This window comes from Rhipicephalus microplus, chromosome 1, assembly GCF_043290135.1.
Source record: "Rhipicephalus microplus isolate Deutch F79 chromosome 1, USDA_Rmic, whole genome shotgun sequence".
NCBI classification, from domain to species: domain Eukaryota; kingdom Metazoa; phylum Arthropoda; class Arachnida; order Ixodida; family Ixodidae; genus Rhipicephalus; species Rhipicephalus microplus.
In genome coordinates this window covers 216,524,310-216,596,398 of record NC_134700.1, presented here as the reverse complement: position 1 = coordinate 216,596,398, position 72,089 = coordinate 216,524,310, and the positions used below count along the sequence as shown (strand labels likewise).

The following is a 72,089-nucleotide window of genomic DNA, read 5'->3' as shown; positions in this document are numbered from 1 at the left end:
CAATGCTGCCACTTACACTTACAGTCCAATGTCTTTATTCTCCACGTGGAAATGTTCTTGGTGTTGAGGTTGTTTTGATGTAGCTGTGCTTTATACAAAAACACGTCTTCAAAAATCAATGCTGCCACTTACACTTACAGTTCAATGTCTTTATTCTCCACGTGGAAATGTTCTTGGTGTTGAGGTCGTTTTGATGTAGCTGTGCTTTATACAAAAACACGTCTTCAAAAATCAATGCTGCCACTTACACTTACAGTTCAATGTCTTTATTCTCCACGTGGAAATGTTCTTGGTGTTGAGCTCGTTTTGATGTAGCTGTGCTTTATACAAAAACATGTCTTCAAAAATCAATGCTGCCACTTACAATGCTGCCACTTACACAATTCGGAGTACCCCACTGAAACAATTGCTTGCCTTGCAGACGCGTTGTTCGCAACGCTCATCACAGTCATGTTCCAACACAACGACTGGAAACTGTTGCGTACGGCGCAAGCCTTGTCATGTACGATGCTGGATGTGTACGGTGGATGATTGCGCAGCGCACCGTGCCATGGTTATTTAACGGCCGCTTCTGACTGAATAGCCGGCTCCACTACTTTGTTCTCTGCGTACTGTAGGACATTAAAATCTTTCACAGCATCATCGCACTCTTCTTTCGTCTTTCATCGCAAACACAGACCGAAGAACACGCACACGCAAACACCCTGCGCCCGTACACACGCGCACACACATAAATAAGCGCGCCTGCACATACACACGCACATATGCACAAACAAGGTGAACACACAGAGCTCTCACCCACGGCCACACGACTAATTCATACGAAAATTAAACGTGTAACGTCACACTTTCAGTGACGAAAGCTTCGCTGCAAGTTTTGTTTGTGTTTTAGAGCCCCGACTGCAATTACTCTGCTGACAGAGCCATTGGTAAACAGCCTGTCATAACGACGCCCACCGGCCGGTGGCATTTTGAGTAGAAGTAATGAAAGTAGGCCTTCACGGTGGCCCGGCTCTCATCATGCGTACGAGCCTTGCTAACCGTGGTTCTGTTAAAGCGCGCCTGCGTCGATGTATACGCAAGGAGCAGTATACGTTCCTGGCGTGTGAGAGCCTTGTTTTCGTTGATCATCCAAGTAGCAACAGCGGACAAAGGAGTAGCCGGCTGTCTTTACAAGCAGAGTGACATCCCGCCCACCCGCCGCACCTACTGGCAGTGTTTCGTAAGTGCCAGAGCGTTACTGTCGCTAAAAGGCGCGGTAATGAGGGCGCGAATGTAGGGCTAGTTTGCTTTTGCGCAATAAAATAAAGAACCAAGGGTGAAAAGTGAGGGAAAGAAATTAAACCGTGTACGTAAGCTTCTGCGTCACTACATGGCGAGAACATAATGGCGAACTGCTGCGAGCAAACAGTGGGTCATTAACCTTCGCTTGATTCGTGTTCCCCCTTAAACGAGCAGTATGAAAGGATTTTCTCATTGCGATGTACCCTTGTTGCAACTGAGAAAAGGCTGGGGCCAGGAATGGGATTCAACGCCCGCTACGGAGATACAGTTCCGGGCACGCGGAGTACACATGAAATTATATCCCCGTCGCACGGCTTCTGTGGCATTTCTCGCGGAGAATGTGACCTCATTTAAATGCGTTCTTGTTGCTTCTACGCGGTCACTGTGAATTACATTCACCCATTACCTAAATTCGTTTACCGAGCTCATTCAAGGGCGACATGTGTAACCTGGATGTCACGGGCTTGGCAAGAAATCAATGTTGAAACGGAATGTAATCAATGTTACGATTCTCAATAATTGTTGTGTTGGTGTTATGAGGCTAATAGGTGATTTACCCCTGTCACAGCACCGTGGTCTCAAGAAACTATCCACGGAAATGAATATTAGAAGTGTTCGGAAGTGTGTACGAACATATTTAAGACGTTGTCAGAGCTCCAACATCCTAAAGAGAAAGCGATGATCATGCAAAGGTGAGCCAATTCACCCAGAAAACGTTACGTTGCAACCACTCGGAATGACTACCCTTCATTTTACAAACTTATGGTGTTTCAGAAGGGTGTCTTGTTGGGCTAGCTGGTAATATTTCATATCAAACGTAGTGCCAGAGGCATAGACGGGAGATAACAAATACAGCGCTATCCAGTAAATTTATTTTGCAAACTTACGATGTTTGACGTTTATTTTGTGGGTCATTGTAGTTAGTCAATAATACAGAAGAAATGTATAGGGTCTCAGTGGTCTCCATTTTTCTGAGAGCTCGATGGCGATTATAAGACAACACACCAAGAAATAGAAGAAATAATCCAAACATCGGATTATGCGATACAGTTTGAAAGTCAAGTCACCAAATAAAGCATGGTTTAGCTGGCAGCACAGTTTAAGCTGAAAGGAAATAAAACAACAACAAAGAAAAACGCCACTTGACGCAGCAAACAATCTTTTGAAGGTCTTTGAAACTCTTTGAACAGAACATACGAATGCTTAACCCGCGAGAAATATGAAAACTTTTTGGTGGAACCACGCACTACCGCAGTCGCACAAATAATACTCAAATTATTCATTTCAGTGATTGACTTAATCACTTCATAGAGACTCTAAAAACAGACCAACGTGCAAAAAAACACAACAAAACAGTGCAGGCATTCTGAACAGAAATCTGCAAGTTGTTTAGAGAGGAGCTAAGTTACACATACGTTCAATTAGCCAAGCAGAAAAAAAAACGAAGAAAAAACGGTAATTTAGTAAGCTGCTTTCTCAACAACCGCGTTCTTCTTTTTTAACATCGCGACTTTTAAAAAAAAAAGCCGTTCGGTTCCCATTGTTAAGATAAGTTTCTTGAGCTTAAGAGAAAAACCTCATCTCATCACGACTTCGAAAATTCACCATCGACTATATTCTCTCGATCCATTTCTACGACTGTGGCTACCCTCTGGTCTTTCTAGGGAGGAAGGTACAATGTTGTGCCGTCTGCGTTTGGGCGTAGCCTTCACCAATGCCTACGCATTTAAGATAGGGATGGCCGACTGCGCGGAGTGCAACGACTGTGCCGTCGAGGAGACTATTGAACACATCTTATGTTACTGCCCGGCATACACAAACGAGAGGCTTCAGCTGCGCAGTGTCCTAAATCAACTCGACAGAATTGATTTCACTGTCGAGAAAGTATCGGGACCATGACACTGCCCACCCAATTTCCGAAAGGCAATGAAAACACCGTTGTAATTTCTCAAAGCCACCGGCCTGTTTCATCGTTTGTGATGATGAAACCGTTACGCGTCGGCCCAGTAAGTAACCTTTTCTCTCCTCCTCCTCTACAACTTTCCTTCCCCTCTCCCCTTCCCCAGTGCAGGGTAGCCTACCGGGGCTCAGCCCTGGTTAACCTCTCTGCCTTTCTCTTTGTGTTCTCTCTCTCTTTCACCATCCTCCAGTGCGTGACATTATTGGAATGAAAATGATTTTACTAAGGGCACAGAGTCATTAGAATACTTTTTTTTTTCGGAGAATCGAAGCAGTGTGTCAGCCTCCGCATAGCTGGAGAATCACATGAACAGGAAGAAGCCGGGAGAATAAAAACATATAATCTTGCCTTGAAATCAAAACAGTGAGCAAAAAAAACAGTAGGCACGAAAACGTCCTCAAGGCTTCACTTCACTTTTGCACTCAAATAGATTAGCATCGCATTTTTGGAACGCGAAAGACGCCCTGCCCCGCGCCGTACGCGAGAATGTCCATTGTCCCAGTTCCAAAACTTTTCTTTGTTCGTTTCTTCCGCTTGCCCCTTTCCGCTTTTCCGCACGCGTCAAGCGAAAACCGCCAGCGACGCGGCCTCTCTGTCGATCACTGTCACAATCCGCGCACCACACCTCTTCCGACTTGTTCCGTCGCCACCCTGCCAAAGCGTGCGCCCGCTTCAAAAGTACGCGATGGCCCAGTTGCAAGTGCGATCAGGCACCATCACAGCCTTTAACGGAACCCGTCACGTATAATTAGGCCACCCACATGTATACCGCTGGCTGATGCAGCTTGCACGCTGCTACGCGCTGTAGTCATTGCATTGTGGAAAAGCACGTGCGGCAGGGATTGTAAGCACGTAAACTACCGCATCCAGTTCGCTAATAGAGCAGCCTTTTATTTCGACAGTCATTATCGGGCGGCGCATGTCTTACATGCAGCCGTTCACGGCTGTGTCACGGCTGCAAACTGCAGCGCGTCCAGCATACTAAACGATCGTATACATGCAACGGATACCGCCGCGGTTTGAGAGATTATAAGAGGGGGAAGATAGGAATGCTATGTTACAGCTCAGGTTAGTTGGTGTTCCTCAACGTAACTTCGTGGTCCAAGCATAAGAGATGAGAAAAAAAAACCGCCAGGCCTGCGCGGAACTTGCAGCAGAGTCACAGCGAAAGCTGGAAGAGTGGCCCTTCAGAGCCTTTTTTAAACATCATTTGGGTAACCACTACGAACAACTTTGCAGGGTACCGACTACGCCTTAAATTTTTATAACTTTTGTGCAGGCACTCGTTATGTCAATCTTAGTCATTCTTTGGAGAAGCGTCGTACCCGGTACATCCTTGCATGGAATTTTGTGTACTTTTTTTATGCTGTGGCTGACGACGTTGAAGAATTATGCCTAGTGCTATTGTAGAAAAGTTGCACCATTCAACGACCCACTCGTTACACAATTCAAATTGTGTTACGCCTGGCTGTTCCTTAGCTGTTCTAAAGGGCTTTATTATACACATTAATGCACTCCGGGCATGAAGCCTACCTATGGTGAGTTTGCAACTGAGTTTCAAGCACCAACGTAGCTCTGCAGTGGAATACTGGGATGGCACGCAGGAGCCTGATTCGAATACTATTGTGTTCTTAGTGGGGTTTTTGTTTACTTGGTTTTTTGTTATTTCGCGCGAAAGTGGTTACTGACGCTGGCGGCGGTGGCGAATAACTGCGGTGCAAGCGAACCTTGTGATCTCGTAACAGCTTTTGATGTAAAACAGAAGCGCTATAGAACCACATGTAGCGTTTTCCCATTGTCGTTTCTTTGTTGCTCTGTCTTTTGTTCTACACTACGAAGTTACATTAGGAAAACTAAGCAGAAAATTTGGTGCCGAACTCTTTACCCTACTGCAACACGGAAGTTTCGAGAATAGTAATCTATAAGGAAGAAAGAAATATTATAATTGTCGGCGTTTTAACGTCCCTAAATCACGATATGATTATGAGCACTGATGTGAGAGAGAAATAGACACGCTATATGAAGTCAAAAGTTTTAATATTTATGTACTGATTCTGGTGGAATTGAGAAAATGCATACTTTTTCCCGTTCGTTGTCGTCAGCACCATATAGGAATGACAAAGTCGAGTTCCGGAGCATCATTTGAATGAACAATAGTAGTTCATCTAGTCGTACTAATGTGACCAAGCGGAAGTGTCGGTGTAGTTTTTTGAAAGCGTTTCCTTAAAAACTTCCAGATGTTCAACTGCATGTTTCAATGATAACTGCTATATCGATTTCTTATTCGCTCATAAACAGCTTTTCAGCACTTGTCTTTCCCTTTTAAACAATCTGTAACAGAAGGTGCTAAAGAAAGATGGGAAGGTAGGGCTTATTTTTAGAGCTCCTTTCCACCTGTATTACTAAAAAACAAAAAAAATATCACGGACGAATATGACACTGCCTCGTTAGAATGCTGGGCACAGGTTCCTGTTAGGGCAGTGCCAATATATGATTCAAGTTTTTGCTATCCGCGATTGTATAGCAACATAACATTGTTACATATTGCTGTCAGCGCTCGAGGGCTACGTACCCCCCTCAAGCCAGCGCTGCCCAGATGACAGCCATAAATTTACGCGATGCGCCGCCCTGGCGAGCTGGCTCAGAAGCAGCTAGTAGGACAGAGCCGCCGCGAAGTGTATTTACGACCACGTTTTAACACGTGGCGCGCGCTGAAACGTACGATGAGCGTCATGCGACACTGCCACCGGATTTGCCTGATGTGCGTCGTGTTCAATAGTACTTTGGAACGCGTGAGACCAGCGAATATTGGGACACTTCGCTGAAAAGTGCGACGGAGCGGTCGAGCAGCGATGTCATGACTGAAACCGTAGCGGAGAACAATCGCTGCAGTCCGCTACGGTTTCAGCGGTGTGGTGTGCGCGGTCGGATACTTTCGCGAGACTGTGTCGTCGAAAAGACGGACGCTGTCCGATATGAAGTACGTCTGTGACGCGTAAGATGAAGAAGAAGAAGAAGGTGTTTAATGAGAAGAAGAAGGAGAGGTTGGCCTTGAAAGCGGGTTTCTGGCCTGCTACTCCACACGGGGGTAAGGGGAAAAGGGAAAGAAAGAGGAGGGTATGATCAGGGGTGATTGTGGTATAGCACAATGAGTCACTGCACACAATGTCTCGTTTGGTGTAGGGCACGCACAAGTCTCTACATTTTCATAATCTAAACCTGTCTTGCTTAATAATGCGAGCAGGCCCTTTAAACTGCGTTGAGCGTGATCAACACGTTCCCAAGCACCCAAAAGCTTCTCTTCCTAAAAGGGTCGGCAGTCTAGGTCATCTTTGAGGCACTTAAGAATTTGTCTTTCAACTGCGTGTAAAGGGCACACACACAGGATGTGAATAATAGTTTCTGGCGTGTTACACAAGTTGCAGTTAGGATTTTGCTCTTGTCCTATCATGCATAAGTATCGTCGCGTGTATGCAACACCCAGCCGCAGTCTATGTAGTAGCGTTTCTTGGTCTCTTCTTAGTCGGAACGGAAGGCGAAAAACACGACAGGAGTGAAGCTTGTAAATGCACTTGTGGCGATAATGCGGATCATTTTATAGTCCTCGCATAGATGTCCTCATACCTTTAGACAGCAAGGCGTTGATGTCGTATCGGGAAAAGTGAATTGATATCACTTCGCCACTAGTGTGTGCCATTTTCGCTTCTGCATCAGCTTGTTCATTCCCAGCTATGCCACAATGACTGGGAATCCATTGCAACGCAACGGTATGTCCGGATTGAAATGCCTCATTCAACACATTCATTATGTGACGTGTAAGAAACAGTGTGAGCTTTCGACGCAGACTCAAGGATTATACGGCGTAAACTTACAGGTAAGTGTGTTCAAATAGCACTTGCGGAGCTCGACGTAGTATGCAGTTTGCTCGTTATGCGCCCGCTTTAAAGCAAATTTAGTAGTTTCTCTGGCAGCACTGAGGAAGCATTCGACCCAGTGACAGCTGCTTTGAGCAAGAACATATAACATATCATTTACGTAGTTGGTAGTCGCAGATTTTGCAATATATATATATATATATATATATATATATATATATATATATATATATATATATATATATATATATATATATATATATATTACAGAAGCTGTTTCACCACGCGCTTTTCTTTACGGTGTGTTGAACGGCTAGCATGAATTCCTGAATGCTTGTTTTACAGTCTTTAAAATAGGTTTTTGAAGCTGACGGTGTATCCTTAAATGAAGTGGTAAAAAAAAACTTCACATAAAAGGCTAGTGTAAAGAAGAGATGAGTGGTGTTAGCTGAAATACAAACATGTCGATGTGGTCGTGCTTTAACGAAGTCGACTCGCCGTCGTCTGCAGAACGTTCGCAAGCTTGATATTAAAATAAAATGCCTTTGAACAACGTGATGGTAATTGACTTTTTTGGTGCATCCGTAGTTGACATGCAGCGTGTAGTCCGATATGAAACATGCCTACATCAGTACTGTTTTTCTAGGAGCTATCATCTTGTAGTCTGTATGGAACCGTGCATGTGACAGCCAGATATAATATCGTATTTACCCGAATGTGACGCGAGGTCTTTTTGCTCAGATTTTTGCTTCTAAAGTCAACCCTCTCATACAAAATACCGCAATTATATTTTTTTTCGTCCTAGACATATGAAATCTTACCCTCCGCGTTACTGTCGTGGTCGTGTTACAATCACATCAATACGGTGTGTGTAATATACGATGCGATGCCTGCGCAACCTAAGGTTTCATGTCATTTCTCGAATGTTTTCAAGGCTACTTTTAATAAAGTGCTTCTGATATTTTTTCAGGGCATCAACCCACGCGCATTGGCGGAAATCGACGCCGGAGAGAGTCAACTATACGTGCTCTGGATTATTTTTTCCTGTCATTAAAACCATTTTCGTTTGCGGCATTTCTCAATACAACAACGCCGGTCTCGAAGCTTCTTTTTCCTCGTCCGATCATACCGCACGGTGGCATGGTTCACGTTAGTATGGTTCACGTTCAGTATCAAATACCCACAATGTTAAATCATTCACACAGTCTCATAGATTTCGATTCCGTACCTTCGAACACCATCATCAAGTCCATCCTAATGAACCATGATATTGAGTATGCTTATTAAAGTATCTGTACTTGACTTGTTACATCCTATCTATCAATTTGAGTTATGTGTTGTAGTTGCTTTTCTTATGCTTTATTTTACATTCTGTATTGAAGTTTCTTTTCAGATGACGCTTTTGTGATGAAGTGATTTTTTTAATGTTTTCCCTGAAATACTGTGACAAGACCATGCTAAATTTTGTTGTGTTATGGTTTATTTATTGTGTTATTTATTTATTTCTGTGTGCTATTTGTTCTGTTATATATTTATTTCTGAAAACATATGCGACAGATTGAGCGGCCTGCGTACCAAACTGTATTTAGGAGCAGAGGCCCCATGTCAGGCTATATAGCCTTTAGCCTCTGCTCCCGATCCTGTAAAAATTTCTGGACAAATAAACTTCAATTCAATTCAATTTGTTTGTACGCCCGAATGTTTCTGGCCGCGCTCGACAGGGCGGCGCTCTAAGCCCGCGGAAACTCCAGCGCTGGTTCCATCCACACCGTGGTATACGACAAGCGGAGCCAGCCGCGGCACACGGGCCAGCACTGAATGCGCACGAGCTTCGACAGGAAGATTACAGCGATGTTAGAGATCAGTGGCTCGTGATATCGGCAGACTCCGGGTTCGCTTTCTTTTCGTCCTCGTTCGCTCTATCAGTTACACCAGCCTTCATGTGCGCGCGCCTCCCTGGCGCGTGCACATGAAGGCTCCCTAACAGCGACGCTGCTCAACGCAGAGACTGGTGTCAAAGATCTGCACTATAAGACACTGTGAATAGTTTGAAGCATTCACAGCATTGTCTACAGTGCTCCCTTAAATTGAATTCCCAGCATTCGCGCTCGGCGTGCCTATTGATTCGACTCAATATCGCCACCCTATAGTAACCGCCCTGTAGAAACAGATGTGTGAAACAAGGGGTAAGTTTGAACTCTGGTGTTATTAAAAGTGCACACTTGGAGAGTGCGACGCTGCTATTTGTGCACACGTTGTTTTTTTATGCAAGCGAAATGCTTGAAAGAAACATGCGAACATGTGAGTAGGATATCCATGAGTGGCAGCTATCCCGGTTTCAAAGTCGTAAAAATAAGCCCCGTCACTCCGTCACCAGCAGCGCTGTACACTTTGACGTAAAACTTTGGGTTCATGAGTGTTGTTGTAAAGTATTGAACAAAAACGCTTCGCAATATCGTACAGCTCAAATGCAGCTGTGATTACCAAGTTTCTAACCTCAGTATACCATTTCGAAAGGAAAAAAAATATTGCTTCTGTTGCTTATTAATAAACAATACATCCAAAAGGCTACTTCTAGCGTCAAATTTCTTTTTTCATTATGTTTGGGCCTCTTATACACTATGTCGCGTTTCTATCATTCACTATATATGCCACTTCTCTTGAACTCATCAAAGGCCACTTTCGCACACGCCTACACGAACTGAGCTAAATTGAAACATGCACAGTGATACGTCCGTCCCCAATGAGTCTAAATCAACGGTGTCTATTAGGCAAGTCGCTTTCACTCCATACGATAATACTCCATGGCAGCGCCGGCCCCTTCGCAGACACTTTAGCGCAAGCGAGAACGGCTTAAACAAAGCACACTCCGATATACGGCCTTGAAAGTGCGCGCACCCCGTTTCGTGAAATCGATTTCTGCAATGAATAACGAGGCGAGCGATTTGATACGGTATTTCGCACGTCACGCTGTCACTACCAAATGGCTTCGAGTCGTTCTCTGCACGGCTGACTGAGCGGTGGCAATTGCGCAAGGCGGATTTTCGGGAGCTTAGCAGAGGGCTCCCAGGTTGCGAATGAAACAGTCGCAATAAAGACGTCGGCGGCTGGGAGGGTATTTCCCACAAAACGCGTGAACATGTATGTGAAGCGAGAGAAACGAGTACCTATATTGCCAAGAGCTCAAAAAGGAGCACCGTGCTCAAACGTCGTTCCCAATAAATTTCTCAAAGCCAGTTCAAATGGCCTCTTTTTCATTTCACTCCATGCAAACAACGGCAAGAGCAAGCATTCATCGCGAGGAGTAAGACAGCCACATTTTGGATTTTATGTGCAGACGTGAATACGTTGCTGCGCGCCGCAAGGCATTTGCGAAATGCGTGGTCGATTTGGAAACTCGCGCTTGACTTGCTGCTAGACGAGCTCGAAGATTTGCCGGCGTATTCGGCAACTTTTTAAGGAGATTTTTTTGCCGCGGAAGAAAGGAATACACATGTATCGCGGAGAACTTTATGCCAGCGGCTTACCGCCCGATTAAAACTGTGAACTTACAAGGACTTAATTCATTAAGAAGCAGGAGCTGCAACACTTAATTGCTCGCGACTCGAGCGTTCACAGCGTGGCCATGACAGCGCAAAGCAGTTTTTTTTTTCAGTACAATGATAAACAGCATTAATCAGCACACTAATCTGTGGTCGCAAGTCTTAAGAAGCGGATGGATTACATTACATTTAATTTCACAGGGCATTATAAAGGACAAGCCAGGAACGAAACTTAGACATTTTAAATGCATCAATAACTCGTTCAGTGTCTGAGCTCTTTTTGTTTTCTTTTCATTCCCACCAAACGGGCAAATCTATTGTGCGTATATGACTAGGCACGCTTGGTCGATGTCCATATATCTTTTGAGGGTTTTGGAGCATTAGTTCGTTGCTTGCTGAGAAAGAACTCACGATCTTTTTTTTTCTTTGTTTAAACATACGTTCAGCATATCTTGCGTCAATATGCACAACGAATTCTTACTGGTAAACGGATTCTCTTTCAAACCGCCCTGCAGTCTAAATACATAGTCTGTTAGAATATAAATGAAACAATAATTTGAGTTACACAGGTTTGCCGAAAAACCATACATTCACTGAATAATGGCATCGCGTGTTCGGCTGTAATTCCATGCTTTAGCTGCCTCTTTCAGCAGAAATAACGTTACATGTAGTAGAGTATAGTGCATCTTCTTAGTTATCAACTTCACTTTATGAAGCACATACACATGATGTTCTGGTAACAAATGTGTAACTGACTGCCTTCATTGAATACGGAAGAAACTTGTTCGAAGTAATCCTGCCCTCGTCTTCGTCATTTCGAATATTGATTTTCGATGTCTAAATTTTAAGCCTCTGCTTTGCTGCATGCAGTTAGAAATGCTCTTGTTTCACCCTGTCTACAGTGTTTTCACAAAAATTTTTAGACAGATCACGAGCCATTCCACTCTGTGAAGGCGGATGACCAAATAAGCTGCGTAGCACACCAAAAAATAGGTTACGCATAATTTTATAGAAAGGTACAAAATTATTTTAATTTAGCGAATGTACACTTCAGCCCTAATTTGCATGGGTCAAAAATGCAGCGCGTACGCTATTCATCCATACATTCATTGATTCATTCATTCATTCATTTCTGTTTATCTTAGCGAACCGGTCTTGAGCAGTGGGGTCTGTCGAACTTCAGTGGCTATTATAGCTGCAATGGCTTTTCTGGTGAGTGCGTATGTTTTGACGTGGCGACTCTTCATAGAGTAATAATAACCCACTTATCTACAGCTTTCTTGCAAAAAGGTGTCTTCTGGTGAGATCCAAACTACAGCCCTCATTCCCAGGAATTTGGGACATTAGGACGTGACGCCGTCTCTCGGCGGCGGGAACAGGAGCCTGGCATAACTTAATGGGAAAAAGAATGAAAAATAATGTCTCTTGGAGAAAGCTACTTATCAAAAACAATTCCGGGTTATATGTAGCAGAAACACAGTGACAGATTTTGGCAAAATTGCAGTATCATAGTACAAAGCGTGTGGCATTCCAGGACAATCGAACACCACCCGTAGAAACGCTGGGGCTCCCTTCCCCAGCCTCTCAAAATAAAAAAATGAGCGCATTATTCTCTGCTGGCGTTTCTTGTTTTTCTTGAACACTTCGTTACGCAGACAGTGAATTCCGTGACTTCGATTGTGTACATGCTCTCGATTGGTCCATATAGGCGAAATATCAGACGTGATTTGCCTCGTGAACTGTTTTGACATGCAGCCGCCCATCCTCTCTTTTTTCTCACACGACTATCGAGCGCAATTGACTGACTTCACTTCATTCTGTGTGTTAACCACTGTACAATCGATGATAACAGTGTGCAGCCAAGCAGCGCGAAATTCCCATAGGCTCAACTGCTTAGTGCTGACACTGTTTACGTGCTTTTAAAGGGCCACTCACTAGACTCCCGAAATACAAAAGAGCGCAATATTTTTTCTCATATTTCTCGTCCTTCTTGGCGCACTACTGTGACCTAGACAGTAGTTCAAGTGACGTCTACCGCGTACATGCTCTAGATTTGTTGATACACGCGAAATATCACACGTGATTTGTCTCCCGCAATGCTTTGTCATGCAGCCACCCATCCGTTCTTCTTTGTCTCACATGAATATTGTGCACAATCAACTGATCAAACTTCATTTTGTGTGTTCACAACTGCGCAAGTGACGATAACAGCGTGCAGCCGAGAAGCGTGAAATCCTGGAAGGCTCGATCGCTTAGTGCTGATATTGTTCACGCGCATTCAAGAACTAAGGGGCAAGGAGGATGCATCGTGTGTCTGAAGGGGAGGAGAAAATCACCCCCTCGTCTTTAAACGCGGGTTGGTGTGTGACCCTTTAAGAACTAAGATGTGAGCAGGATGCATCGTCTGTGCGAAGTTCAACGAAGGTGAGAAGAAAGCCCCTCCCTCGTCTTGAACGCGGGGTGGTGAGGGGCCCCCTAAAGAATATAGCGTTTGTAGCGTCTGAGGAAACTGAACCACGCAGAAACTATATACTACACAGTTTCAATAATGAATTCGCGATATTTCGTAACTGCTATGATGTCCCGAGGAGGGCAGCGTGACTTTCATGACTTTGTCATGACAGATGAGTGAGTGATTGAGAACAACTTTACTATGGTCCAGTGCAGACGCTGAGGTTGCCACGCGTCACCCGGCTACTCCCACGTGGGGACCGGCAGGTCTAGCCTGACGGCCCTGTCGCAGGCACACTGGACAGCCAGGATTTGGTCATGAAGTTCTGGGCTGTGCAGAAGCGCATCCCTCTCGGGTTTGCTATAAGTCGGTCCAAGCGACCCGCACTCCCAGAGCATGTGTGCTAACGTAGTGGTCTGCCCGCAAGCGGCGCAGGCAGCATCGGGGAATTTGTGAAGATCAATTGCATTTAAGTATGCTAACGACGGGTACAAATGCGTTTAAAGTAAGTGCAACGAGACGGCCTGTGCCCTATTGAGTTTTGAATGCGGCATTAGGAATGCCTGCCTCACCATGTAGTAATACTTGGTAATCTCGTTGTGTGTAGTAGGTGTGTGTTTATGTCCCACGTCGTCGGCACTGGAGCCGTCGCCCAGGTCGAGAGCAGCGCGGTCAGCGAGTGCGCGCTGCTGTGTGGGCGACTCGTTCGTGTTCAGCGCAACGCCATTTACGGAGCCGACATGCGCGGGGAACCAATGTATGGTGTGAGGGGCAATCGTATCGCTGGTGGAGCTGTTCAAGATCCTGGCTGCCTGTGTTGATATGCGGCCCTTTTGAAAGGCTCTGACTACGGATTTGGAGTCGGTGTACACCTCTTCGCACCGACCATTTACCAGAGCCAGTGCGATGGCCACTTGTTCGGCCACCTGGGAATTCGTTGTGCGTACCGTGGCGCAGTTCGTAGTCGAGCCCATCTGGTCCACGACCACCGCTGCGAACTTTTTGCCGTCTCGATATGCTGCAGCGTCAACGAAATTTGCATTTACGCCACCTTTTCCCAGTTGCTTCAGTAGAGCCGTCGCCCTTGCCCGACGACGTCCCTCATTGTGTACAGTGTGAGTGTTTCGGGGTATTGGGGAAACAAGGACGTTCTCCTGTATATGTTTTGATATACGCACGTTATTTGTTTCCAGCTCCATAGGGTTAAAACCTAGCTCACCAAGTATGCGCCAACCAGCCGTCGTAGTGGACAAGCGAGCCAGCTGCGAGCGTTGCTGCGCTTCCGCTATCTCGGCAGCAGAGTTGTACACACCGAGGGCGAGCAAGTTCTCGGTGTGTTTGCGTACGGAAAGCCTCAGTGCTTTCTTGACGATCTTTCTGATAATCACGTCGAGCTTGTCCCACTCCGACCTAAGCCAGTTGTGCATGGCAACGGTGTAGGTAAAGTGGCAGAGCACAAACGCATTGATGAGCCTTAACAAACTGTCTTCCTTAAGGCCTCTATGTCTCCCGGAGACTCTTTTGACGAGTCTAAAAGCGTTGTCAGTCTTGGTGACAATCTTGCGCAGAGCAGTGCCATTGCCACCCTTCGCTTCAATAAACATGCCGAGGATCCAAATGGTGTCTACCCTCGGGATTTTCTGCCGTCACTCGTGTAAATGTGTATATCGCTTTCTTCGACGGGTTTCCATCTCTTAGGTCGGCCACCTCGTTCTTTTCATAGAGAAGGAGCTCCGACTTGGCGGGTGAGCATCTGAGTCCCGTTTGGCGCAAGTACGATTCCACCTCGGCGACTGCTTCTTGAAGGGCATCTTCCACCCGGCCTTCGCTGCCGCCAACGCACCAGATTGTAATGTCGTCGGCGTAGATGGTATGCTTGATGCCGTCCACGCTAGCCAGTCTTTTAGACAGTCCGATTATGCAGAGATTGAACAGCACCGGAGAAATCAAGGACCCCTGGGTGTGCCTCGATGTCCGAGTGGTACGTCGTCAGAGAGACGAAGTTCCCGATGCGCAGCCTCGCTTTTCTTCCAGGCAAGAAGGACTTGATGTAGTTGTACAGCCTGGGCCCAAGCTCGAGTTTCACCACAGTCTCCAAGATGAATTCGTGCTTGATGTTGTCACAGGCCTTTTCTAGGTCTAGGCCAAGAAGAGCCTTTGTATCTCTAGAGTATCTATCAAGGACTTGGTGCTTAATGAGCAGCATTGCATCCTGCGTTGAAAGGCCGGTACGAAACCCAATCATATTGTGCGTATAAATCTCATTTCCCTCCAGGTAGTCGTTAAGTCTGTTGAGAATTGCGTGCTCTGCCACCTTGCCCGCGCACGACGTGAGGGAAATGGGGCGAAGATTCTCAACGCTAGGGAATCCTGGCTTGGGAATCAGTACGGTGTCAGCTAGCTTCCATTCCTCAGGAACCTTTCCCGTTTTTCATGCTTCGTTGATGAAAGCAGTTATACGTTCTATTGGTGCGTCGTCGAGGTTTCTGAGGGCTCAGTTCGTGATCCCGTCTGGCCCTGGTGCCGACTTGCGATATAGCATTTGTATCACTCTCCTGATTTCAGCCTCTGAAAAGTCTTCGTCTAGTTCAAGTAGAGGGGGACTGCCATACTCTGGGAACACACCGTCTTCGTCCTCTCGTTCGACCGGCCGGTACTTGGAAACTAATCGGGTAACGAGTTCGCCAACCCCCTGTTCTTTGGTGCCTCCGTGAAGGGTATGGACTAAAGTGTGTCTCTGCTTGGCTCTAGTGCTGTGCTCGTCCAGGAGGTGCTTCAGAAGGTGCCAGGACTTGCCATTTCTGATTTGACCGTCAATGGACTCGCACAACTCGTCCCACTGCTGTTTGCACAGTGTGTCGCAATGTTATTCGATTTCTTTGTTCAACTTTGATATTCTTTGTCGCAGCCTACGGATGTGCCTCTGCTTCTTCCATCGAGAAAATAGAGCTGTCTTGGCTTCGAGCAGGTGGGCAAGCCTACTGTCCATCTACTTCACATTTAAATCTGTTTTTATCTTCTTGGTGGCAGCGTTGGTATCTCTGCGGATTCCCTCGCACCATTCCTCGAAATTGTCGGGAGCACTGGCCCTTGTACCGCGAATGCTGCGAAAAAGATCCCAGTCAACCACCGTGAACTCTCGGACTCTGCTGCGGTCCACTATAATAGAAGTTTGCAGAACGTAGTGGTCGCTGCCAAAATCCATGACGGTGTTGGTCCAGTCTTTTCGACATTCTTGATGAAAGCGAGGTCTGGTGTCGTGTCTCTGGCCGCAGACTTGCCTATCTGCGTAGGAAAAGCCTTATCAGTGGTTAAGGTAATGTCTAGTTCAGTGGCGTCCTGCTAGAGGTCGCGACCTTTTCTCGTCTCATACACGTATCCCTATAAGCCATGTGGGGCATTGAAGTCACCGACTATGACAAGGGGCCGAGCACCGGCTAATTCCACTGCCCTCTCGAGCAACGTCTTGAACTGCTGGTGCCTGTGCCTGGGGGTACTGTAGACATTCAAAACAAAAACACTGTTTTTCCACTGATTGCGCCATGGTGTGTGAAGTAGGATCTCTACCATTACATATTCGATATTGCATCTGGCCATCTGCATGTTGTGGGCGACGTGCGTCAGCTTTTTACTTATAAGTGTGTAGACACCTCGTCCTCCTGACTGGCCAGGGACTCCCCGGTAACCAGAAAGAGACGCTGCAAAGGCTAAGGTCTCTTGAAGTGCTATAATTTGAGGTTTCCTTGTTATTGTTCTAAAGTACTGCTGCAGAGAGAGAGATAAATAGAGAGGAAAGGCAGAGAGGTTAACCAAGCTTGGCTCGGTTGGCTACCCTACACTTGGGGTGGGGGAAAAGGAGAATAATAGAACGGAAAGAGATAGAAAAGAAGAGGAGTAAGAAAGAGAAGCCTGAATAGTCAGCTCGAGACTACACAGCATGGTCTCGCACAGTTCTTTCACAAGCGGTCGTGAAGTCTGATGGTCCTTAAAAAGTACAAGAGGGCTTTCGTGGCTTTGCGCGTATGGGAAGCCATCGGCCAAGGTCCCAGGATCTTCTCTTCTGTAAGCGGCCGTGAATCCAGCTGACAGAGCTTGGCTTCCATAATACATCGTTCAGTCTGGTATGCTGGGCAATGAATACAATGTGCTCAATCAAGCGTTTCCTCGCAGGCACAGATGTTGCATGCCGAAGTGCTCGCCATTCCAAGGAGACGAGAGTACGAATTCGTAAATGCCACGCCCAACCTAATGCGACACAGTAAAGTTTCAGCGCATCGTGGGAGCCCGGATAGCAAACTAAGTTGAGAGTTTGGGTCGATCGAATACAGGTGCGTGTTGGAGAAACCCTGCGTATTCCATTGTAGGAGAGATATACGGCGAGCAAGTGATTGTAGTAGCCTTCCAGCGGCCGTTCTCAAGAGTGCTATGGGCGTGCGCTGGTCTTGGTCATGAGCCAATCAAGCAGCTTCATCCGCGCGGTCATTGCCGACGATTCCGCAATGACTCGGCAACCACTGAAATACAATATCGTGACCTTTCTTGAGTGCTTCGTGGTAGTCGTGCCTTATCTTATATACTGATTGTTCATGTAACCCGTGCTGCATAACAAACCGTAGTGACTGTAAGGCTGACCTGGAGTCGCAAAAGATGGCCCATTGGTTAGGTTGCTGCCGAAGAATGTACTTTACTGCACCTTGAAATGCTACGAGCTCTGCTGCTGTCGACGTCGTGGTGTGAGAAAACTTGTACTGAAGCAACACATTTTCAGATGGAACAACCACTGCTCCTGTAGAGGTGTTGGATTTAGTGGAGCCATCGGTGTAAACATGTATGCGATCAAAATACCTTTCATCCAACAGACGCAAAGTCAATTGCTTCAGGGCTAGCGTTGACATGCGTGCCTTCTTAAAGATTCCAGGAACTGGTAAGCGCACGTCAGGTTGACGAAGACTCCATATCGCAGCTGCTGGATGCATCGCAAGTTTGAAGCCAGGCGGTAGTATGTCTTAATGTTTTGTCACAATACAACAGTACGAAGAATGGGGCCTCCGAGCTTTCAAACACGCTAAATGATGTGACGGTAGCCGCGACAAATGCCGAATGTGCGCTCTCAGCGTCTCGACAATGATATGCGTTGTGACCGGTTGTTCTTGTGCAATAACAATAGTTGACACTGTCGATGAGCATCTTGGAAGACCAAGCATTTTCGAAGTGCTTGGGCTTGTACGCTTTGCAGTGCACGGATGTTAGTCTTGCACGTGTTGGACAGGACAGGAAGGCTGTACCGGAGAGTTCCGAGAAAGAGGGCTGTGTAAAGATGAAACATGGAGTGCACGGATGGGCCCCATGATTTTCCGGCGACGAACTTGAATACATTCTCAATGCCAATGAGCTTTTTCTTCTGGTATGTGACATGCGGGCTCCAGGTTAGGTCACGATCTACGATGACACCTAAGAATCTATGAGTGCTCTTATATGGGATTAATCTGCCATCGATGCACAATGAGTAGAAAGACATCGGTTTGCGTGTAAACGCCACCGCTGCGCATTTTTCTGTGGCGGTAGTCAAACCTTGCTGGCGAAGGTAGGTCGATGTCATTGTTGCCGCTTTTTGTATTCTTGCGCGCACTTGAGGCCGTGTCACGCCGGACGCCCAAATGCAGATATCGTCAGCGTAGAGCGATATATAAGCCGTCTGTGGCAGCATTTTGGTGAGCCCCACGAGAACCAGGTTGAAAAGAGTCGGACTCAAAACACCGCCTTGTGGCACCCCATGACTTGTGAAATACTTATTCGTAGACCCATCTTCAGTTAGAACGAACATGGATCTCTTTGTGAGGTAGCTTCTTACCCATCAAAAAACACGACGTCTTTCAGCTGCTTCAAGAGCATAGAGAACAGCCTCGTGGGTCATGTTGTCATAGGCACCCTTCACATCTAAGAACACAGCTACCGACAGCCGCTTCTGAGCTTTCTGATGCTGAACAGAGGTCACTAATTCAATAATGCTATCAACTGAGGACCGACCTCGTCAAAAACCAGCCATAGCATCAGGATAGATGTTATAATGTTTCAGGTACCATTCCATGCGTGTAAGCAGCATCCTCTCCATGACATTGCCAACGCAGCTTGCTAGTGCTATAGGCCGGTATGACGCCAAATCGAATGGAGACTTTCCAGGCTTCAGCAAATGCACCAGGCGACTACACTTCCACTCATCAGGCACCATTCCATCATGCCAAGACTTATTGAAAATGTCCAGGAGACAGCGCTGTGCCTTCAAACCTAGGTGACGTAGGGCAGTATAGGTCACTCCCTCCGGACCTGGGAACGATGAGCGTCTGCATGTGTTCAATGCCGCATGAAGTTCTTCCATGGTGAATGCAACCTCCATTTGCTGATCTTGTGCGACTGGAACATCCTGTGGCAATAGATCGATCGGTATAGAGATGTCGCCGGCGATTTTTGCACAAAATTCACCAGAAACATCAAGCTGTGAGCGACGTTGATGTAGCGCCAAAGCGGCGAAGGGATGAAGCTGTTGCGGATGCGAGTGAATACCTCGAAGAGTCCTCCATACGGGAGACAAGGGCTTTAGAGGGTCTAGCGAGTCACAAAAATTCTTCCACCGTTGTTCATGAAGTTTGTGCATTCGACGCTGGATTTTTTTCTGAATGCGTCTGGATTCTCTGAGGTCAGAAATAGATTTCGTGCGTCTGTATCGTCTTTCGGCACGTTGGCGGACCGCTCGAAGTTGTTCCAACTCTTGGTCGAGTGCCGTGCTCCTCCATTCTTTCGAACATGTCTTCGTGGAAGTCTCCATTGCACAACTAATCACTTCTTAAATGTATTCCGGCGGTTTGTGCATGCACTTGCTCTCCACTGATATCTGAAACTCTTCCCAGTCAATAAGTCTTGAATGTCCAGGGGAAGGATAATCGTCCAGACCTCTGACTGTCACGTACGTGGGGATATGGTTGCTGCCATGTGTTTCAATATCTGTCAACCATTGGACTTTCGTGACAATGCTATGCGACACTAAAGTCAAGTCCAGGCAACTGCTGTAAGTTACTCCGCAGAGATAAGTAGGGCTACCGTCGTTCAGCACTTGAAGCCCGTGCTCTGATGCGAGATCAACTAGGTTCGTGCCTTTTCGATTTGTCCTGATGCTTCCCCACAATGGATGATGGGCGTTGAAGTCACCCATCAATATCCAAGGTGCTGGAGTCGTTGCAAATATACTGTTTATTATCTGTTGATCTAGTCGACGTGACGGCGCTATATATGCGCCTATCAGCGTAAATGACAACTTCTTTTTAGCATATAGACACACGTAGTGATTTCCATTGTCAGACTCTACTCTTTGGAGAACGTAAGTGAGTTCTTTACGGATGTACACAGCAACTTGACTTCGCTCAATGCACGATGAAGAAACGAACGATTCATAGCCCGACAGTCAAGGTATTTTTGAAAAATGCGGTTCACAAATGATGACGATGGCAAAATTATTTTCGAAAATGAATTGTCTGAACTCAAGCATTCTTGACTGTAGACCTCTTGCGTTCCACTGAATTATGGAAGCACGCTTGACTTTTTCTCGGAAAGGCTGATGTGGTGTATGGTGTGCCATCTTGTTACTGAAGTCCGGCAAGAACTGGTTCTAGTGTGTCCAATATTTGCAGCGCGCATTTAGCGGCAGGGATCTGTAGACTATCCAATAGAGTGCGAATAACACTCATGAACGACCTCAATACAGAAAAAACTTGTTCCTCTTGGGCGGCAGACTGCCTGCTGGGGGCATATCCATTGTTGACTGTCAATATTGTGGTTCCGTAGACACGTGTACCCGCGGTGAAGCGGGCCAGTCAGAGACGGATGTTCTCTGTTGGGCCACAGTGTCTTCCGGCGCCTCTGGACGTACCCCACCTGGTGGCGGTGGCGGGGGAGGTCTCTGTGGTCGTGGCGGCGGTGGTGGTGGCGGTGGCGGCGTAGTTGAAGGCACCTTCGGCACAGGACTGCTTTTTCTTTTTTTCGAGCACCGAAGTCGACGGGAACGCCGTCGTTGAACAACCGTCACCACTTCCTTTCGTGAGGATCCGTCTTTAACCATTTGTCTCAGAATGCTCCTCTCTTTCTTCACTACTGGGCAGTCTTTGGGCGAGGTCTCATGGTTCCCGTTGCAGTTGCTGCATTTTAGGAGAGTTGCTTGGCAAGCCTCTGCTTTGTGGGGTCCGGCACAACGTGGGCATGCTTGCTTATAGTTGCACACAGCACTAACATGACCCAGTTTTAGACAGTTGTGGCACTGTACTGGTCTTGGAATGTATGGTTGGACAACGTGACGAAAATGACCAACCTTTACATGTGATGGGATGCAGTCATCTCTGAAGGTCACCTTGATGCAACGGGATTTGCCAAGCTGGCATACTTGCAATATGTCCGTTGCCCCAGTAGCTGGCTTTATCAGAACAGGAAGGTCTGCGTTCGGTATGGAAACATCAACGTCATAACTGACGCCCGTCGTCGTGTCACTATCCTGTGGAATGTAAGCTCTGAGATAGATGCCTCCAAGCTCCGTGACAGTTCGCAGGGTATGTAGCCCAGCCGGGTGCTCAACGTCTATGGCCAAGATATTCTTCCGTGGGTTGAGTCTAATATCCTTTATCTCATTAGGCACAATAGTTTCGAGACGCGCTGATATCACTTGCCTGTTCATGTTCTTCAGGTTGATCAAAGAGTCGACAGGAACAAAAAGTATGGTATGGCGTTCAGAACTGCACGCCTCCTTTACGGTAGAGACGCTAGCTGGCGAAGACGCGCCGACCGTTCTCCTTTTAGCTTTACGCTTCACTGCAGGGTTTAAATCGTCGTCGCTGTCTTCACTACTCGCCGTGTACAGTTCAGTGCTGTCACTGGTGCTGTCGTCCTCCCGGCTGTTGCGCTTCCTTGAGGTTGACGTCCAAGGTGACGCCAAGTCCGGATTGCGTACGGTGGGGTCTGGATCCATCGCTGCCCGCGGGAGAGCGATGATCTTCGGATAAATCGTAAATTCGCACAAAAAACACCAAACTAAATAGGCAGCGTTCGGCAGAAATACACTTCGTCGTCGTCCTGCAGGAGTGTTCTTTACCAGCGTACCCCCTGTAGTTCCACTGCCAAATACAGACAGTGTTTTTAACCATTATGGATTCTACTTTGATCACCGCCATGGGGGGTCAGTGTGGCTCGAAAAATCTGTTCATCTTCATAATTAGCTCCTCGGCTCTCGACGTGTGCTGGAATGGTCATTTCCACGTTGCCAGGCGACGCACCCGGTGGCGCATATTTAGGCAGTTTGGCGTGAATTTCTAGCGCAATGATGCGCTCGTTCAATGCCCTAAGCCCCTCTACAGGGTCACTGAGTGCAGCCTGCATCTGCCTAACACTCTCCGTGAGGCTAGCTGCACTCCCTGCCACCATCTTAATGTTCTCTGTAATTGTAACCAGCGCTTGCTTAATCTCCTCGACTTGAGATTCCGTGTTCTTAAGCTTACTTACTACCGCTCTGCGTTTAGTTGCCATGGGCCCATCACCAATAGCAGCCGGAACCGGCGTATCAGTGGTTTCGCCTTCAGTTTTGTTGTGCATCATGCTTAGCATTCTTTTAAACTCCGCCATTTCATATGCCATTTTAGAAAGCGTATCCTTAAGCTATACGTTTTCCTTTTTCAGTCGTAACATCTCCGCGTCTCTAGCATGCTCTGTGGACGGGTCGCATTGCATGGGTTGCTCGCCGTCATTACTATGAGCCCTATGGGCCCAGGTTAGGTTTGACTTGCCCCTGCTCTGGTACTCGGTGGCGTGGACTGCCCCGGACAGCCGGAGTCCCCGTGCGTGCCCGCAGACTGTCCTGGGCGAGGGGTCCGGTCTGGTGCTCGGTGCGTCAATCTTTCCCTGGCCAGGTCCGAGACCGGATCCGGAACGGGCACTGGAGCTGGGACGTGGTCTGGTGCCATCCCTGGATTGAGACCGTGTCCTGGACATGAAACAGGCCCCGGATCTCGAATGGGATCCGAGACGCAATCTGGACGTGGAACGACTCCTGCAGCTGCCTCTGATTCTGGATCTCCCTCGTGATTTGAATTGGCCTCCAGGAGCCGATGGTCCGGGCTGGCCCTCCTGATGACAGTCGTTGAGCTCGAGGAAGCCATCGACATTGACGGATGGAGACCTCTCCCGAAGGGCGCGGGCCCTAAGGCCTCGCCTGCGCCTGACGACAAGGGGTGTCCGATATCGGTGCTGGCATTCCCTGGATGCGGTGAGGTGCTTTGCGCCACACAAACTGCATATTGGTTCACAAACATGATGCTCTTCTTGCTGGATAGCTTGTCTGCAAGCCTTGCAGACTGAAGCGTCGGGCGTCGGGCAGACGTCAGATCGGTGTCCTAGTCGGCCGCAGGCATAGCAAACATCAACTTGCTTCCTGTATAAAGTGCACTTGATGAGGGTGCCGCCATAGGAAACATAATTGGGAACCTTGTACCCGTCGAACAGCATTATGATTACGCCAGTATTTTTATTCTTTTTGCTCCGAGGGCCAGTGGATTTCTCGCGTTGATAATCTTCCGGTCGATGGCTCCTGGATCATCACTAAGAGGGATCCCATGGATGACTCCCTTGCAGGTGGCATGCGGAGCAGCAACATATGCACTGACTTCGTGGCGTTGTCCGGCCACCGTAATAGCTTCAACGTTAACGTAGCGCTTAACATCCTCTTGCCTCGAAGTACTGGCGACCATAATATTTTGCAGGTGATTAGGGCACATTGTGTCCATGTTTCTGTCTTCCGGACCGAGCCCCGCCGCACTCCACATGGCCTCTGCCACGACAGACGTGCCAGGCTTGCTAATACACAGACCACCTCTCGGCCTCACGACGACCTTAGTTTCTTCACATGGCAGCGGTGGCATCTTGCTTCCCCTTATTAGGTTTTTCTTGACATCTCTGAAGCTGTGACGGCCGGACGTAGGTTCTTGAGCATTCGTCTTGGACGCCAGCGTTTCAGCGCCAGCAGCTCTACTGGCTTTCCTCACTTCCGAACGTCCTTTAGTCACCGTAATCCACCCGGAATCCTTGTTATCCTCTTCAGCGTCCCCAGAGGTCTTCAATGATTCAACTTCCATCTCCTAATGTGGCGAGAACAAGTTCTTTTCCGTTTGAGACGCGCTGCCTGTGCACCACGCAAACAACGGCGCGGCCGGGCCGAACGACGGCGTCTGTAGCTGCACACTCAGCGTCGTCGTCACGAAAGTCACTTATTATTGTACAAATAGTCCACTCATCGGTGTGATTCTTGTGTCCACAGCGTCCCGGTGATCTTAGAAGTCCGTTGCAACCCAATTTCGGGTGAATGCGGCCTCACATAACACCAAGAAACGAAGAAATCACTGGAGCCGACCACAACGCGTCTGACCTGCATGGTGCCATCACCAACCTCCTTGTCATGACAGATTCAACATAAAAGAAGGAAGGCGTGTACGGGCATTAAGAAAAGGAAACAAGCAAGCCGTCTCGTTCCCGAGTTTGCGTGTATTCACACCCACCTTCCGTTATCGTGACTCGATACCAAATAGTTCACGTTTTTATTGTTTTATTGGATTTATGAATTTTTGCGAAAATACGAAATGTACGGTTATAATCTCTGCTGCTCGTCGTTTCTAAAATGTTGAAATCGGCTTTCTAACTTTTAACTCGGAATAAAAGGTCACCATCCAGATGCGTGCGAGGATTCCGCAAATAAAAGGTCGAACGTGATTACCCTTCCAGAGCACCGAGAGAGACAACGGATGCTGAGCTAATAAAGGTTCGCGGTCGTATAGGAAATGACGGCGGGTGTAATTGGCACCGGCACCTATACGTGCCAACAACTCCGATTCTTTGTTCATTCGACGCATTGTTCGCCAAAATATTTAACGCCGCCAGAGAGCATTGATCTCTTTCGCAAGAACCTTTTTTTTTTTATTATTGCGCACAGCGATTAACGATTGCGAAGCCCTCGTAGAAAACCCCTTATTCACGTCGACGCTTAAAAGCTCATCAATCGCTCCGAAATCTTCCGCACGTGAAAATAGGATGAATAAAGAGTGAGAAGCGAAGAGAGAGAGAGAGAGAGAAAGAGAGAGAGAGGAGCACGTTGTGGGGGTGAGCGATAACGCGGGGGTGGCTTACGCAAATTCCTCAGCGTCAGGTCAACTCAACTCGCGTTTAAAGCTTAATGCGTGTTATGGCCACTCTCGCGTGAGAGTGCCTTTACGGCTCTTTAAACATAGTGTCGGCGGGAAAAAAAGGGAAGCGGGAAGAAGCCGGAGTAATTAACTTGAAGGGCTGTTTCGCTAAGTAGAGACCTTGACGAAAAGGCAGGCAGTCGCGAAGCGAAAAAAGTGTGAGCGAACTCTACGCTCATTCGTTGTTCGTAACTTAGAGTAACTTATATAGGCTTGCTCTGGGCCATAATTCAATGTACTCACCGTGTTCAACTGTTAAAGTGAAAACAAAAGTGCGTCAGAGTGGACAGGTATGACTTTTTATTGAGGTTCTTAGATTATGTTTTTTGGCAAAGTACAAAGGAAAGACGGTGAATACACACTCGCAGAAAGATAACCAAACTTTATTTTACAAGAAGGAGTGACGTAAGAAAATTTAACTTTAGTTTAACAAAGGAACACTAAGAAAAGGGAAAGTCGGCGATGGCTCTGAGGAGACCCCGAAGCAATGTATAAGGTAACGGGGACGTGCCCGTAGGTCTGTGAGAAGTACGAACGCTTCGTTTCAGTGCAACTTCCAGCCTCGGAAGTTTAGACAACCGTGTCGTGTCTATGACTGTCTTGAACCTGCGTGCGCTAAGAAACGGCGTAGAAACGACCAAACATCATCTAGATAAAGCCGTAAAACAACCTAGCAGCAATGTCAGACCAGACAGCGTCAACGACATGCTAGAAGGACATTTATATATTTCCTCAAAAGTACTGAGCGGGACACCGTATACTTTAAGAAGACCACACTGTTACGTGATTGTCGTACATATATCTATCACCTTTTTCTGTCTCCGTAACGATCTTTATCACTATTTTCCTCCAATTTCATTTACCGCTGTGCTGAGTACCCGGCCAGAGCGCACAAGTTGAGATGATGAGGATATTTGGGGTTTAACGTCCCAAAACCACCGTATGATTATGAGAGACGCCGTAGTTGGAGAGCTAAAGAAATTTCGACCACCTGGGGTTTTCTAACGGGTAGCCAAATCTGAACACACGACACACGACACACGACGTCGGCCTACGACATTTTCGCCTCCATCGAAAATGTAGCCGCCGACGCCGGGATTTGATCCCGTGACTTGCGGGTCAGCACCCGAGTACCTTAGCCACTAGACCGCCGCGGCGGGGTCGCCCAAGTTCAAGTCGACCTCTTGGTCTTCTAATAAATTATCTCTCTCTCTCTTTAAGTGACCAGGTAGATTTCAGAGTCGTTCCTTTTCGCTGTTTTAAACCTTGCGTGAGTAAGGGTCACCTTCGCGAAGTTCTTCAATGAAAAAACACGTTAAGCGACCTTGATGCTTGGCTTCTAAAACTTGATAGTGATAGCGATGTCCTGTTTTTAGTGCGCACTTCAAACACCTAATGCATCAAACCTTTTTGGACTTGTTATGCATACGCGGCGTTAAGGGAATATCCGCAGTAGCGTTTGTGCCTTAGTAGTGGGTGATCGGCTTTGAACCATGAAGTCGTCATCACATGTTTTGACGCCCGCTGGCCATGGCCGCTTGTACCACGCATTAATACTGCAATATTTCATGTCTGATTGTGAAGCATCTGTATGGGACACGTGGGTTTGTAAAGGAAGAAAGCTACTTTAATTGCATTTCCAAGCTAGAGTGAGTTCTTGTTACTGTATTCACAAGCAGACGCGTGGCTATGTGGTAGAACATCCGCTTGCCACGCAAACGACCCGGGTTTGATCCCAACTGACCTATTTTATTTGCACCACTCTTGTATCACTTATTTTATTTGCACCCTTCTGGATTTTTCTGTCACAATTATACAGGGTGATGATTTTCTCGCTCACAACAACCGATGCTCAAGCCGAAGCCAAAATTTCTGCGAAACGAGCTCTTTAACGTGGTCGCGTTAAGTACATTAGTGGCGAGCCTGTTTCTAAGCGCCCTCAATTATATTCAAATGTTAGTTTTTAAAACTGGCTGGCAAACATTAATTAAAAAACAACAAAAGTCGTCGATTGTTTGCGTTCGTATTAAGTGCCGGCTTGCCTTTAATCCCTTAAGACCACGCTGCATTTTGATGCTCATGTCTAAGACTGCATTTCCCAAACAACCCACGCTCTTCGTGAGTGTGTAGAGAGAATTCAGTGCTCTTGTAATTCCTATAAAATATGGACCTCAGTTCTCCAAGAATTTAACTTAAACGAATCCCGACACTTTTTTTTCTAAATTTAAACGTGAAAAAGATAGTGCTGCAGAAATAATTATATTCGCTATCGTTCCCTCCCCATTCAATAGGCCTGAAATAATTCACGATACCAAGGTTCAGGTGCAACTGCCACCTCGTTCATAATGCACGCTCAGGTGTTCACAAAGTGCGTTTGATCAGTCCGCGCCAACGCTTGGCCATTCTTCGCATTGATCAATGTCGTAAACAACAGCCGTCCGTACTGTTGTGTTTTCCGTCAAATAAATTGCGTACCCTTTTAATTTTTCCATTCAGTTTCTTTTTGGAGATCTAGCAAAATCAATCCACTACACCAGATTATTCTTCAACTTTTCTTCGAACGAGAAATTCGTTTATCTTTCATTCGACGCGCAGAAAAAAATTATAAGCAGTTACAACTAAAAAAAAGCAAACCAAAATCAGATCACGGAATACAAAGGTGAAGTTGTTGTCCTTACAACCAAATGAATCAAACAAAAAATTATGTCAAGGAAGGGACAGGTGAAGTTGTTGTCGTCAACGCCGCAGTGCAGTAGTTGCGACACTATTTATTACATGAACAAAAAAACATTCTTTCCGTTGGAGTCATGCGAACCAACAACCTTCTAATTAAGCGTTAGACTCGAATTTGAGGTAGTTGCGTGTGAAAAAAGAAGCACCCTCTCGAAATGATCAACTTTCTTTCATTCCTTCATAACCACTGGATATTGCAGAGAAACGGGCTGTTTCCTGCCTCCATATACAGTCAGCTTTAACAACGTTGGCCGTACCTGCGATTTTCACCAGATATAACACTATTACGTTAAAAAGAACTGCCCAGTATTGATATTCACATTTGCTCCCGTACGACACACTACTACTTATATTCATTCGTCCTAGGGGCTTGAGGATTTCACACATGCTCAACCGATCAAGTTTCGAAGGCGATAAAATAGTAGCAAAAAAAAAGACCTAATACCACTCACTATTAACTTCAGCCAGCAAGGAATGGTTACCGTGATCACCAGGACCAACGTCACATCCCAGGCTACTATTCCTGGTCTAGACCTTCTCTAAACTGACGTACGAAGTTAGGAGTTCTACTGTAGAATGTTTAAACTATACGTTACATGTCGCGCTACGTGGTGTGCCTTGTGCCAACATTTCTAACGCTTTTTCCCCCTCTCATTCCTTCCCCGTTTTGCGCGGAAAGCGATATGGAGGTGACCACACTTACAGGCAGCAACTTCTATTTCTTCGATCGCGTCAATAAAAGAAATACAAAAAAAATCTAAGTGCAGTACGTCATTTAAGCGTCGTACTAAAGCGTTTCATGCACCTACTTCCACGAACAGCCATCACATGTAGGCTCGAAAGTTTCGATTCGACTTTCAAACGAAATGAAATCTCCCCGGATGTCAAACAGGGGAAAGGCTGTAATGACGATCCGTCTATTTGTAAGCGTGATCTGGGTCGGTGCTTCGTCCATCACGGAGGCGTTACTTTATTATTACTCAACTGCGATATACACGTTTTACTTCGCGCTCGCTAGTGTGACGTGCAGCGCAAGCGACATTCCTTCGCCCTCCGCGGTGCCTCCGGGTATCTCCAGTGACTTAACCCGATCCTGCGAATTGAGCGTCCGCGCTGCCAGCAGTTCTCATTTGCCGGAGGTCACGGAATAATTTGACAGCTTCGTGTTCAGCGCTCGCATAGATTGAAAAATAAAAAAGAACCACCGCGCCGAAGGTAGAATCCAAAATATCCGGAATGAAATGAACACCACCCTTTTTTTTTTCTCTTTTTCCCCTCAACATTACGTATGCGAAATCACCCAATACATCACGGGGCAGGAAGTTAAATATACGTGACAGTTCTTTTACTTCTGTCGTGTAAACGTCGCAGTGAGTGCTCGTTCCTCGTGAAACATGAAGCGCTCCGACACGCGCGATAAGAAGTTTCCTTTTTTACAGGTCTGTCGAACGCGTTTTTCTTTGTTAGTTTTTTTTTTGTGCATTTCTCTCGCAATTTTCCAATCTGCGACAACACGCAACATCAATGGCCGGGCGAGTATACGAATAAAACGAGAGACTTCGAATTCTACATTATAATTTCTTAAGAACAAGCAGTCGGAGATCATGACACACGACATATAATTAGCTTCGAGGTATCTGAGCTTCATTGCCAACAGATTTAAAGAAGAAGACGAGATATAATGATAGTGTAATAATTGCTGGGGTTTAAATCTGCAAAACGACCATGTGACCATCAGAGACGTCGTAGAGGATTGATTGATTGATTTGTGGGGTTTAACGTCCCAAAACCACTATATGATTATGAGAGACGCCGTAGTGGAGGGCTCCGGAAATTTCGACCACCTGGGAATTCAGTAAAGTAGTAACCTTAAATTTAGCAGGAGCGAAAGGTAGCCAGTTCCGCTGTTTTCACGGTCTTCGCGCAGTGCATAGCCACCCAATTATTTTATCTATCTATCTATCTATCTATCTATCTATCTATCTATCTATCTATCAACTATATACACGTTGTCAGTCATTTTATAAACATTTTGAAGCATAAGATATGGTGATAGATGGGTTGCATACTGCGGTAGCAGAGAAAAAGCCGCTAGCGCTCATTGTAAATATGGTACCAAACGACGCAAGCATGAAATATATGTTGCTGAAAGGGAATGAACTACAGGCTATGTTGGATATATTTCATGTCCTTAATTTATCCATTTTACGCCACGCATTCACTGGCTTACTATAACTCACTCATTCCTTTATTGGTTCATCTATGTTCACCCGCCCATTCGCTCTTGCACGCTCACTTACTTACACGATCACTTTAATTTAAATATGCCAGCATCAGCAATGCTCTATGACAACCAAGTTCAGCACGGACACGATTTTATAGCCATTATATACACTCGCTTCATAGCCATTTTCTTCGCTTCACAGGCTACCACACCACCTTTGATTTGATGCTTTCACGATAGTCACTCGCTCGCAATGTTCCTTTGGAATGACGACTTCACCTCTTGGATTCTTCTAGATGCACGCTACGAGTGATTCTATTCCCATTATGATAGGTGTCGACCAACGTTGCTTTATTTCTTGTTACGGTTTCATTGTTTACGCCATCTCTCTATATGTTTCCGGTGACGTCGTTGCATTTAGGTTATACTCGTTCAAGCTGCCAGTTAATGTATGCGCTTTCTCGGTTTCATTTTAATAAGAAGTGGACACTGTAGTCATACGAAATCGAGTGCTGCTTCAACTTTGAAACCATTACTTTGCCAGCAAGGATATCAGCATCGATGTGTTCACCTTCTAAGCCAACCGAGCGATAGCCAACCATGCGATATAAATATTCTCCCAACTTTTTCTGTCTTATCATATCCTCTCGCGCGCGCGCATACCTGTTAAAGAGCTGCGAAAATGATGACGCACCTCTGCTCGATTTCGGGCGACGTGCGCGGTAACAGACGTTGTTCTCGCAGCACGTACTTTTCATCAGACTCGCGCCGCTCTACTTTAATAACTCAAGTTTACGAAGCGCTTCGAACGGTTCGGCACTGAAATAAGGCTTCGGTTACACAGCGGCTTCGTGCTGTCGTGTCAGTCACGAAACTCACCACTTTCCTCTTCGGCCAGCGAGGTATAAACGGGGCAACCAGAACAGGGGCCGTTAAACAAAGCGCTCGTCGTATATTACAGTTCGCTTCCGCTATGCTCGCCTTATGTTTACCTCGATTCTGCCCCATACTTTCGCATGCCGTCACACGAATCTGCAGAGTAGTATCCATTTAGCCATCGCGTCCTCCGCCGGTCAGTTATCGGCTAAAGTATAAACAGTGGGCCTGGTTCAGACACGAACTACTGAAGGGCGATTCTGATTACCATGATTATCGAAATATGTTACGGGGTCGGTGGCGTATATACAAGACGCATTTACTGGCGAAAACACAGGCAAAAGTCAATGTGGCTGACTAACACCCTCGCGCGCCTGTCAGCTTTGTACCCTTGGTCTCCTTTTCCTGCATCTCCGTAACAATATGCGCCCCTTCTCGAAGTTTTCCGACCATATACAGCAGCAAAATACACTGATGTGGAGCAATAAAACCAACGTAAACCACTGTCTGAGTAGCATTGTTAAGGCCTCACGCTCACCCGTGCACACACGTTCCACGTATGTGCAATAAATACTTGAAGGACGCTTGGAAGGAAGGAAGGAAGCAAAATAGCAGGAAAAGAATGGCATGGAGGAGGAGGAAAAGGAGGAGGAGGAGGGAAGGCAGGGAGGTTAACCAGGCACATGCCCGGTTTGCTACCCTACGCTGGGGGAATGGGAAGGGGGCATAAAGATGAGAGAGAGAGAGGAAAGTGAAGAGAAAGAGAGAGAGAAAAACAAAAAAAGGAGGATTGTCAGTCAACTGGTTGGCGCGTATGCAGCGGTGGCACTACACAAAAGTTGAAGGTGGTCACGTAGGCCTGTTGTCCTCAAAAAGCACAAGACAGCTTTGACTGCTTTTTGAGCCGACGAAAGGCGATGACGGTGTTCCAGTAGCATCTGCACCGAGAGTGGCAGATCGTCCAATTGTCGCAGTGCGTCCGAAAGCTTCTGTCTTTCAGAGGCAAATCGAGGGCAATGGCATGCCATATGGTCGATGTCTTCTTTGGTGCAGCAGACGTCGCGTTCCGCGTTGTCGGTCAATCCTATGAGGGTTCTATATGCTTTTGTAAAGGCAACCCCCAACCAAAGGCGACAAAGAAGTGAAGCTTCACGTCGACGAAGTCCGGATGGAGGTCGAAGTTCCAGTCGAGGGTTTATTTGGTATAATCTCGTATGTATTATGCTTGGGGTGTTCCACTCCTGCAGACTCAGACTACGTGCCAGGTGACGAAGTTGCTGTGCAGCGTCATAAAACACGTGAATCGCGCAGCTATATATATATAGTGTGTGGTTTCGACGCCTGCCAATGACAATGCGCAGGGGCATAATTAATTAATGTTCAACAACAGCATGGAGGTTAACAAGCCAATAGGCACCCTGTTTGCTACCCTGCGCATGGGAGGGATATGGGGGAAACGCTTCTCATTCAATCATTAGCAGAATGCGATAGCGTGATCGGACCCTGCATACTCGCATCGCCTTCTCAATCGGTATCTTGGCTTCCCTTGGCAGTGAACACTTATATCGTGACGCAACATAAAGGACCGTGCCTGTGCCCTTAAAGTGGTCCTTTAAAACTATCCTAAAATGCCTGTGTATACTGCAAGTACATTTACGAAATGTCCATTACGCCAGAATTTTTCATTTTGCTAATCAGCCAAGTACACGTCCGTAAGACAACACACACACCTGAGCACATGTGCACGTTGATGCTGTTATTGGTAACATTAATTAATTATGCCCCTGCGCATTGTCATTGGCAGGTGTCGAAACCACACACTATAGCTGCGCGATTCACGCATCCGATTCACGCGTCTGATGCCATTTCACGCATCCGCCACGATATATTAAATGTGTTAATTACAAATCTCACGCGAAACAAATCTCACGCGAAAACGTGAAACTGCGAAATTTGGACTGTTAAAACTTGTAGAACAACATATGGGCGACATATGTTAGGAAACAGACTTCTGAGGCTACTAAATGCTTTATACGAATTTAACTTTCAGCTGGAAAGCAACACTTTCAATGCAATACGTTCCTTTCTTGCAAATAATTACATTGACACTATATAATATCTCGCGCATGCCTATGAGTGTCAGCTATAGAGAATATGTCGGTGTACGCTAGGCATGGCGATTTGTAACCACCTCATATTTTCTCATATTTTCGTGTATTGAATGATTTGTGCAATTATATATCTATAGTGTACTCTATGTAAATTACAAAGTTATGTTAATCTGTATGCATGTATTATGAAGGTAATCTATATGTACTGAGCTATTTAGTACATCCGTTGGTGTATATTTTCTTTTGTGTATGGTTTGTACGCAAGACGTGGTTATTTGTAGTGGGCTCACATTTTCCTTCGGGTCCTGTAATAAGTGATTTATCTGTTCAGTACATATTTTTTTTTCTTTTTTTTTCCTTCTCTTGTTGTTGTTATTGTTGTTGTCTGTTTTTTTTTCTTTCAATGGCGCAATGGATACCATGTTTGTACGCAGGCTTTTTTTTTATGTACTGAGAACACCATTGTACGCTGGTGCCAAAATGGGGGCCCGCAGCTTCGTCAAGCTATCCTTGCGATGGCTTTTTCTGCCGGCCTCCGGCATTGTGTACTATGTACATGATGTCAATAAAGTTCACTGTTCACTGTTCACTGTTCACTGTTCAATACGTTTACTTGTCCTTTTTAAAGCGTTTTCGAGCACGGGCGTGACTTGACAGAAACCACCTGCTTGCCACGTAGAAGACCTGGGTTCAGTTCCGACTTGAACCAAAATTTTATTTGCGTTTATCTCCACTTTTCGCTCACTGGAAACGTTCATTTTTCGCACGCAACCAGTGAAGCCGACGCCAACATCGGAATGTCCGCAGAACAAACTATTTAAGCTGTCGCATTAAAAACACTCGGCCTCCGGCGTCAAACAAGTAGCATAAAGATTGCTAATACGTACTCGCCACACCCGCATCCAGACTTCTTTCTTTCTTGTTTTTTTTTTGCAGTTTCAACTAACTGCAACCGTACCTGCAACCTCAAAAAGTCTTCAGCGCTTTATGTATCGAAGATATATGACGACGAGACCAACTCAGCGAACAATAACGTAGGTGAAACTGCCTCGAATGGCGCCAGACAGCCACCACTTCTTTACATATATACCCTTTACACAAAGTTCAGTAATCTCTGCTACAGATGACGTTCCCGACATTTACTACACTACTTTCCGGCTTTTCCCGTTCGTCAGTGCAATCAACGTAGCGGGAAGCGCTTAGTAGGCGGCGTGGCTCTGTTTGCCCGGACTTCACTCGCCCCTTCATCATCGCAAAGCTCGTGCTGGGCTGCCTCGCGACCGCCAACAGGTACCGATCATTCCATCATTCCGTTCGAGCAATTTCGACGCGTATTTGCACAGCGACGGTTCGGCGCGGGCGCCCGAAAGCCTACCTTCGCGGACGAGACTGTATATATGCCCTATAGACGCTCGCTGACTGTCGTGTGATTGACAGCCTACAATGAGACGGGTTGCGCGTGAAAAGCGGGGCGGGCAATTCTGCATCGAGCACTTCTAGATGGTTCAATCTCGACGTGGGTGCAGCGCGAGTGGGGCGATTTCGCGCTGCCTGAGTGTTGCGCAACGAGTCAGCAGAAAACGAATGGTTAGGCACGCCGTGCTATTCTCCCATTCACTCTTTCTTATTATATTTATTTTGGCCACGGGAACAAAGCTGTCGATCCATCACTCCTTTCGCTTGCATTTTGGCGCTAAATGGCCGATCGGGTGACACTGTCAATCAATTTTTATGGAAACTACGTAATGTAATACGTATACTTCGCAATAACGGAACTAACTGTCCACGCAGCGCGTTTGCTTTCTGTCGCCTCGTTTTTCCGAGGCGATGCTTCGTATGTCGTAGGTCGTGCATCCTCGATGTATGTAGTAGTAGTAGTAGTAGTAGTAGTAGTAGTAGTAGTAGTAGTAGTGGTAGTAGTAGTAGTAGTAGTAGTAGGTAGCCCCTTCCATGACCAGACTAGAGGAGCGGCACGTGCGCACAGTTTTCAATTGAGGAGGAAACCCGTGCACGTTAATCATAAATAAAAAGATAGTTGTTTCTGATGAAATATCTTACAAAGACGAGTAATGGTGACTAATTCTCCAATAAAATTTTGTTTTGAATTTGATGCTTACTAAAAAAAACAAGTATCAGAAGGACGCACTTTGAGCACTATCTTACCAAAAAGGGTTGGCATTTAGCAAAGTTTAGTAAGAGTTGGGCCGCAGTGCCATGGATATAGTAAAATATTATATAGCCATGAACTACAGGCGGGGAAAGGTGAGAAGTCGACTCGAAGCGCAGGTCGTTAGAAAGTGTGCGAGTGCCACCTCTTGTTTAGTCCTTGGAATGTCCGCTGGATTGCGGTACTTCAATATGCTGAATATATGGTGAAAAGAAGCGAAATGGCTGTACTTGGAATGTTCACTATAGATGGACGGACGAATGGAGGACAGACAGACAGATGCATGGATGGATAGACAGAAAGACGGACGCCTAAATGAATGGACGCGTGGACGGACGCAGGGACGGGCGCGCGGATGGACGGACAGACAGACAGACGCATGAGCGGACGCCATGCGTACGTCCATACATGGACGAATGGAAGGACAAACGAATGGACGCGCGGATTGTCACATAGGAGGACACACGGACGGATGGACGGAAGCAAGAACGAACGGATGGATGGACGCTTCACCCCACTCATCATCATGCACTCCATAAATATGCTGTGACTTTTTTTCACTCTTAGCATCATCGCAGAGTGTGTAAATGTGGAGGCTCTGGTTGATGTCATATATAAATCAATGGGCAATATTAGAGAGCTTACGGTGTCGCAAAGTCGAAGGAAGAAAAAAAAAGAAAGAGAGAGAAATCTTGACGGAATTCGCAAAGGTTCCCTTTCGAAATTGCATTCTCCCATTGGTTGACTTTACTAGTGGTATATCCCACATCGTGACTGGCTCATGTATTCTCTTGAAATATTTTTCATCCTAGGAGTTTTTGTGAATACGGGTTTTTATTTTGGCAGAGCATCAGCAAGATCGAACGCGGGGGAATCTGCCAACGAAAAGGTTACTTCCTCAGTGACATGCACATCAGGATTAAGCGCTTCTCAAAAACCGTAAAATTTGCCACCTCACTTTCATGATTCTGTATTCAAAAGGCGGCTCTGATAAGAAAAATGCTTTCTGCTCAATAAATGCTGTTCTCAAGCATTACAGTCGAGAGACATCATTGTTTACAATCAACGTTAAAATATTATTGGCTTAGCTGCAGCTCGAGTATGTTTGAAGGAGTCTTCGTGCGCCTTACTGACAAACAAATCTGTGGCTTTTTTTAAGAATAAAATTCTTCCGCTGAAACAGCAAACACTTGACCCTCACGTTGCTTATTTCAGTCCTTGAAAAATAAACAATTAAAAATCGAGATGATTGTTTTCAGTAATCTGAATTGGCAATTAACTTTTTTAGGCCTTAACGTATTCGTACTCGGAGCGCGAGCGATAAAGAAAAATGTCAAGGACAGGCTTGAGTATGTCACTTCTGGAATAAACCCCCATCGAATAAGCAGATTGAGCAGCAGCAATAAATAATTGTACTGTGGCAGACAGCGCAACGCAGTCAACCCTGTGACGACGGTTGTTACAGGCTTGGCACGCGCACTACACCAGTCGTTTCATCTATCTGTCTCTTCCATTTCTCTTTATTATAAGTGGGCCTTGGAGAAGACAGGCCGGGGGCATAAATTGTCACCCGATAACAGGTTCCGAGATTTTCTCGTTTAGCTCGAGTTCCCGAGCAGGTCTCGTTCTCGACGAAGATATCACAAGGTCGCCACTGCCTGTATAGTAAAAGTTAACGTGCAAAAAGAGACATGGGCGAGCGACCAGCCGTTACGCATGAGTCAACCATCGCTGACGGCGGGGCCTCGGGGTCCAAACGCGCACCGACCAAACATACAGCGGCACCGCCGCTCGCAAACGAGGCTGGCACCATGGGCACCACCCAAAATACGGAACGGACAGTGCTCCTGATCTTACGCCCTGTGCCCGGCCGGCTGTCCCCGAAGTGAGGTGGATAAAGTTACCGATAGGCACCCGCCTTTTGTACCACCTGTCCCGTAGGTGTCCCGAGTCTGTGTGAGTGGAGTACGCGTGGACTATAACAAAGACTGCATGGTTCTCGCGAGAAGGGAAAGCTTACGCAAAAAAACAAAGCGAGGAAAGTAACGGCGAAGAAGAACAAGAAAGCGAGACAACGGGAGAGAGTCAACTGGCCGACCCACAACCGCGAGGCAGCCTTTCGGACACGCGCGTGCCCTATACACTTCATCGTGCACTGACGATCTTCTCTTTTCGTTTTTTTCTTCGCGCTTCTATTGCCTCCTCGTTTCTTTCTCGCGCACGTGCAACGACCATCGTCGCCGTCGCTCCGGGGCCCGATTCGAGGGGACCGTAGTATAAAAGCGCCCGGACTGGGCACTCGGACTCATTCTCTCGGTCTCTCCCGGAACGAGCGAGCCACAAACATGTTCGCCGTGAGTGTCAGTCAGTCACATCATAGCTCACTCGTTATTATTTCAGCCAGCAACGAGCTTGACTCCTCCTTGGGGTACTAAACATGCGAAAAGCATCATCAGAAGGGCTTGCTGTAGCTGAATAGGCATATGTCTATAGTATGCTCACACTGAACGCTTACTGTCCTGCTGCTCCAGAGCCAAATAGCAAACTATCTATAACTTGTGTCTACCTTTCCTAGTTAGCTTTCGTTTTTCACGCCTAGCCTCACTTGGGAAAGCAGCCTTCAATACAACAAATCATTATGGCGACTCTTCATTTTCGGTCACTTATTTCAGATTTTGGGCGATGTGGATAATCGACTGCTCCAATGCTGCTTTTGAACGCATCTGTCACAGGTCCGTGTCCTCCTCCTCCTGGCTCTTGCCTACTACGCCCACGCTGGTGCTGTGACCGCTGTCCACTCCAGCTACGCCACCCACGTGAACCATGGCGTAAGCTACGGCCGTGGTGGATACGGTGGCTATGGAGGCTATGGCGGCTATGGCGGCTACGGTGGCTACGGCGGCTACGGTTACGGGGGTCTGGGCTACGGTAGTCTGGGCTACGGTGGTCTGGGCTACGGTGGCTACAGTTACAGAGGTCTGGGCTATGGCGGCTATGGTTCCGGATATGGCCTCGGCTACGGACACGCTGTCGCTGTCCCGGCTGTTGCCAAGGTTGCTGCCCCCGTCGTCGCCGTCGGACATGGCTACGGACACGGCTACGGCCACGGTCACGCTGTCGCCGTCCCAGCCGTTGCCAAGGTTGCTGCTGCCCCCGTCGTCGCCGTCGGACACAGCTATGGCCATGGACACGCTGTCGCCGTCCCAGCTGTTGCCAAGGTTGCTGCTGCCCCCGTCGTCGCCGTCGGACATGGCTACGGCCACGGTCTTGGCTTCGGCCTTGGTGGTTTTGGCTATGGCGGCTACGGTCATGGATATGGCCACGGCTATGGACATGCCGTCGCTGTCCCAGCTGTTGCCAAGGTTGCTTCCTCTGTCGTCGCCGTCGGACACGGCTACGGCCACGGACACGCTGTCGCCGTCCCAGCTGTTGCCAAGGTTGCTGCTGCCCCCGTCGTCGCCGTTGGACACGGCTACAGCCACGGTCTTGGCTTCGGCCTTGGTGGTTTCGGCTATGGCGGCTATGGTGGCTATGGTCATGGATATGGTCACGGCTATGGACACGCTGTCGCTGTTCCAGCTGTTGCCAAGGTTGCTTCCTCTGTCGTCGCCGTCGGACACGGCTACGGCTACGGTCATGGCTATGGTCATGGCTACGGCTACGTGAGTGTTCTCTACTGAAAACTAATTTAATATTGAAGAGCACTCAAATGTGCTTTAATGTTAACTTCCTTTCAAAACCGATACAGTTTCGTCAGTGCAGTTGTCTCAGAGCTGTAAATAGCAGTGTCTTGCACAATACGAAGTTTTAATGCAACAATGACCATCTGCAATTTCCTGATGGCCTTCCTAGCCCATCTGTTCCCAACAACTTGTAGTTGTAACGCGAATACACTCTTCATTTAGAAGATTCGTTGGGCGGAAATGAAATTTTCAGGTGTATGTCTCAAGGAAGCCATCTATAAAATTTGTTATTCCACACATAACTCGCGTATCACGTAATGTCAAGAGAAACAAAATTAGCGTGAACTCATACATTCAACCTTAAATAGCAAACTTTGGTTAATCTTTATTCTGTTCGAAATAATTTCAGTGGTGCTGGTCTCTAAGAGTTTTGTTTCATATCTCCTCTCTCTCTCTATTTCAGCATTAAATAGATTCTTTCAAGGACATCAATCTTCACCTAGGAACAAGTTATTCATGCATCCAAAAACATCAGTACCACCGAGCCTCGGGCAGCAAGACTGGGCGGAGCGGACTGAATCATGTACAAAAATTTTGAAATAAACACACACCACCCTGCAGTTTTTCCGTGTTTCTCAACTAACCACCGTTTAGCAGCAGCTATCCAGCGCCGACCAAGACGTGTGATGTGAATGATTAGTACATCAAATGAGCAGCTTCTCACGTCTTCTATTCAATGCTTGGTCAAGGAGCCTGTTTACATCACAATAAAGCAGGCCAAGTTCTTAGATACTTTTTACAGCGAAAGCTGGTATGAGATCACAACTAGGGTCACGCGCAGTTGTCCACCGCCGCCGGTCCGTAACCACAGCGCGCGAAATTAGAAAAAAAATAGCTAGCACAAAAGACACAGTGCGCCTCGAAACCCGGGTCTGCTGGGTTTCAGCCCAGTATTCTACCATTGAGCTACGCCGGTGCTTATGACTTGTTGGCAAACCTAGCACCAAAGACACTGTGGGGCTCGAACCCGGGTCCACTGAGTGCCACCTCAGTATTCCATCACTGAGTCAAGCTTTTTTTTATTATTTCCGGTTAAACTTCACGCACGGGGTGCTAACATAAAAGATAATACAATACACAACTAACATTTAAAAAATAACTGCGGCCGTCAAAAATTAGTATAACACATCACTTCCTAGAATTTCTTCATGGTCAGTAGGGCTTCTTGCCTTTCTAATCATAAAGTATACACTCATTTGCTCTTACTACCTCCAAAAACCTTGAGACAATTTCTTTAAATAATCTCTTGCTGGTCTCCTGTGAGGGTCACAGTGAAATCCAGCCATGCTAGAGCACCATATACTGTGCAAGGCAGTCATCATGATAAAATCGAAAGTAATCCATCATCATTCTCTATTGCCAAATACCTGATTCTACAAGGGTCTAACGGAAACTCTTTTTTAATTGTCCTGTGTAGTACGTCCAAGAAGTAAACTCCTTTCCAACAGTGCAGGAAAACGTGGTCAATAGTTTCCGGTTTCTGACAGATTAGACGGTGAGATCCCCAAGGCATACAAAGCCCACGTTCATCTAGGAACGTTTTTATAGGAAGTGTTCAGGTGCGTAATTTAAAAAAACAAAGTTTTGTCACTTGGAGCTGCCGGCATTCTTTTAACTCGTTTAAGTGCATTCTGACCTTTTCGTGCTGTATATAGCGTTCTGTACAGTGGGATGGGGAGCATAGCGTGGCATAAATCTTTGTACGGTTCTTTTTTCTTTCCCACAGACCAGTGGTAGTCAGTCAAAAACGAACCCACAAAAACCGCACGCTAGCCACGACTTTCTTCATGTATCCTTGCACAGCCCCTGTGGTAACATGAGTTCTCACAACAAACTCAAGTGCCCCGCCGCGGTGGTCTAGTGGCTAAGGTACTCGGCTGCTGACCAGCCGGCCGCGGGATTGAATCCCGGCTGCGGTGGCTGCATTTACGATGGAGGCGGAAATGTTGTAGGCCCGTGTGCTCAGATTTGGGTGCACGTTAAAGAACCCCAGGTGTTCGAAATTTTCGGAGTCCTCCACTACGGCGTCTCTCATATTCATATGATAGTTTTGGGACGTTAAACCCCACATATCAACAAACTCAGGCAACAGTCTACTTAGTCTTGTTTGACACACTGTTAGTAGGAAAAAATCTCTTATCTGGCGGAAAAATATAAACCTAGTTACCAACTGTTTGATAAACAGATATCCTAGCTCAAGGCCTCCACACTTCACCCGTCCAAACAAGTTCGTGCGATTGCACCTTTCCTAGTTAGACCCCAACACAAATATTGCAAACACCCGATGTAATTTTTGCGTTGACCCAAGAACAGAACAGCACTTGCACCACATACCATAGTTTAGACATAAAAAACCTGTTCATTGCAGTTGCCCTAGCAAACATGGACAGATAGGTTGTATTCCACCTATTCGCTTTCTCTTTCTTTCTTTTGTTTGCTGTGTTCAATATTCATTATGACTCGAGCGGAACTCCGAGATATTTAACTGGCGTTTTTGTCTATTTAATGGCTGCGAAACATTCTGTGGCTGAAAGTCCATGCCAAAATTCGAGGCATTTACTCCCGTTTATGTGATTTCCTGTAACTTCGGTGAAAGATTTAGAAACTCTGATTGATTCTTCAATACCTTTAAAAAAAGAACTACGAATTGCAACATCACCAGCGTATGCGAGTAGTTTGACCTCTGAGGATTGTGCTGTAAACCCACTAATGATGTCGTTCTGCAATATCGACCGACATATAGTTTCAATGTAGATGCAAAACAACAGTGGGCAAACAGGGCAATTTTGAAACACTGAGCACTCAATTCTAATGGGGGAGGGGGGCAATTTCTTGTTGATTATTAGTCTTGTACGATCATTTCTATTATTCCATGGCTACACCGTCTATAATTATCTTACCGAAATTAATGTGCTCCAATACTACAAACAAAAGAGCGTGGGCAACGCGATCAAACGTTTTTTTCTAGATCCAGCTGGAGTATGGCCCCACGAGCTTGACTGATGTCAACACATTCGAGCACAGACCGCATTTTATGAACATTTGTTACTCTGGAACGACCTTTGATTCCACACGTTTGGTGTGGACCGACGATATCTTTTATTACTGACTGAAGTCTACCCACCAAAATGTATATTTATATTTTGTAGTCTACGTTTGTCAGTGTTATTGGCCTGTAAGCTGTGACGTGCCTGAGCTTTTCAACCTCATCTGTCTTCGGAATCAGAATGGTACGTGATTCACCAAAGGATGGGGGTAATTTATTTTCCTCATATGCCTCGTTAAAAACGCCTGCAAGTATAGGAGACAATTCACTTTTAAAACACTTGTGCCACTTCACACAAAGACCATTTAGTCTCGGAGACTTGCCGAATTTAACTTATCAATCGCCCATTCAACTTCTGATGCAGATATAGATAATTCCAAAGCACTTTTCACTTCCTCGCTCACGTGAGGCATGTGTCCTAAATATCCTGCTCTAAATATTTCTATGTTTACCTGTCTACACACAAAAAGGTTTTCAAAATGCTTTGAAAGTACGAACAAAATGCTGCTGGTATCGGGTACTTCGTGACCATCCCTCTCTATTTTTTTTTTTATGTGATTCCGTCAAGCGTTCGATTTTTTCCACCCCTAACGCTCTTTTGGTTGGCTTCTCTCCAGCAGCTAAAACCTCAGCCCTATAGCACGAACGAGTGCACCACGTTAGCGTTCCTCATCCTGCAGTGCATGTTTCTGCTTAATGTTGCGTATGTCATTTATATACTCTCCCGGTTGTTCGCACTTCAAGTCAATTAGTCTTCCCAAGGTCATCCCAAGTCTTCCCAAGTTTCGCAACTCGATGTGCAAGATCGATCAATAGCTTTATTTTTATTCGCCGCTTGAGCTCTTCCCATTGTTCTGCAACTTTAACTTTCTCATCCATTTTTAATTTATTGATGCAGTTCATTACCTGGTGTAAGAAATATTCGTCAGTGATCAAAGTGGAATTCGTCTTCTACAGCTCCCATGAAAAAGTTCCGCCTTTTGTTTTCTCTTCCTTATCACATTTAACCAAACAATGATCACTGAAGTGTATTGGGTAGACAGCATATGTCTTGCAGTGGGCTATTATTTCAAGCGACACGTAAATGGGATCAAGGCGAGGCGTGCAGCTACACCGGTGCTTGTGACTTGTAAAACTTGCTAGGCAGGCTTGATGTCGGGAAAGCAATCACGTTAATACGACATATCTAGCGTTTTGAAACAGCGAAAAAACAACCAGTCATCGCACAACACGAATAACGTAACTAGTGGTCCGTCCGATTCTCCAACCCATTACAAAATCTTGTTCTTGTTTTCCTATTAACTGTAGCAGATACCTACTTCTGCCAAAATTCCTCATCGTCATCAGCGACTGCATGAACAAGTGGCGCGGAATTTCTCGCAAGTGTTTAGCAGATACCACGCTTCTCAGAAGAATGCATAGCCTCCCTGTCTCAAAAAAATAGCATAGCGAATGCCAGCCTACTACCCAGAAGTTTATTATTAATGCCCTAATGCGTATCAAGCAAGTTTAGTTGCTGTAGTTACCCAATCAGTGTTTTGAAAAGGCTCTGTAAGGTCGCTCTTCTAGCTTTTCTTGCGACTGTGCTGCGCCTTCCGCGCAGGCTTGGCTTTTTTTTTTTTTCATCGTAAGGTCCCCATATTTTCTGCTTTCTGTGGAGAGTCGTACAAAGAGAGAAGTGAACAGGGGCCGAATGCACAGACCTTCAGTTTTGTTAGTGCACTTCAACATTGATTAGCCCGCTTCGCTAAATGGCATGTCCCGCATCATGAGTGACTGAAATATTCTTTCACGAAAACTTTTTTAGGGTGAGATATTTTTGTGAACATGGAACGTGCACGATAAAATTATTTATTTTTTTATTTATTTATTTATTTATTTATTTATTTATTTATTTATTTATTTATAGAAAGGCCGAAAAAATAACAAGTCACAATTATTCACTCGAGTTAACGGGTATAAAATGCTTGTAATGTTGCTTCTATAGTCAGCCACAGTGGTTAAGCAGTTTACGTGCTAGGCTGCTCACATGAGGGCCACTAGATCAATCCAGGCTGTGACGATCGGATTTCGACGGAGATGAAATGCTTGTGCGGTGTGATGTCAGCGCACGTTAAAGAACGCCAGATGGCCGAAATTTCCGAAACCCTCCACTACGGCACGCCTCGTAATCATATCGTAGTTTTGGCTCGTGAAACCCCGGATACTATTAATTTTCTGTCAGCAGGGCAAAGCGTGAGGAGTCACTCATGAAGATCACTGCTCATCCCAAATGCTTGTCAAATTATTTGCCACTACAACGTCTTCAAATAACGTGTCTGCCTTTTGCTGCAGTGCGCGATACACGTAATTGAAAAAGAGAAAAAACTATGTAGAGCAGAAAAAACAGGGAGGTTAAGCAGTCCAGAAAAGCCGGTTCACTACCCTGCAAGAAGGAACGGCAAGGGGGAGATTGAAAGAGGGAGAGGAAAGAGTGGAAAGAGAGAAACACTGATTGCGCAAAGCACAGCACACACGCAGGAGTGCAGTCGGTCACATGTTCACCACGCGCGCATGATGTACACGCGTGTGCCGTGAGTATATACGTAACATTCTGGCGTACGCTCTCTGTTAAATGCCAAGGAGGCGTTCTCAGTGATAGAATCATCTCACCTGAGCGAGAAAAAGCATAAACGATGGTATCGCATGAAAAGCGACGTGAACAAGGCGCTCACACTGTACCTTTAACAACTCCTGTAATTCTCACTGTTTCACTATAATTTACGTAAACCGACTAACATAGTCTCAGAACCCTTCAGGTAACGAGGTATGGTCAGTATATAGCTTGCCGACGAAGGATGAAATAGCACTTTTTTATGAAAACCTCTGGGAAACTGCCGCTAAAACAAATGTGTCATATTATAATGACATGAGCGGTTTTACGTACCACAACCACGATGCACGCGCTAGTCCAGGTCTTAGGAAAGTTTTACCATGTTGTGTACACGTGTACTGACTTCGCACAGTACTGGGGTTTCTGTCATTTCACTTCCATCTGCAAGCGGCTGCACGCTACCAAAACCACGATCCATCGGGTGCCTCTGCGGGGCAGCCCTATAAGCACTGCCCCACAGAGGCACATAAGGTGTCATATTGTGAATACCCTAGCAAATAACTTCTATATTCATACAGCAGAAATGTGCCACAGGAAAAAAAAAGAAAGATAACTTCCCGGACTCCACGTGCCGCAGGAAGTGGTTTAGGGGAGACGTGTGTTTTTGCGAAGCGTGCTGCTGTTAATTTATTTATTTGTTTATTTATTTGTTACATACTGCCGACCTTTCATGAAGGCCCTATAGGCAGGAGTGGGGCAAAAATAAGTAACACAAGACAAGTTGGGAAAAAAGAAGTTAAAAAAAGAAGTACATGAAGTAATATATTTTGAAACAGTGACATCAAAAAATATGCAAAAACAACAACATCAAACAAACTTTCTGGCAGTAAGTGCTCACAAAGCCCGAACAACCCATATTACAATAACCCACATAGCATAGAGCCCATACAAGCACTGATCCCGTGCTCACATAGCACAGAAAAAAAAAGTTTCAGCGTTCATTGGATCAAGGCAAAACATGGGAATACATGACGTCACATTACACCCACCAAGCGCCGCAGCACCTACGGAGCCATATCTTTTATCGCATGCATAAAAGAATCAATGTTATGCAGTGCTACCACATCGGAAGGTAAGGCGTTCCATTCGACGACTGTCCGTGGAAAGAAAGAGTGCAGAATAATGATTATATTTGCAAGATCATACAAATAATGCGACCCAGTTGGACACATTTCAAAGGAAAATGGCATACCCTGCGTAAACTCGTAACAAAAGAACACGCGGAGCACACGCGTTATTGCAGTAGAACATCCGTGCATGATTCAGAGTTGAATACGACGTGTCACAGCAACCACAACCATTTCGTACCGCCACTGTCTCACATGTCTGTACAATCCTTTTACCGTGTTTACCATGCTTCGCCGCAAGGAATCCGCTGATAAACGCTAATGACAAAAAAAAACAAAAAGAAAAAAAAACAGTACACAAATAACAGCACAGGCAAAGGGTAGAAAGGCAGGGTCATTCCGGCGGCATCGCCTGTTTGTCGGTGCCGACGGAAACTCGAGAGCACCGCCGCATCAGCTCACCAGCGCTGCATTTAGTCTAGTCTTGCGTGTATACAATCAGGCTCTCTGGGGGGTGCTTACTAGTGAGGTGAGCTAGGCGCCCTTGCTATTAACGACCTTCGAATTTAGTCCAGTCGACACGGGTGGGGCGACACAAATGGCGTGCTGTGCGTGAAGGCTTGCTCTGCCTGCGCACGACGAAATTGGCGGATCTTGGAATGGAGGGCTTTGCTGGCTCGCTGTTTCTATGTAAATTGGTCACCGCCCGCCATTTCGATGCCGAAAAGGGGCACATAACAAAAACTAAATGTACATATATATGTATATACATGCTTACCAAAAAGAACGACAAAATAAAGGGCTAGTGGTACTAGGCGAGGATCAGTAGACGAAGGGCAGACCGTTTTGGTGTTTTGGGGCAAACTTCTGTAGGGAATTATACTATAGAAGCGATGTATGCACGCTCGCACGCACGTTTACCACGGGTTTTGCGGTCGTTAGTTGTTCGCGCTGCTGATATATGCTGTCAGCACCATGGTTGTTCGCGCGAAGGTCTTTGGCCTCTCTGGGCCGAATGGATTTGAAGCGCTGACACGGAACGCAAGCGGAGCATGGGTTAATGCACCATCGATTACAAAGGTCGTTGGCTGCAGTTTTCAGATGTCGCGTTAGAAGTTTATACTCACACAAAGATATAGTTTTGTTGGGCATGCTTGTCATTTGCGAATACGAATGGGGTTGTAAATGAACATTTTGTTCATATAGGATACATGGTTCATTAGTTGTTAAAGTTATATGTCACGTACTGAAGATTGAAGTAATATGAAAATTAAGCATCCCTAACGGTGAATTCTTAAATTAACAAAAGACATACGCGTCTAACAAAACTTTTTGTAATACTTTAAATCAAGATACGTACGCCTATTTCCTGCGTGGCTATCACACAGCATTGCTTATTTCGAGATTATACCGATGCACCTGTAATTAACATAATAAGATTATGCGAATGCGCCTGACAGTCAATGCGCCTGTAATTGCAGAGTAGTACTTTTAATTCTGGCATATCGTTAATAGGAATCCTGACCACTTTAACTTTCCCTTCCCCACGTGTAAAACAGAAAACTGGGCAAAGGGTAGGGAAGCTTTCCCTTTTCCCTATTTCCCCCACCTCTCTCACCTTACTTCCTTACTCCTTCACTGCCTCCTGCTTTTTCTTTTGCTCTTCTTTTTTGTAACAGTTAGCTTTCAACGCATCTGATGGACTCTTGGAGCAGTCTACAATTCCCACCGGCAAACTTCCCGCTTTTAGATGCGAAGAATCTCTTGCACTGGCCTATGTCCCGCGGCGTTGGCGATGTCCGCACTTACACTATAGGCATGCGAAAATCTCCTCATTCCCTCTCTCCCACAGCTGTGCGTTACTCTCTTCACTTCTCTCTTACCACCTGCTTGCTCTCGCTCCCCCTCTCTCTCCTCTAGGCATCCCTCCCAGCGGCGATAACAGCCCCATTGCGCATGCGCGTCCCATCCCCGCTCTCTCTTCTTCTACGCTTGCCCTCTCTCGCCTTGCAACGCCGACGCAGGCAGCGTCTGCTAGCCACTTTCTTGATTGAAAAAATTCACAGCATATTCGCAGAGTGAATGATGATGAGTGGGGCGAAGCGTGCATCAGTTCATCCACACTTCCTTCCGACCGTTCGTTCTTGCTTCCGGCCATCCGTCCGTACGTGCGCCCGTCCGTCCACCCGTGCGTCCACCCGTGCATCCGTCTTTGCGCCCGTCCATGCGTCCATGCGTGAGTTCATTCATCCGTCCATCCATGCGTCAACCAGACAGACAGATGACGGACGGATGCGGCCAGCGGATGATTCATGGTTTGCTCATAAAGCCCTCCAAAATTTCGCCCCACTCATCATCATTCACTCTATGAATATGTTGTGAGGTGGTTATTACATACATGTATACAAACAAGCGACGACCGACCCACGCCTTCAGCAGCTTCGCCCCTGAACACCGTCTGCTCGCGCTGCATAACCATTCTCTGGCCAGCGCATATATATATAAGCACTGTATCTTGGTCTCCAAGCTAGTGCCAGTGAGAAATTTCTCCTGTTCGTTATTGAACAATAAAAATTCGTAGCGTGCGCGATAACAAACAGTGGACTGCGGGTATCTGTGCCCAATCGGAGTCTTCTGTCTCTCACTGACTCTCAGCAGCGATTGGCATGTTCCAGTAGTGAACGCAGGTTCATCACTGCATGCTTTGCGCCTCCCCAGGTTGCTCTTTTGCGCAACGCCACAATGAGTGGCTGCATCAACGGTGCCATCAGTTAGCGCCCGCTACTTCTCAGATACACATGGTTCCCCTTAGCTGGAAATGGTGTAATTTTTGCCAGTAGCTCCATGAAGGCAACTCTTGGCAACACGTCTAAAGTAGAAACGCATTCATATAAATATCACCTGTTCGGATTATCATTTTCTATAGAAGATAATACACGCTTATAAATACAATAACAACCACGAGACAGATCAAAGAGTTCAGTCTGTGCCATCTTCAAAGCACAATATTGACTCAGCAGAGGTGGCCGTTCTCGTCAACAAAGTTCGCTTCCTGGCCTGTATGGAGAAAAGGGGGAGGGGGCACAAAAGTCAACCATCAGTGGTGTTGCCCTCACCTCCCTCCATAACCCTCAGTACTCGTCGTCAGAGCTCTACAGAGAAGGGCACGAAATTGACCGGGGAGGAGCACGGATGTACCATCCATGAGTCTCAGGGTCTGTAGGCTCGCGACGCAACTGCGCCTATACGTAGGCCACACGGCCTCATTGGCGGCGCCGGGTTGCCAACAGAGCGGCGAAGGCAAAAACGGAAGCGTGCGAGCCCGGTGCGCAGGAATTCCGGAGTCTTCCTCCTCCGGAACTGTTCTCTCTCACTTCCTCCTTTGTTTCCGACTTGCTTCCGGCCCGCTTTCTCCTCCGCCTCGTCGTCTGCCGTTCATTTCCTACCGGCATGAAACGCGCCGCTCACCTCGCCTGCCTCTTTCTCTACGCGCTACCTACGCACTCTCTCGCCTGTCTGTAAAAGACGATTCGTGCTTTCCTTCGTATATTTTAGCGCTTTTGTACACAGTCTTGGAAAAACTCCGTTCCTGCTTCCACCCCTGCTCTCGTTGTCTCCTCCTTCTTGCGAATCCATTTTTTCGTGAGTTATTACTCCACAATCGTCTCTTCCCGCTGACTCGCTTTGTCCGCATTGTTCGGCGAGGCGGGCGAACAGCCAAGCAGTAACTCCATTCTGCAGTCTTCGTGATTCTGTCCTCTCTCTAGCACTATTTTTTTTTCTCTTATTCCCGATTCGCGTGCCTTCATCAACAACTGCCTGAGAACGAAGCTTCATTTCTGCCCTTGTTTTCTGTCTTCTTTTTTCTCCTCTTTTATAGAAATTTAGTGTCTGCTAATACACCACGTCTGCCTCGTTACAGTCGCTACTGTTACTGCTCCGAGTCTTTACTCCTTTTCCTTTTTTTTCTTGTTTTGTTCTTTTTCGTCACTTCTTTCAACCTCGCTGAATACGCTGACTCAGCCGCAGCGCCGCCTTCTTCTCGCGTTCCTTCCATCTTTCACGAGAGAAACAATATCTGGCTTCTTTTGTTCGTGCGCAGATCCCTTATTTCCAGCAGCCCCGACCCCCCCCCCCCCCCCTCCGAATGAGGTCGTCCTGTAAAACTTGGCACAAAAGAGCGCGCCGCTATTCGTCTATGCTTCGTTTTGAGGCGCGCGACAAAGTCTTCGGTGCCGCGCGCAGCCATTCGTTATAAAAGTTAGTTTCTCAAGTGCCCTCTTTCATAACCCTGCAAGTTACTCTCTCTCTCTCTCTTACTCCTTTTGTATATTGTCAAACTTGATTGCGATCTTGTGTGCAGGGTTTGTCGCCAAGTGGCGCTTTTTTCTTCTTTTCTTTTCTTTGCTAGCTCGATTTCTGGCTATCTTTGGCGCTTTATTTCCTTCAACCCGAGTGCCGTGCCCTGCTTTGAAGTCGCCTCAAGCTTGCTATAGATTTTCATTACGGCTGTCGTTCCTTTAATCTCGTGGCGCTTTTTACGCACGGCGACACCGTGGCATCGCACGCAAGGTGTCTTTGTTCTTTCAATTTGTTATTACTACTAGCACCACGCTTCTCTTGTCCTTGCTCCCAAGTATTCTGCGCGGGCAACAAAAGGACAGTGCAGTGCACGCACATAACCAATCGATGAAGCTTCCTTAATTGGCTTCAGAGTATATCTGAATATATAGGTTTATATCTACTCAGGATACAGAAACGGGAGTTGCAATGTGTATTTTTTAAATCCAAAGTAATATCATCGTGGCCACTGCGCATGCACGGGACTTAAACAGTTTGGGTTTTGCGTTGAGGACGATACTTCTCAAATTTAGCGGGAGCCCAAAGCACCGGACACCCTATTAGAAAACTCTTACTACAAAGCGAGCATGCTCAGTGGGCTTTGCAGCTGCAAACTTATAGGGTTCTTATTCGAAAACTCCCTGTCAACACGTAGACACGCACACGCACACAAACATATTCCCGTAACGTCCTAGTGCAACTATGCATCGAGTTTTCTGATTGAAAAGTTTGCTTTCACTCAAGCGGTACAGAACATATTTCGTTCGTGTATCTCTGAAGACATCAAGAGTTCTTCATATACGTATGCCACACGTACTAATGCGGTACAGGAGCAGAGAACAACCACACAGTTACGAAAAAGTGGGCGTATTCGAACTAAATTTCTTCTTCTTTCGGCTATAGCGACTCGTCGGTTACTTCTAGCTGTGCGTTTTGCGTCACCAACCTCACTTCTCTGTCAGGGTGCACTTCGTTCACCTGAGTTTGAAATCCCTATGTCACGCCGAGACGGCACACCCGTACCCTGGCCTAACCAAAAAGTAGAAGGGGGAGGGGGTGGAAGAGAAGGCTCGACGCCTCCCACCCTGAAATGTTCTAATTTTGCACCTATACACACACACACACACACACACATATATATATATATATATATATATATATATATATATATGTAACGACGAGAAATAAGAGACAACGCCTTTGCTGCAGGCCGGCTGTTCTTATTCTGCTTCGTCTTCCTCGGCTTCCTTCACCCTGCCTGCGCCCTTGCCTGAGCCCCACTATTTATTATCATTACACTCGGCCCCGACTGCGAGCCTCGTGGGCTACCGACAATGTCTCCGGTGGGCGGCATTGACTATTCCGGGGTGGCCGGGCTCGGCCAAGCTGATATTTCACATGGAAGTTTGTTGAAGGAGATTCCGGAGGACGACACTGGCTGTGACGTGATGGTCGGTGCAGGCGTCGTCCACGATGGGGCCAACGCTGTTGACTTGGACAAGATGCCGCTAGCAGGAGATACAGACTCCTGCAAAGTGGCCGCGTTGGTTTAATCTCGTCGGTTTGAGCATCCTGTCGCAGTCGTGTTACAAATGCTGGAAATAGTCCACGCTGCACCGTCACCTGCTGCACTGAGCGTCGACGCCTGCGTTGCTTGCGGTGTGGCAAGGGGCGTCGGGGTGTCTTTGTAGTCATCTGAGAGCCGAGTTCAGGTTGCAGCTTGAGAGGCAACGCGTGCTCTTGCAGCACTGCCTTTGTCGGACTCATGCTCAAGCTGCTTATTCCTATAGTTTCACGTGCAGTAGAGCCTTCATTGTCAGATGACCTGTCACTAACCGGAAGTATTACCTTCTCTGGTAGGTCTTTGCTGACAGTGACTTTGAAGGAGGCGGCGCTTAGCGTGTGGCAGACGTCCGCACACTCGGCCACAGACTGACGTGATATCAGGAGATGTCGCTTCGAAGTGAGGGTCAACACTGTAGGGTTGTTCGTCCCAGGGTAGGTGGTTAAATTGGCTGTCGGGAAGCTGCAAAATACAGCTGAAGCCGCGAGGGTGGTCTCCTTCTGGGATCTATTCTCGGTAGCGGTCGCGTAAGACTGGGTGGTCGTGGAGAGGTGATGGTGACTCCGTCCAAAAGCAGCTATGAGCTTGTCACTCCAGTCCACCCAGGATGTCTGCCGCACGCCTTCGTATCGATGCCAAGCCGCGGCAGCATTCCGAAGGCGGTCTATGGCCATGCCCCACTTCTTTTGGTCCGTCCACGCTGCGTGATCTCCGACAGCGTTGACGGTTGCCACCCATTCCTTGGCATCGTCCTGGAAGCCGCGAAACTCCGGTAGCTCGAAGGAAATCGGCGATGGCGGGACTGCGGGCAAAACTCCGAAATGTGCCCACGCCAAGCAGTTCACTTGCTCTGATACCTCCGTGAGAGAACGCCCGAGATTGCGACGGTTCTCGGGCGAGCTTACCTCGAAGTTTTGTGAGGCGGCCGCAGCCAACATGGCATTGAGTGCGCACAATGTTGGCAAGATGGCAGGACATAGCTGGGAGCTCGACGCTATGAGGGCGTTGGTCGTGACGCGGAGTTGCGCGATGGTATGCTGCAGCTCCGCTGCGCTGTCGTGTGATCCGCACGAAGAGCCAAGGCCCGCCTCTGCGGAGGATACAGTGACTGCGGTACTCGAGGTGGTACAATTGCTGACCAAGGACGCGTGGACGGCGTCCCTTGGAAATCCAGCTGTGGTAGGAATCGTGGACATGGGTTCCAGGGCGCTGGAAGCGTCAACGACGTTCCCAGGCAAGCGGAACCCGTGTGATGAGTTGTGACCTGGTACTGTGGCGTAGATGAAGCGGTCTTGCGCCGCCGGGTAGGCCTCGACGCCGTACACGGTGGGTGCTTGAAGCGCCGACAGGTTGCCAGGTATGGAGGAGGCATGTACGCCATCCCTAGGTGAGAGAGGCCCGTGCGCATGGTTGCCGCGACGTGTCGCGTCCCAGGACAAGTTTCCCGGAACCACAACGGAGGCCTGGACGCCATCCGTCGGTGCTGGGATCGATGCTGGCCGCGACGGACGCCTTGCGGGTTCCATCAGCGAAGAAGCGTGACGGCGTTCCTTATCGTGAACTGGTACCGGTAACGGGTGCTGGAGCCGCCGAGGAGGCCTTGACGCCGTCCCCGAACGGTGGTGTCAGTAAACAGCTGCCGAGGAGGGCTTGACGCCGTCCTCAAGCGACGCTTACCGCGGCTGCACGTCGGCGGGCGTTCTGGATGACGAAACCGAGACGTAAGCCGTTTTATCCTGTCGACTGCGCCATTGTAACGACGAGAAATAAGAGACAACGCCTTTGCTGCAGGCCGGCTGTTCTTATTCTGCTTCGTCTTCCTCGGCTTCCTTCACCCTGCCTGCGCCCTTGCCTGAGCCCCACTATTTATTATCATTACAATATATATATATATATATATATATATATATATATATATATATATATATATCGGCACAGATACACAAACGCACGCACAGACACACATAAGGCATGCTCGAATCTCCCTTAATTTTTCTCCACCCGTATCGCTGCCTATGTTTTTTGTGCGAAGATGCTAACTATAATTGCTCTCTCGCTATCACGGTCTCTAGAAGCAGCAGCTACACAAAAGCGTTAATAAAGCAAAAAGAAAACGTGGCTGATTTCTCTATCATACGAATCGGTGTACAGTGAAAAAAGTGGAATGTGCCTTCACAGAAGTAGCTGAGCGCTTATTGTGCTTTGTTTCACCACACTGCATGGCAAACAGCTGTAAACATTCAACGCTCTGGTCAATCAGAAAAGACGAACGGAAAGAACTTACACAAGATGAGTGCGAACAACTGTCACAGCTCCACACTTAAAGCTTGCTCGTGAAAGAAAAAAAAAAAGAAAACGCGGAGCGCTAGGGAAAGGCGCAGCCGCGATCCTTGCGGCGAGGAAACACATTCTGCCTTAGCCGCTGCGTCACAAAGCACCTCCGTTCGCACCACTATAGGATGTTGGTTCCAGTTCAGTATATATAGTTATAAACGAAGACATACCCTGAGCATGTGCCAGCCCTGCATGCCTAAAAGCTTCTACCCGAGAATACCCCTACCTATATATTCTATACCGAAGAATAACTGCATGTCCATGCCCTGAAATGCGGAGCTCGCATTTTTTTCTTAGGTAGAGTTTACTGTATCTGCTACGCCTAACTAGCACAGCTGCGCATAGAACTGGATAGCAGCCACATCTACGTGGTTAAGCCACACTCCATTTTTGCAGGTGATGCGCCTATGCCATGTCGCCTATCGACATGTTTGACCTGTCGAAGGCGACTGATTAAACTCAAGTGCCGATGACTATAGTGTCAATTCAGTTCTCTGCAGCCGGCGGTGAAATACAAAAACTTTCCCGAGTGTCAGCTTTTCCGCAATGCATGGCTGCTAGCGGTGTTTGGACGACAGGCGCGCAACTCTTCTCTCTACAGGTCGCATTTACAGTCACTCTCTTCTTACATTAAAAAAGACAATGTACAACCGGAACAGGGCCGACTGCAGCGTGTTGACGCAACAGTTTGCGCCGTGCGCAAGTAGTCGAAAATTCAATTCCGGGCACCCAATTCAAGATTCGCTCGCGGCGCCCAAACGTTCAACAAGAGTGTACAAGCCTGCTCCGTTCCATTGTATATAGTGCCTCGCAAGAAGCGGAATAGTAAAAGTGAGCGCGCGACCGGTGACCCGGAATCGGCGCTGGTATAGAGACACCGGAGCCGGCATTTGCATATTTCAAATATAAAGCGAACGGAGCCCGCCACTCTTCCGCCTGTGTCTTTGGTTATTCCTTGCCTTTACGGGCGGTTCCTCGATCTCGAAGGGTTGCTGCACTTTGATCATTCCCGGACCGTTCGTTTCCGAGTGTAGGGTCGCGAAGTGTGACCCCGTATAAACACCGATCCCGCGTCACCGGGCCGATTCTTTCTTGCCCGCGTTTCGAGTACCAGTCAGTCTCGTCAGAGCAACAGCCAAAGCAATACAGCCCGAATGCATAATACCTTTACTTACGGGGTTCCTTCTTATACCTACCCTTTCACACAGTGAAGCCCTGCTGACTGGGTCTAAACAGAAATCTACGAAAGAAAAACGTCAATTAATAGTTCCCGAAGTAACTTCAATATTTTTTAACGCTGCCGAGCTGTCACGAACATGCCGCTTATTATTCTCGCAGCTTCCAGAAGAAGAATTTTTCTTTGTAGCTACCGCTTTGATTTTGGAGATGATCAGTTTACAAAAAGTGGAACATAGCTTAGTTAATTGTGTCTTTAGCGGGAGGTTAAACAACGAGGAAGCAGTTTGAATGGTTTGTAGTGGCAGGTGGAACAAAGGGGAACGTGTCACAATTGTGTTTATAGCAGCAAATGGAATAACTAGAAAAATATCTGTATTGTGTTAGTGACGGTTGGTGGGGGAAAATTGAACATGCAGCGAAGCTTTCAGACGTTAGCACTACCGATAATACGAAACCAACCTATGTTAGATAGCAATCGCAACTCAAGAGGAAGTCTGTATACTATCCGTTAAAAAAAAACCTTTTTGTCTATGGCATAAAATTAAAGGACATTATTCAACAACTGAACGCATAATCTCGCAAACTGTCATAGAAACGCTTCGAGAATTCCAGGTAAACCATTAAAGCTTCGACCATACTTGCGCAGTGATATTGTATCTAGGCTTTGTAGATTAATTTTTATTAAATACACACAGCCTCTAAAGTATTTTAGTGCGATTTTATCCTGGCGAATACGCCATAAACACAAAAATTGTTTAACAGAAAATAATGTCATAACTGGCTAATCAGTGCCCGTATTTCCGGAAGGTATCTTACGTGAGAGAGCTTACCAGATCGCCGGCGTTCAGGCACCAGCCACTCATTTTATACGGCAGCCAACACAATAGAAGTATGACCACCTTGAGCGCTGAATTTCCTGGATCATCACCAGACGCTGCGCATAAAATAGAACAGTTTTGAACATAGGATCGACTATTAGGAGCTCTGTTTAAGCTCAGTGTTAGAGCTTCATTGGCAGAACCCTTGCGGAGAAAAAAAAGTAAAAACTAATTTACCAGAGGTGAATGCACTTTGGCACTGTCTAATAACGTCGACAAGGATTCGAGAAATAACGTCCAACTGGGGCTCGCAAGAGCTCGAAGCTATGTTAAACCATGACTCAGGCAACCAAGACTGCACGCACATACGCAATAAGTCATAAAAGTAAAAAGATAAACTCTTAGATGATTATTATGCTGGAATTAACTGCGAAGGAAGTTAGTTCATTGTTACTAACCAAAGTTGCGAAGTAACTGATGCCATGGTTGCCAACCAAATTCGTTTCACGATTGCTGGTCGTACCGGTTGGATGATAGATGTGTAAATCGAAGAGGCGACCAAGAAATTGATAAAATAGCATTTATCTTTTCTTGACTTCAACGTTGCGAAACACCTCTTGACGTGTCAAAAAGCTAAAGCGAGAAACAGTTTGTTCTGGTGCAACGTAGCTTGCATTGATCCATCCAGTTTTTTTTTTTTTTCACGTGTCGTATTTTCTACATGAATGTTAGATTTTTTTTTTTTAATTTCGACAACGCCGATTTTACGACAGTGAAAAACTCAACACGAAACGTTTCAGTGCCAGTGCCCCTACTGTCCGGAAAATTTTACAAATAATGTTTTCCGCAAACTACAGTCTGTTTTGGAAGTATCTCTACCTCTTGTGTTTCCAGGAATTGCGGTGCGGTGGAGGGTAGGCACTGCACGCCTGGAAGTTTTAAATTTCACATGTGGATCTACTATGCACACATATACATGCAACAATATACATAAATAATGCTGGAAAATTCTCCACTTCAACGCTCCTCAATAAAAATTTCTGGCTAAGGTTCTTATCAGCGCAATAGCCAATCGCCTCTTTTCACGTGCACAATATTTTCGCTGTTTTCTCACCTCACGATCAGAATCCCAATAAACATGTAAGCAGTACTGGCCATGGCATCCTCTTAGTGACATGACTGAAAGTTCAGAAAGAAAACAGCAGCTCGATTGAATAACTAATGTCAGAAGCTCTCTTTCTTTTGAAAATAAATAATAAGATACATTTGAAAGGCCAAGACCACTTTGTTTTTGTTTTTTTTTAATATACACGATCAGAAGCACTAGTAAAACCGTTACATCAAAGCGAGCCTTATATTTCTCAAAACGCTCTTTTTATATTCAATACCAAAAGGCACACTTCATTTAAATTATTTTCTTCTCAACCCAGGAAAAAAGAAACCTTTGATAGAAAGCATAACGTCAAATACACTGGGGTTTTTTCGCAGCACGATCAAAACCTTCTGTTAGTGAAAATCTAGCCAACGATCAAGTCAAGAAAATTTCATTATGAGAACTTTGTACTACAATACTACAAGCAGGCGCCCTACTGAATCGCGTCGAAATGCGAACTACTACTTTTTTTTTTCTTTCACTAGAAATTTTCGGTTTTTCATTCGCAAACATCGCGTTATTATTCCGCCATTGCCACATTTTTCAAAGAAATCAACTCGACGCAAATGAAGTGATACTACAAGGTCAGCCGCTGCTATCGACACTGTCATTCCTCGAACCACCGACTGACTTGGCTAAATGTGTTTCGCCCTTCGATTGACGCCGCCAGTCGAAAAGTAACAAAAGCCCGTTAGCCAAACCAACCGTCGCTCTAAACGGTGGTGATTGATTATGTTAGAAAACGTTATCCCAACTGTACTGTTACTACATGCATACCAAACCCAACCGTGGCGTCTACCCGATCGGTGCATGTTTCCGTTTGGCCTGCAACGTGAAGCGGCTCCAAAACTTAGCCGAAGCGAATGTAAATAGAACGGAAAGTGTATGACGAAAAGCAAAAGCGAGAGCTACTAAAAGCGCATGGCAACCATTCTATATAATCCACCACGCAGGCGTACGTGAAGTCACGCGCTGCACCTCAAGCAGAACAGTAACGAGAGGAAAAAAAACGAATGAAAAGCAGTAATTCGCGAAGGCACAAAAAAAGGCGAGAGCCAAGATCATGCCCCAGTGTCGTTCCCGAGGCGGCGAGCCTTTGTATAATAAGCAACGGCGCAGAAGAACGCACGATCATAACTTCATTCACCTATAGGTGTGCGCCAGATGACGATGCGAAATGTGGGGAGGGGAGGGGGGGTGCCGGCACTTTCTGATTCGCTTTGGCGAGCGAGCGAGCTGCTGTCGGTCCCCACGCGAGCACCGTGCAGGTCGCCGGCACCGTTCTGGCCACCTCTGCATTTTTGGCCCTTGCATTTCACCGAGGCATCAAGAAGCGGACCGAATTATTCCGCTCATTTCCGCCGGGAATCTACTTTTTTTTTTCTCTCGCTCTCCTGGTTTTCAACGGCTGCGATGCGCTGACGCGCAGCTCGAGCGACAACGGCAGAGGCGTTGCTTCCTGATCGCCAGGCGCTCACACGCGCTTGGGTGGAAGCGCGAGCTTTCGGGTGTTTTGTACGTACTTATACGTGACCTGTCTGTTATGCGTGGCCTGTCTCTTTCGTGTCTCGAGTTTTACTTTGCTCCGCGCTTCTCCTTTCCCTTTTCTTTCACTGAGCGTGCCCATCCACGAGGGAAGTGACCCTTTTGTTCCCGACGGGGGCGAAAATATGCTCACGAGGGGGCGTTATTAGAAGGGCGACTCAGGGATGCCGTCGCTCGGCGAGCCCACGTACGAGCGGCCCAGAGCGGAACCTTCTCAGAGCCGCTCTGATGGACGGCTGGACTCGTCCCAGTCGCCGGAGCGGAACTCAAGCGCCGTCCAGGCACTAGAGCCCCCACTAATCTCTCTCTCATTCTCCCGCTCTCTCCTGTTCTATTTACGTTCGTCAAATACGACTACGTTCATTTCGTCCACCTCTGCTGCCTAACGCGTCGGAAAAGAACTCGTAGAGGAGTGTCGAAAGGGGAAGCGCGACTGGGCGTTCCGCAGATGAGAAAGTTCGCGCCGTACATACATACATAACGAATGCGTGTGCGAAAGTTACGCCTGATATTACCGGGCACCACATTTTTGTTCTGATTTTTTTTTTTACCTCGTCTCTCCACTGACGCTGCAGCTGCGAGGAGAGGCATAAGCTCGCGGTCATACGAGACTACGCAGCAACACTGCGCAGCAACAAAACCCACTACCACCTTGTCAGTGTATATATATTTTTTTCAGTCCGAAGCATTTCTTAGCGAACTTCGGCGACTTTGAGCGTATCTATCTATCTATCTATCTATCTATCTATCTATCTATCTATCTATCTATCTATCTATCTATCTATCTATCTATCTATCTATCCACGTGCGACTTTTAGCTCTACTGGCCGTTTCGATGATGGTATCAATACCAAACTTTGTATGGCATAACATGACCGTATGAAAAACATATTTGACTAGTAACAATATGAAAATCATGACATGTATGTCATGAATGTCATGATTTATATTTCATAGTCCTGCAGCTATTGCGGTGGTTTCACTCACATCGCATGTTGCAAAACTGGTATGGTATGACATGATTGCACGGCGAACACAAGCGATGGAATCTAACATGAAAATTATGACATGCGTGTCATGTAACAACATGACTGCATGCCACGCTCATGATGCGCTCGCAGCCGTTTCGCTGGCGTCACATATACCAAATTTGGTATTATAGTACGTGAATGAATGACGAAGGTATGTGACAGGTGCAAACATGATAATCATTAGATGCGTGTCATGTAACAACATGACTGCATGCCATGCTCATGATGTGCTGGCGGCCGTTTCGTTAGCTTCACTTACACCAAATTTTGGTATTACGGGACGCGAATGGATGACGGAGGTATGATACTGGTGCAAATATGATAAGCATGAGATACGTCTCATGTAACAACATGACTAAATGCTACGCTCATGATGCGCTCGCGGCCCTTTGCTAGCTTCACATATACCAAACTCGGTATTGCGCGACGCAAACGGACGGCATAGGTAAATGACTCATCAGAACATGATAATCACAACATGCGTGTCATGTAACAACATGAGTACATGTCACACTGATGATGTGCTCGCGCTGCACAATATCAGTTTTCGCTCACAACCAACGGCGCCGACGCCGCAACTTCTGCGAAACGAACTCTTTAACGCTACCGCGTTAAAAATCTACGGTGCATATATTACAGAACACAGCGTTGTGTGTTTGAGCTTTTTTATTCTTGGTTTAGGTCACGCTGTAACATAATAACCCTTACAGCTAACCAACTCTACTGCACTGCTGTACAGTATATGTAGTTAGGTGTAGCCATGCGTAATATGGTTACATTTAGTTGCACAGAAAAAGGTTTCTGAAAGTTTAATGATAAGCAGCTCGTTAAGTTTAATGATAAGCAGCTCGTTATGTCATGGTTAGTGAGCGAGCCAGTGTTGCCCGACTCTCAGGCCGCTTGCTCATTTATAAATATATGCGATTAGAAACTAACGACACGAGATAATGCGCTAAAAGTACGCCAGATTCTCTTTTGAATTGCTAGCATCACGTATGCCAAATTTGGTATTACGTGACGCTAATGGATGACGAAGGCGTGTGACTAGTGCAAACATGATAACCATGAGATGCATGTCATGTACGAACATGGCTAAATGTCACAGTCAAGGCGCCAATACATTTCGACGTGACGCGGTGCGGGTGCTCGCCGGCGTTCATTTCGTCGCGTCACACAGGCGTTGCCACGTCAGGCGCCGTTCCTGCCATATGCTCGTGGCCACGCGCCGCGCTGCGTTGCTTTGACGCATGCGCGTTTCAGCGTGTCTGGCGTCCCTCCGTCACGAAAAGAGGGAGGTTCAGCGTTGTCTGTATAACGCATCGGTGCGAAATGCAGCATGTCGCATTTCGCGCCGGTTGCCGTCGGACCGCGCTGACAGACCCTGGTCACACCTGGCGTCAGACTGTGCACGTTTGCGTTTTGCTAACGTAGCATCACTGTGCCCAACGTGCGCGCGCGTCAACGCTACATTGGGGTATATTGGGCCCTTCATGATGCGCTCGTGGCCATTTTGCTATAGCTCCACATATACCAAATTTGGTATTACGGGACGTCAATGGATGACGAAATATATGACTGGCGCAAACATAACCCTGACACGCGTGTCATGAAATAACATCACAACATACCACGCTCATAGCGGGCTCACGGCCAATTCGCTAGCTCCACATATACTAAATTTGGTATCACGTGTCGTGAATAGATGACGAAGGCAAGCGACGCATCCAAACATGATAATCATGACATGGGAGTCATGTATGGCATCATTTAACTCCACTTCGTAATGTTGTGCTTATTTTAAAGTGACATATCCGCATTTCTCATTCGTGCTTCGCATATCATCAATTCCCTCTGTACGTGGGATCTGTCATTATTTTTAATTTACAGCACGTAGAAATAAAAAGAGAAATATTCAGGCAGCTCCACGCCATCAAAAGCATCTGACAGCGATGCTGTAATAATGGTGGCAGTCATCACTTCCTCCAAAAAAAAACAATAACAGAGCACAATGACGTAATCATGTGACGCCATAATATCACAAGCCCCTCCCCCCTCCCCACGTGATGTTGTCAACAATTTACATCGTCGATTGGTCAAACGTGCACCACTCAAAGAGGCACGGCGGATGAAAAATGTTCGCTGAAGCGGTACATAAATCGCAAGTCGTTCAAATGCAGGCGCTGTGTTTGGGAAGTCGTGTATGCCAAGTATATATATCAACCACGCATTGTGACAACACCCACGGATCAGCGCGCTGACGAGGAGCGCTCAGGAAGAATGTCGACGAGAGGTGAGAGCACGTTCATCAGGTCCGCTGGTCAGCCACCTTCACAAAACGCAAGAGTGATGATGACAACTTTCCTGAGAACTCCGGAAAATTCTTGAACTATGTGTAATCCATCACCTCGAAGGTCCTGAAATGCCATGTGGTTGCCTGTTCACAAGCTTGCTAGGTGGGAAATAGTTGATTTTGGAGGTTCGAGCTGCGTAGCGCCGCCGTACAACGCGCGGCAGCTTCACCTTGGAAGAATGAATTTTATTTGCATAGCAACCTTACATTCTAAAATGATGCTCCTGAGAAATGCGTGGGTTCCTCATAGTTTCCAGTTATCAAGTGAGCAGATATCTGGATATGTTTTTTCTGAGATTTGTGCATACGAGAAGGGATGGCTTTGTGACTGCGTACAATTTACTGGCCGAGTCCTGAAGGTTGATAAACACGTCGAAGTTTTTTTTTAGAAATTTTTGTAATGTCACAGTATCAGGTCATTCTGTCTCACTCTGCCAAGCCCTTCGTTGTATTTTCATTCTCCACAGGAGACTTCTCTTCGCGGGCGCGGAACGTGATGCTCTACGTTGTGCACCTCCACATTATGGTCAAGTATACAGAGGTGTGGGGTGATGTGTGAGCCAGGAACTCTATATAATGTGTTGTTCATCCATATCCTCAGAGGTAGTATATACCTCGCATTGGCAAGGCCTCTGACGAAATTCTGCTTTGGGCGCGATTTCAGATCAACGTCTGCGAGTCACTGATTATGTATGTATCTGCTGCTGGGGCAAATGAGGGTGACAGCTAGCGCCGCTTTTTCAGCTGCCTCATGGTTTTGCCGCCTATATATACTACAAAAGCTGACCGATCTTTTTGTATGAAAAAGTGCCCCCGCGAGGGCGCACTGATCCGCCTATTCCGTGCGTCTACAAACAGCGCTTCCTTGTCTCTACCAAATGCTTGTGTACTAGTAAAGACCTGCCTCTACCATATCTTCAGACCCGGATTGAGTTCAGTATGGATGTTACTGGGCAAGTTTGCTACCTGTAAATTCTTCCTGATTCAGCTTGGGAGCGGCGTCTTGTCACTGTGCTGCTCGTGATAAACTATCCCAAGATTGTCCACTATGTTCCTGCCTCTTTGTGTCCTTGTTAAGCCCTCTAATTGTGAGATTTCCTATAATAACTTTTCGAGCATGTTGTGGATACCCCTCTGTAGAATACGTTGCGTGATAGTGCTATATGGAGGACCCAGTGCCATCCCGGGAGCTCACGGCTGCACACCTTGGAGCCTGATCTTCAACCATGCATTCCGTCTGACCTATCACAAGGTGGCTCTGCCATGCTGGTCAGTGTGTTGCTTGGAATGACCTTCTCAAATGCATATTCATTTATAATTGGAATGACTGATGGCTCGTCATGTAAAGTTTGCGGGCGCAACGGGACAGTCACGCACCTCCTCTGAGAGTGCACTCGCTTCAACTCCGAAAGAGCGGCCCTCTCAGCCACACTATATATAGGCCGGTTGAAACAACCAACCTCTCAAGAGGAACAAAATCCCAAGGCCTTGATCTACCAGGTCTTCAACACGAGCTTGTTGTTTCTGTTTCTCCAAGCGATCGGCCGGACTGACAAACTGTGACTGTCTGCAGATTATGTTGCTGTGTAGTACTTGGATGGGGCTACAGTAACGCCTTCATTTTATTCGTTTTAGCACCTATTGTGATCATAAGCTCTTTTTGTCTTTCGTTCTTTTACACGCATTTCCCCAGTGTAGCAAACCGGAAGTGTCTTCTGGTTAAACTTCCTGTCTTCCCTTTGTATTTAATTCTCTCTTAATTGGAGTCTTCAGTCTTTTCAGCGGTGTATACCAGATCCTGTAAGAGACCACGTTGGGGATGCGAATAATGACGAAGTGAAGTGCATGAGTACGACGACGCCGACCTCCTTCATAATGTGATGTCTCTTTGTGATCCTTCTGGCAAGCCTGGTCACGCCCGTGATATAAGATTGTAATGGCTGCAAGGGTTGTGGCGTCTCAGTCGTTTTGAGAATGCAGTAGCGTGCGAATTCACTTATGTGAGGTCTTAATATTACGTACGATTGATGAAGACGTTCTCATGTCATTGCGAATGACTGCTAGTCACAAAAAATATAAGTCGTTTCCTTGACTTCAGAACTACACCATATGAAATCATACGACGTGATTTTGAACCGTGTTGTCTGAGAATGTGTATATAGAAGAACATAAGTCCCTTGAAGCTTCACAGACCAGAGCTATTTTTTCTTCTATCTTCTCGGTACCAATTAAATTGCTTACGTATATAGAGCATGGTTTTTTTGCTACCCGAATTCTTTTTATTAGTAACGTCAAGTTTCATGGCTGCTGTTAAAACCAAGACCAAGCTGCCGAAAGTGCCAGAGCCTCCTTATTAAGGGTTGCGGTGCCACCAAAGGCGATAGACGCTTGCTTCAAGGTCAAACGACAAGCGTGAAAACAGTGAAAATACCAAAAGTATAACGTCAGAGAAATGCTCAGAGTATAACCCACCACTATACATAGCCTTCATAGATTACGAGAAGGCGTTTGATTCAGTAGAATTATCAATGTCATGCAGACACAGCGGAATCAGGGCGTCGATGAAGTATATATAAACATCCTGGAAAAAATCTACAGGGGACCAACTGCTACCATAGTGCTTCATAAAAAAAGCAACAGAATACCAATCAAGAAGGGTGTAAGGCAGGGGGACACAATCTCCCCAATGCTATTTACCGCGTGCTTACAGGAGGTTTTCAGAAGCCTAGAATGGGAACAGTCAGGGATAAGAGTTAATGGAGAATACCTTAGTAACTTGCGCTTCGCCGATGGCATCGCATTGCTGAGTAACTCAGGGGACGAATTGAAACTTATGATTAAGGATTTAGACAAGGAGAGCAGAAAGGTGGGTCTTAAAATTAATCTGCAGAAAACGAAAGTAATGTACAACAACCTCAGAAAAGAGCAGCGCTTCGAGATAGGTAATAGTGCACTTCAAGTTGTAAAATACTATGTCTACTTAGGGCAGGTAATAACCGCGGAGCCGAACCACGTGATTGAAGTAACTAGAAGAATAAGAATGGGGTGGAGCACATTCGGCAAGCACTCTCAAATTATGACAGGTAGATTGCCATTATCCCTTAAGAGGAAGGTATATAACAGCTGTATCTTGCCGGTACTTAGCTACGGAGCAGAAACCTGGAGACTCACAAAGAGGGTTCAGCTTAAATTGAGAACGACGCAGCGAGCAATGGAAAGAAAAATGGTAGGTGTAACCTTAAGAGACAAGAAGAGAGCAGAGTAAATTAGAAAACAAACGGGGGTTATGGATATCATAGCTGAAATCAAGAAGAAGAAATGGACATGGGCCGGGCATGTAGCGCGTAGACAGGATAACCGCTGGTCGTAAAGGGTAACTAACTGGATTCCCAGAGAAGGCAAGCGGGTGAGGGGGAAACAGAAGGTTAGGTGGGCCGATGAGATTAAGAAGTTTGCTGGTATAAATTGACAGCAGCAAGCACAGGACCGGGTTAACTGGCGGAACATGGGAGAGGCCTTTGCCCTGCAGTGGACGTAGTCAGGCTGATGATGATGATGATGATGATGATGATGATGATGATGATGATGATGATGATGATGATGATGATGATGACGTCATCATTACGACCGAAGTATTGGTGAATGATGGAGAGATAGCGACACAAGTTGACAAAATCTTACTTCATGCGATGTCTAATATGCTCGCCACGAACAACCCGACTATAATTAATTCAGTTCAGCTTTGTAATGAAGGTGAAGCTACCTCGGTCTGAACGGTTTCCTTTTTAGTAGTGAGCCCATGTTGTCCCCGCCATATACGCCGACAACTGCGCTGTGAATAAGTGCCACCGTTCACTTTGCGCAGACACGCGCCTCACAGCGAGGCAGATCCCGTACGCGATGTACTTCATTCGTACACCTTACAGCATCACGACCGCTTACCAATATTTTGTCAACACACTGCCCGCCTACAGCTGCAAAATGGACCTCTCTTGTTTATTGATTGTTTGATTGATATTTGAAGTTTAACGTCCCAAAACCACCATATGATTAAGAGAGACGCCGTAGTGGAGGGCTCCGGAAGTTTCAACCACCTGAGGTTCTTTAACGTCCACCCAAATCTGAGCACATGGGCCTACAGCATTTCCGCCTCCATGGGGAATGCAGCCGCCGAAGTCGGGATTTGATCCCGTGACCTGCGGGTCAGCAGCCGGGGACCTCAGCCATTAGACCACCGCGCCGGGGCTCTATTGTTTATTTTACCTGCGCGTATAGTTAAACTCCCGCAACCTCCTGTTTTAATGATCTATCACTGCTGGGGTAATTCTAAAAGCTTTAGTGAGCCATGTCGATCTGCTTGCAATAGTCAAGAGCACCGAATTGTATACCTGAATATCAATGTGCCAATCCCCATAAGGAGTTCAATTCATGTTATAAAAGACATCATTATGCATTTTTGTCTAGGTGTTCTGGTACGGTTACCCTGCGTAAATAGCCACACATGTAAAATGCAGTTAAGTATTGCACTTTTTTTTTTTTAGGATCAACCCAGTGCACGTCATCCGAACAAGCTCCATGTGCGGGTTGATTGCAGACTATGTTCCGTACGGCATTGCACAGTGAAAAGAGGAACAATGTCTTGAAATATTGTCCACACATGAAACATGCGTAGTCAGAAGCATAGCCCTGATTTATATATATATATATATATATATATATATATATATATATATATATATATATATATATATATATATATATATATATATATATATATATATATATATATATATATATGAAGCTCGTATTGCGGAATCAGGACTAGCTCACTGTAGTCGAAGATATTTAAAACTATAAAGATTCGTTCTAGCCGTCATGTTTTTACATACCAAGCAGTGTTTGTGCGTGGCAGAGGTAAGCTGATTTTGAAGATGAATTTTCGCGACAATGGTTTGCTCTTCTGCCTGTTCGGTTGCCTAAGTATATGGTAGTATACTCTGAATAAGTGTGTTGATATGCAAATGACACGAACTATACATTGCACTGAGAGCAGGATCATGGGCCTATTAGCCATCGAATGTACATAAATTGCTTCGTAATGTATCCTTGTCAAGTGGCGTTGTTCTGTGTGGTAATTCGCTTAATTTCTAGTGATGGTTACTACTTTTTACTCTAACAATGATGTTGTGTATGCTCTCACACTTTAGGTATAACTTCTTTTTCGGGTGAAATATTTTATTATATTTTATCACATGTTCACCCTAGCGAACATTTCCAGCCGCTGATTTAATTTTTGTGCGTCAGTACTACACGATTATCTTTTAATTTACTCGTGTCCTACGCCACAGTATGACGGCTTGGGAGCTAGTGAGCTCAAACACGCAAAGTCTAAAGTGATGAAAGACTGGGCATGATTGTGCAGGGATCGTGTGGCGTTGACGAGTCACGCAGGTGAGAAACACACGTGGTAACATATCTGTTTCTACCTGGAAGTGAAGGACCTAATTTTGAAACACGTGCGGTATACGCTCTTGCACCAATATTCTGCCGCTTCATTGGCATGGCAGCTGCACCACGCATAGCCTGCTCTGTCTGACGTACATCCTTCTCTCATCCATCGCTGCCTTTACAGAGCGGGAAGGTAGGTGCCCCTTGTCATCCCTCGATCCTTTCTTACATGCGCCGACCGAGACCGAGGCCCGGCGCGTATATATACGGACCGCGACAGCCTTCAGACACTATATAGTCCCTCCACCTCGACGCCCGTTTCTCACCGTCCTCAAAAACTGTCGCCGCGAGCGTTATATATACACGCGCGCTGCTCCAAACGTCCTTGCCGCGATCTCCAGCAGCTGCCGTACAGCAGCAACACCCACCCGCGAGGCACTAGTTCTCAATCTAGAACGGCGTGCCCGACGTTATGCGAAAAAGCGTGGTCGCACGCGCTCGCTCCACGCCCCAAAGTTTGTTTCTTTCTTTCTCTTTTCTCGTTCCAGCGCTTTCTTTGTTTAGCTTTCCTTTTCTTCATTATCATTCCCACCGTGCCAAACACGCCTTGGTGGCGCGAGCGGGGATCGCTCAAGGAGACCGACTGGAGGCTCGTTAATTACCGCTGGCGCAGTGGTCATTCATGAGGACAAACTCTCCGCTGCGTTGCGGCGCAAAAGCCTCGAGCATTCCATTGGCGCGCGAGCGACTGCCGGTGGCTGGCCGGCGATTAATCCCCCTCCCGGCCAACCCCAAGCCGTAGGCGACGAAATACGGCGCCAACCTAGCCGCCGGCTCGGACACTCGTGGCTGCGTATGGCGACGCACGCGGGCGCTCGCGGGGGCGCGCTAGAACGGAAAATACCACTCGCTTCTGTCACGCTGAGCTTAACAAAGCGTCTTACAGCTATATTATCGTTCTCTCTTTGTAGGTGTCGTTGTTCAAGGTCTGACTGGTTTTGAAATAAAAACACCAAAAAATTATTTGCAACATTTATATACACATACCATTCACTTCTTCTTATGGCTACCGTCTACTTGATATATTTCTCTTGGCATAATACCAACTTTTCTATAGCCTCCTCGAAAAAGGTGGCCGCCTGTGCTTTCAACCGGTTTTAAACGCTGGTCCGTAGCTCGTTGTCTGATCCGAGGGAGGTAAGTTCTCATCTCTCAAGACAGAAGCACTCAGCATGAAAACTGCCACCCGACAATTTTCTGCGGTCGTCTCATCCACTCACTGAACAATATTGGTTCACGCTCACTTCCTGCTCTGTCTGTACCTGAAATATAAACGCCTGTGCGCCCTGTTTCAAATTCTCAACATAAGTGCCGTACCTCGATGTCACACTCGTGATAGCTTGGTCGTACAGATTACTCATTCGTGAATCACTTTTAGCTAAATCGCAGCCCTCAGTACACCGGAATTGAATTACAACGGGTATTTCACACTTGACGGCAGGATCTATTGTCTGATCGTGCTTATATGCCCGATGGACGCTCGTAATTGACAGCTGTGAGACCCCCCCCCATGCGATAGGCGGGCCCACGAGAGAGATTGCGCAACATATTCGCGCGTTGCGTCATCTGTTTTCACTGCGGCCTTTCTACGGTGGCTGATCGGACCTTGAAAAAGAAATCTTTATCCGTCTCCCCTCGCATTTCCTCTGTGTGCAGTACTCAGAGATTGAAACGCGACAACTCAGGGTAATGTAATGCACGTACTTTAGTTTCCGCCATCTTCATTCAGCATCATATCAACGTAACTTCAATTTGAATGGTTACAGTAAAACGAACATCCCTTTAAACAGCCAATATTGTAGCGACACTAGTCACATCACGCGGTTTGCTCGAGCAATTACGTGTAGTAGCATTATACTAAAAGCACTCTACAATCCGCGTCAAATGTTTACACACCACTTAGCTTGAACAAGCTTTATATTTCTCTGAAATTTGTAACTGTACTCAGTCTAAGTATACACGGCTCATTTAATAGAAAGTCTTATTAGCAAATCCGAAATCAAAATTGGACGCTGCCTGTCGTAGCACTAGTATTATTGAACTTTTTATGGATTATCACGGTCACTAACCTTTCAAAGCACATTGCACAAGCGCTCGGTACGCAGCTCTAAAATTAAAAAAAAGGGAAGACAAAACACATGTGGGATTTTAGAAATAGCTGCGTACGTGGATTTTGTCGAAGCAGTTGATGTACAGATCCTATGAGGTGAAACCAGACATGCTAAAAAAAATTGAGCGGAAAATTGATCCAAGCGATGAAAAGTCACATAAGCATGAAGTTCACGCCAAAGCTGACATAAAATACAGCCACACGCGCACTGCAAGGTCGTGTTAAATTGCATGATCCTTACAATGCGCCGTCTAATCCTGGTGAGCTGGCGCCGAAACAACACTCGCGAGCGCACGTGCAGCTTATGCGCTCGCACTTTGTTACGCTTACACACGTGCGAGCGAATTTGCATGCGAAATCCACATTTTAACCATGCGGCCTAAGCTCTTTGAGGCATATCCTTTTTGCACGGGAACGTTTTGTTCGTCTTGTATATGTTCGAGTTTCGGTGCCATGTGTTCAGCATGCGTGGAGCAGCGTTTATTAAGTTCGTTGAACTGAGTTAGATAATTTACCATAGTCTTGAAAGCAATATGGAAAGCTTTTGCAGTAAACAAACAAAAGAAACTAATTGCTCGGGGTCGTCCCACTATAAGAGAATTTGAAAGCAATTTTTTCGGTTTAGCAAATTCAGTCTGCGTGAACGCCGTAGGGAGAGCTACATAAAAGAAAAAAAACTATTATTCTTGAATGCAAGATGTGCGAGCTCATTTTTCAAGATTAGGTTAAGGAGGATTAGCGCATGTGAAGATGAGTGCTGGCAAGATCACTGTGCTCTGAGCTAGCTTCAAAACACAGCCGTTGTTTTCAGTGGTGGTCGAAGCCTCGACACTGTATAGTGCGACGCACTCTTGTGATACGACACTCAATTACTCGGTGCTAGATTACATTCGATTAGATTATATTAGATTAGATTGGAGTTTTGAACAGACTGGGCATTGACGCACAGAGTTAATATAGAACCCTTATTGTCAGAGTGACTGCTAGAAGTTTAATGCAAATTTATAGGGCGACAAATATTCGGCACATCCGATGTATTATGGGAATCTATGTTATGTGAAGCGTGAGGAAGGAAGGTGACTGGGTAGTACTTTTTTACAGGCTCGGTATTTGTTTCCAAGTTAAACAAAAAATTTAAAAACGTGATAATGGCCTCGAGAATAAACGGAGTCGTCACCTAGCGGCGAGTAAACGAAACACCATTGTGTGGAAGGCTCCCGCAGTCGTCTCCTAGCCACAACGTGTTTCAATATGTGCGAATGTCATGCAGGTCCTCAGAGGGTGGCTTATTCCGTTGTTGTGAGCCCAGTACGAAATGCTTGTACGGAAGGCTACACTACATTCACGAGCTTTTCGCCTTCCGAGGCTTATCTGCACTCTAATAAATGAGTGGATGCCCGTGTCTGTTTGCATGTACTCGTCATACAATCGATTCGCCAGGATACTTTCAACGAGGCTGGTGCTTGGCCGTTCAAACACGTCACACAGTGCGTTTGGTGTCGTGCTAAACAAAAGAAGTACCAAGTGTTGAGGTTGTGAACACCGAATTTTATCGACGCCATCACAAGAGTTAGTGGTTACGAAAATATTGTGCTATCGCAATGCATGAACTAACGTCAGTTGTAGCGTGATCATCATTGACATGCATCATCATCATCATCATCATAATCATCATCAGCATCATCATTCACCAACATAAGAACGAGTTCACGCACCTGACGGTTTGCACAGCCGCCGGCACTCCTCTCCTGCGATTGGCACGACCACGTCAGTGGCAGTTCCTTCACCAGTTCGACCATGGGAGTGTTTGGGGCGACTGACCCTCTGACTAGCCGTGAGATGGGTTCCTGGCCCAATATTATACATGCGTTATTATGGAACGCTCGTGACATTGTTCCAATACAGTCCGGTCACCATCATGATGAAAGTGTGGTAAACCATCTGCGAAGAGCGAGACAGCGTTCTTTGCAGAGAGCATTGCGCTCTCTACATTAATTGAAAGCTTTATTGCAGGTTATATTTATTTATTTATTTATTTATTTATTTATTTATTTATTTATTTATTTATTTATTTATTTATTTACAACGCTATGTTGTTGGAAACCAGGGGAAAAAAGCTGATACAATCAGCTTGAGGGTGTCCTGGCCACCTTACACCTG

General features: G+C 46.4%; 1 protein-coding gene across 1 annotated transcript; it reads left to right on the top strand.

Annotated features, from left to right (window-relative positions):
- Window positions 1–37,694: 37,694 nt before the first annotated feature.
- On the top strand, window positions 37,695–39,790 carry LOC142807699 (uncharacterized). The gene is made up of 3 exons (XM_075891368.1): window positions 37,695–37,841; window positions 38,220–39,149; window positions 39,634–39,790. The coding sequence occupies exons 1-3, from the start codon at window positions 37,833–37,835 to the stop codon at window positions 39,637–39,639; spliced, it is 945 nt and encodes a 314-aa protein (XP_075747483.1). The 5' UTR covers window positions 37,695–37,832; the 3' UTR covers window positions 39,640–39,790.
- The last annotated feature ends 32,299 nt before the right edge of the window (window positions 39,791–72,089 follow it).